Raw genomic sequence first — 72,089 nt, 5'->3', positions numbered from 1 at the left:
GATTGTGTTTGAAAATCTATTGCAAAACCATGTCCGAATGCATGAAAGTATTAAATTTCATTTTCAGATTTTTTTGATCCTAATAATTCATTTTTGAAAATCTATTGATCTTGATTTGATGATTTAAATGAGCTTTATCTTGATTTTTTGAAATTTATAAATTAAGATTTCTTATGCTTAAATCAAGATTTTATATGCATTAATTAATATCTTATTCTCTTACAAGATTGAATGAACTCTATCTTTTTCATGATCTCCTAAGAATTTTTTATGTTATTTATTTAAGAGGAGATTTGTTAAAATGAATCACGGTTTCTCTTGATTTCTCGAAATTATAACTTGAGTATTCATTTTATAAATCAGGATTGTTTATATGTTCTTTCGTGACATCTTTTAAGGCTTATGACTTGAATTTTGTTATGTAAAATTCTTTGAATGAATGAAATACATCTCATCACCTAATAATTCTTCTTGATATTCCTTATGTGATGATATGAATACATGAAATATTCATTAATTTGTTTTGATAAGAAGTTTCGATCATGCATGGTAGGATGTAATTTGACAAAATTGGTACCATCATGATGTGAAATAAATGATGATTTGGAATCATGCATTAATAATGATTTTATATTTTATGATTTGGTATGATGCATGCAATGATGAAATATTCATGAATTTGAAATGATGCATGCAATACTTATGATAATGATGTACATGGTGTATTGCATATGATGTGTATCATGAATGCTTTAAATGATGAATGTTTGATATCATGATTGATAAATGCTTAAAAATTTTAATGCTTGAATATCATGTATGATATGCTCATAATGATGATTGATTTATTTGTATCATGTATGAAAAATGAAATGTATGGTTTTGAAAATGTGCATGTTTTAATTTGAAAATATAATGATGCACAAATAAGATTGATACTTACCTTTGTCATGATTTAGAAATTGACGCAAAGGATCTTCCCTTCTTTTTGACATTGACAAAGGGGGAGAAATATCGCTAGCTCATCTTGCAAAATTTAGGAACATGCACTTTGCAAAAGAAGCAAAATTGCTAGCTTAAACAAAAGAAGCAAATGTGCTATCTTGCCTATCTCAAGAGGCAAAAATGCTAACTTGCACATCTAGCAAAACTTGACAAACTTGCATATTTCAAGAGGCAAGAGTTGCTTTCTTGAATATCTCTAAATTGCTAGCTTGCATGTTCTAAAATGTTGCAACATTGCTAGCTTGCAAGATGTAGAGCTTGCTATCTTGAACATCTTAAGAAACAAAAATTACAAAAGTGCTATCTTGTCTATCTCAAGAAGCAAAACATGCTAACTTGCGCATCTAGCCAAGTTGACAAAATTTACATATTTCAAGAAGCAAGAGTTGCCTTCTTGAACATCTCTAATTTGCTAGCTTGCATGATGTAGAAGTTGCTATCTCAAAAGAAGCAAAAGTGCTATCTTGTATGTTGTAAAACTTTCATATATAAAACTTGATAGCTTGAATGTTCTAAGCATGATGTAACACTTGCTAAATTTTCTAGCTTCAAAACTGTATGATGATAAAAATTGATATTATGTTTTTCATGCAATAAGTTGAATTAATACTACAAACACAAGAATAGTTGGACTTCTCCTTTTTGTTGATGACAAAGGGGGAGAAGTATGATGTTATGCATAAGTTCATGATGACGTGTTGCAAGTATTCATGATGAATATTGCAATGACTTGAATTCAAGGTTCTATCAATATGGCATATTGATAGAGGGAGTTTGTTTAAACTCCGGGAGTTAAGATTAACTCCGTCATCAAGTAGTTGTCATCATCAAAAAGGGGGAGATTGTTGAATCTCATATTTTGATGATGAAACCACTTGATATATATTTATGATTTAATCTACGTTTTGAGTGACGCAGGATACTTCGATCAGGATGAGACAATTAAAGCAGGAAAAATCATGTTGTGCCGGAGGAACATGTCAGAAGATTGGATGTCGGGCTGGTAGATCGGTCGACATATCGATAGAAGGCTTCGGGTCGTGGACTTGGGCATCGGGCCAAGAAGAGCGGGTATTGCGCCAGGGATATCAGAGTTGCGGAGTCAATTAGCCGATTGGACAATAGGCCGCAGGAGAGGACGATGCGCCGAAGAATTGGATGAAGCGTCGAGAGACCAATGACATGCCGGACAACTTGGTTAATTACTTAGGATTAATTGACTCGATCGAAGTTTTATTTTACTTGTGCAGGATTAACTATGATAGATGTAATGCAAGTCATAGGTGCCCAGCAAGCCAATCACGTGAGTGATGGCACATGTGACTTGATACAGAATCTTTTTGCTTATTTTGACGTATATCACTTTATAACTATTGCATATGTGCATATATATATTGTGATGTCCTTGGATTTGTGCAATGGGAATCAGATCGTGATGAGATCATGATAATGAGATCGATTCACCTTTAAACACATATCCTAAATAATCCCGGTCATAGGTTACTCGAGAGGGAAATCGTGATAACCGGACAGACTGGTGTGCTGTATACCCGTACATATGATGGATGCAGCTAGTCTCATAGCTGCTCGTGTAGGGACACTAGGGATACAGTACAGGTGCTCATTGGAGAATGAGTTCACTGATTGATCTGCTTACGGAATGCTGGATGGTTGATGATGCCTTATTGTCAGACAGCGATTCCGTGGTCCTAGTGGTGTATCTGGTCCTTAGACTTGAGACACCAAGGATGTCCTGTATGAGTGCTCCACTCTTTGATACCAGACTTATAGGTTTGGCTGTCCCAGATCTAGTACAACTGGTCATTGGGAGTGGTAGTCGACCTTACGAGGGCTATTGAGTGTCGATAGAGGATCATCCACTCTCGGCATCATGAGAGGAATATCCCATGTGTTCTTGCTCAGACAAATCCCTGGCCAGGGTCATTCGGGTTGAGAGAGAAAGAGTTCTCCGGGAGAATCCGATTAGTGCGAGACTCGAGTAGAAACCGTATGGGTCTGACAGCACCATGCTCGATATACGGTCTCTGGGATATTAGATGGATGAGGGACTATAGGTACACGGTAACTGAGGACAGACAGGTCCAATGGATTGGATTCTCCTGTATCGTCTGGGGACTACGGCGTAGTGGCCTAGTACGTCCGTAGTCGATGAGTCGAGTGAATTATTACAGAGATAATAATTCACTGAGTTAGAAGGAGTTATGAAGGGTATGACTCACGGCCAGCTCGATATTGGGCCTAGAGGGTCACACACATATGGTAGGTATTGCGATGAGTAGAGGTTATGATATGAGATATCCGACGGAGCCCTTTGTCTTATTGGATACAGATCCAATACCCACTAGGGGAAGACCCATTTGTTGAATCTCGGGTTTTGATGATGAAGTCAATTGTCATTTGTTATCTAATCTATGTGTTGAGATAAGTGTGCAGGATTAACTACGATAAGAGTAAGACAAGCAGCAGGAGTTGCGCCGGAGTCAAGATCATGATCACGTTGGGAGTTCGAGAGTTCGACGGAAGTTCGGACGGTCGTCGGAAGTTCAGAGAGAACAGATCCGAGAAGTCCAGAAGCTTGCCAAGCGAAGCTCGTCGGAACTCGCCAAGTGGATCGTCGCAAAGTCCAGGAGTATGCCGGATGTCCGCAGAAGGATCACCGAGGGTTATCGGTTGATCGACGGAAGTTTGCCGGAAACTCGCCGGAAGAAGCGATTGACGCATCGGAGCAAAGCTGCAGAAGTTGTCTTAGAGTTAATCGTAGTTAGCACGATGATTAAGCATGAAAATGGGAGGTGATCCCATTAGCTTAATCTTGGGGCAATTGGGCCCCTGAAAAGATTCAAAGTGGGCCGAATGGAGTGAACCATTCGGACCCAGATTGCACCAGGAGGTGCAACTGCCCCAGCCAGGAGGTGCAACCGCCTGGGCTGTGGGGTTGAGAGGTGCAACCGCCCCAGCCAGGAGGTGCAACCGCCTGGGCTGTGGGGTTGAGAGGTGCAACCGCCCCAGCCAGGAGGTGCAACCGCCTGGGCTGTGGGGTTGGGAGGTGCAACCGCCCCAGCCAAGAGGTTGCACCGCCAGAGCTCAAGTTTCGAGCTCTGCCAGGCGATGTAACCACCGAGCTCAGTCTTCGAGCTCTGGCAGAGAGGTGCATCAGCCTGAGCTAAGTCTCGAGCTCTGCCAGGTGATGCATTCACCAAGCTCAGTCTTCGAGCTCTGGCAGAGAGGTGCATCAGCCTGAGCTCAGTTTGGAGCTCTCCCAGGTGATGCAACCACCGAGCTCAGATTTCGAGCTCTGCCAGGTGATGCAACCACCAAGCTCAGTCTTCGAGCTCTGCCAGGTGATGCAACCATCGAGCTCAGTCTTCGAGCTCTGGCAGAGAAGAGCAATCGGCTGAGCTCAGTCTTCGAGCTCTGCCAAGCGGTGCCACCTCTCCAGTTGAGAGGTGCAACCGCCTGATCCCAGAATTCTGGGATTTGATCGATTTGATCGTTTTGAGCTCGAAGTTTGAATTGGGTTGGGGCCTATAAATACCCCACCCATTCAGCACTGAAAAGATACAGACCAATACCGAAATCTTGATCTTTTCTGTGATTCTAAGAGCTCAAAAGTGTTGTAAAGCCTTTAAGTCTCCTCCTTCTGTTCTTCAAGTTTTCAATTGTAAAGTGAGGAGAGAAAGGTCTGTAAAGGTTGTCTCCTAAGCCTGTCAAAAGGAGAGAAATTGTAAGAGGGAAGTTTGGCCTTCGCCCATTGAAGGAAGGCACCTAGTTGACGTCGGCAACCTCATCGGTGGAGGAAGCCAAAAGTGGAGTAGGTCAAGGCTGACCGAACCACTCTAAATCTCTGGTTTGCGTTTATTTTCGAGCACTTTATCATTACTGCAAACCTCCCTCATCACTACTGCTCTCTGCGCTTTCACGAACAAATTCTAAGTGCTGTTCTTCCAAATCTGCACTCAGACGTAAACTCGTATTTTCATACAGTACAGTTTACGTTTACGTTTGATTCTGCAGAACTGTTTTTCGTGCTTTTACGAACGAGCCTTTTTTGCAGTTTACGCTTACATTTTAATCCTATTAATAACTGCAATCTGTCCTCTGTGATTTTACGAACGAGTTTCAACATTTAGACGCAAAACTGCATTCAGACGTAAATCGGCTTTCCTCGCTCAATCGTCAGATTTCAGTTCACGTTTACATCTTGATTTCAACTGCATACTGCCTTCTGCGAGTATACAAACGAGTTTCAAAGTTTAGACGTAAATCTGCGTTTAGACGTAAATCTGCGTTTAGACGTAAAACTGCGTTTAGACGTAAATCTGCGTTTAGACGTAAAACTGCGTTTAGACGTAAAACTGCGTTTAGACGTAAAACTGCGTTTAGACGTAAATCTACGTTTAGACGTAAATCTGCGTTTAGACGTAAATCTGCATTTAGACGTAAATCTGAGTTTAGACGCAAAACTGCGCTTAGACGCAAAACTGCGCTAAACGCAATCTGCGCTTAGACGCAAACTGCACCTAGATACAAACTGCGAATTTGCTTTTGCATCATAATAGTTTTTGAACGAACGCAGCTTTTGGTTTTTAAATTAATATAAGATTTCCGCTGCACTAATTCACCCCCCCCCCCTCTTAGTGCTCTCGATCCTAACAATTGGTATCAGAGCAAGGTTAACTCTCTAAAGGATTAAAACCCAAGAGAGATGGCATACGCCGGAAACCAAGAGGGGCATTCGATTACACGTCCACCCATGTTCAGTGGAACGGACTACACTTACTGGAAGACCCGAATGAGGATCTTTCTTATTTCTATGGATTTTGAACTGTGGAACCTTGTTGAAAATGGATTTTCAAAATCTTCTCTTCCAATGATCGATTGGAACGATTTGGAGAAGAAGGCTTTCGCTCTTAATGCAAAGGCTATGAATGCCTTATTTTGCGCACTTGATAAAAACGAGTTTAATCGTGTTTCAACTTGCGAAACTGCTTTTGATATTTGGCACACACTTGAAGTGACCCACGAGGGCACAAGTAGAGTGAAAGAGTCAAAAATCAATCTGTTGCTGCATACTTTTGAACTTTTCCGAATGAAACCGAGTGAAACCATTGGCGACATGTTTACCCGTTTCACGGATGTCGTCAACGGTCTAAAAGGACTCGGAAAGAGTTTTTCGGATTTTGAGCTTGTTAATAAGATACTAAGATCCCTTCCTAAGAGTTGGGATCCTAAAGTCACCGCCATTCAAGAGGCAAAAGATCTGCGAAATTTCCCTCTTGAAGAACTAATCGGGTCATTAATGACCTACGAAATGACTTGCAAAGCTCATGAAGAGCAAGAAGACATCCTTCCAAAGAACAGGAAGGATATGGCACTTAAAACTTCTGAATGCCACTTGAGAGAAAACTCAAGTGATGAGGACTGTGATGACGACTTGGCACTTTTGACAAGAAAGTTTAAAAAATTCTTCAAAAGAAACAAGTTTAAAAACGATGTGAAAAATAAACTTGAACCTAAGAAGGACCAAGTGATCTGCTATGAATGTAAAAAGCCAGGACATTACAAAAGTGATTGTCCCCAAGTCAAGAAAAGAACAACAAAGAAGAAGGCGCTCCAAGCAACATGGGATGACTCGAGCGCATCTGAGGAAGACGAATCCAACACCGAGCAAGTTGCTCATTACGCCTTTATGGCAATCGAAGAGGAGGTAACGGATTTATTAGATGCTGATTTATCTTTCGATGAATTATTAAATGCCTTCCATGATTTATTTGATGAATGCAAAGTTATAAATAGAAAATACAAGTTGCTAAAAAAGGTACATGATAATCTTACTTGTGAGTTTGATAAATTAAAAGTCGAACATCATGATAGTTTAAAGTCATGTATCAAATGTCATGATTTAGAAACTATACAAAAAGAAAACTTGCTACTTAAGGACACCTTGAAGAAATTCGAGGTTGGTAGCAAGTCATTAAACATGATCCTTACAAACAAGGGTCATGCTCCCAAAAGAAGTGGGATTGGATTTGTGAGGGGTCCTCACCGAAATCCAACTACCTTTGTAAAAGGCCCCATCTTACACGTTCATCACCAAACCAAGTGCAACTTTTGTTGCAAATCTGGACACAAGACACATTGTTGTCCATTCAAGAAAATAAGTCCAAACAAATTAATTTGGGTTCCTAAAGGAACCATGATAAACTCTATGCAACATGATAGAAAATGTAGATCTATTTATGAGGCACCCAAAAGCAAATGGGTTCCTAAAGATCATCCGTTCCTATAAAAACATTAAAAGTCTAGGCCGGAGCAAGAAATAATGTTCTGCTCCTTGACTCTCAATGGTCAGAAACCAAGAATCAAAAAGGAACTCGCAACGCTTAAGTAACAAGTGAAAGCTATGAAATCACAAATACGATACAATTACAAACATATGATATCCAAATTCACATACCCCCCTGATCTTCAAAACCTGTTCATCTACGAATTAATTCTTGTAGAAACTAAATATGTCATGATCTTAAAAGGGACACCAAACAAACATACATATGCACGTTAAAAGATCTATCTTACAAAGAGCTTCTTCCTTAAAAAAAAACTCATACGAAATCATGTAACAAACATCAATTGCTCTGAAACTCTCCTCAAGGCAAAGGCTCCCTAATCAAATCATCCTAAGTACTCACCTGCTGCCGGCGGTGGCACCTCTCCAGCTGGCGGTTGCACCTCCAGCTATCACGGGTTGCCAGAGGTTGCACCGCTCCAGCCAGAGGTGCAACCGCCAGCAGCTCTGCCCTTTAAAATCACGCTAGGGCCGGCTAAGGAACCGACCCCAACTCACCCCCATTTCCTCCTCTACTCTTCCAAGTCTCCTCCATTCCCATTTCACTCCTCTAAGCCTTCCAAATACCTCCTATTTCGGAGCAAAACATCAAGAATCCTTCCTTCTCTTGAAGATTTCACAAAGGTACTCTCTAAGAAGCTCTTAAATTCTGCTTTGTTCTTCATTTACTTTAGCTCATCATCATCCCTCTAAACAGCAGTAGTAATGGGATCTAGAAGATCCTCAAGGGACAAGGGAAAGAGGAGAGTAGTAGAAGAGTTTGATCTCACTCTTTTTGATTCCAAAAACCATGCTGAAAAATTTCTCTCCTTCGAACTAAGAAGCATCAATAAGGGAAAATACGTAGATCTGAATGAACTAAGAGATGTAGAGACTATCCATTGGTTTGCAAACCTAAATCTACTTCCCATCTTGCAGATCAACGAACCCATTTATCCTAGACTAGTTAGATTGTTTTACAACAACATGCAAAAAGATGATGAAGAAAGGATATCAACCTATCTCTTAGGACAACACATCTCAATCACTGATAGATTCATTTGTGATATGATAGGTATTCCCATGAAAAGCATAGGACTTTATTTCAAAGGATCATGGGATGAAAAAATTATTGAAACATCCTACGTTGAAGCCTTAGGAACAATCCTTGCCAATCCTAACATAGAATCTATTCCTAAAAGTTGTGAACATCTAATGCCCTTCAACACTAAGATACTTCATCATATCATGACTAGTATAATTCTTCCTAAGCAATACCATCATGATGAAGTGAGTCAATTGGAATTAGGAATTATGTACCTAATCATGAAAGAACGTGACATTTGTCTTGGCTATCTGATCCAACAAAACATGTTGGAATTATCTACGAAAGATATGATGCTCCCATATGGTGGAATTATTACAAGAATAATGAAAGCTTACGACATTCAAATACCACTAGAAGAAGAAGTAATGAAATCAGATAGATTCAGCATAATAAACAAAAATCTACTTCACCGACTAAGATGTCACTATAGAAACGGTAACTGGGTTAGAATGCCTAGAAGAACTGATCCCCCTCAACCTGAACCTGAACCAGAGCCGGAAACCCCAGTCTTTAGGAGTACCCACTCTCCTCCGATCTGTCCCTTTGAGGAAACACATCCGGTTGAGCAAACTCACACATCATCCATCGAAGATATCGGGATTCGGATGGACCGATTTGAACAAAGACAAGAAAGGCTTGAACTTCGACAAGATCAAATCCTAACCGAGCTGCAGCAAATCCATCGACAATTTGACTCTTTACTTAGGCACTTTAATCTTCCACCTCATGAATAAGCTTGTATGAACATATGATGTTTTTGATATGACATGTTGTAAACTCCTTATGATATTCATGAAAGACTTTGTCTTTATGGTTACCTGATATGCTGTACATATGTTACCCTGATATGGTTATCCTTGTTTGTGTAAGCATATTTGCAAACATCTCTTGTTGTTTATCTCGGTTTTTGCACTGAAACTAAAAAGGTTTAAAAAGCCTATGCCTTGAAAAATATGAAGCAACATACCAATGTAAGTTGTTAAGTCAGCAGTATGACATTGATATGGTTGCTATTACTAATATGATTACTATGATATCAAACAAAAATTTGCATCGTACGAGCTGATATCTCACCATGTGATGCAATGCTACAAAAATCTTGCTATGCAATATGATACAATGCTACACTTGCTGAAATAAAAATCTTGCTATGCAGTATGATACAATGCTACACTTGCTGAAATAAAAATCTTGGTAGAATACTGCACTTGAAATGATTGTGTTACTATATCAAAAGCTTAACACTCAAAAATCAAACACATTGATACTAGACCTCACTCTATACGAGATCATGTCACTAATCATGATGTAACCATAGAGTTTATTGATACCAAACATCAACTAGCTGATATCTTCACAAAACCCCTATGTGAAGAACAATTTGATTACATACGAAGAGAATTAGGAATGTTGATGTGTCCGAATACTTAAACTAGTTAAAATTATCTTTCGGATGTTATTACATGCCTTGACAACGCTTGATCAAATAACATGTTGCAAAATATGTGACAAATACTTTTAACCAAATGCATGTAAGAAGTTCATTTTTCGGGTTATATGCTAAAAATGGGATGTTCCCGTACACTCTTATGAAAACTCTTTGGAAAATGACTTTCCTCCGTCAAGCAAAAACAATAAAGAGATATATGTGTCATGACTTCCTTTATATGCTTGATAATGCTATCATGCTTTTTGTTGATGACAAAGGGGGAGAAACATATGAATTGATAAACATATGAATTGATAAACACTATGTCATAACTGAACTGCCATAATCATATGTCATAGTTGCAAATACTTGTGTGATGCTATAAACAATGTTATGCCATCCTTGCATCACCAAGAGATATGTGAACATGTGCTATAGTTTGCATCATATCTTGATTTGATATTCTATAGAAAATGCAAACTTGCTAGAAAATCTCAAATGTAAGCATCATGTAAAAAGTCCTTCGTAGCTTTATATGATTACATGATGAATGGTTACAAACACTATCATACAAACTTGATGATGTATGTCATGCCTTGACATAATTCTTGAAGAGATACATCATGATGGGCATCATGATGGGAGCATTGATAAGTTTAACTGATCTAACTTATCAATACGTCACTTGAATTCTTAGGTCTTGAATTCAAGGTTGACTTATCTCAACTATGGCATATAGATAGGGGGAGTTAAGGACAACTCCTTTATCAATTGATTGTCATCATCAAAAAGGGGGAGATTGTTGAATCTCGGGTTTTGATGATGAAGTCAATTGTCATTTGTTATCTAATCTATGTGTTGAGATAAGTGTGCAGGATTAACTACGATAAGAGTAAGACAAGCAGCAGGAGTTGCGCCGGAGTCAAGATCATGATCACGTTGGGAGTTCGAGAGTTCGACGGAAGTTCGGACGGTCGTCGGAAGTTCAGAGAGAACAGATCCGAGAAGTCCAGAAGCTTGCCAAGCGAAGCTCGTCGGAACTCGCCAAGTGGATCGTCGCAAAGTCCAGGAGTATGCCGGATGTCCGCAGAAGGATCACCGAGGGTTATCGGTTGATCGACGGAAGTTTGCCGGAAACTCGCCGGAAGAAGCGATTGACGCATCGGAGCAAAGCTACAGAAGTTGTCTTAGAGTTAATCATAGTTAGCACGATGATTAAGCATGAAAATGGGAGGTGATCCCATTAGCTTAATCTTGGGGCAATTGGGCCCCTGAAAAGATTCAAAGTGGGCCGAATGGAGTGAACCATTCGGACCCAGATTGCACCAGGAGGTGCAACTGCCCCAGCCAGGAGGTGCAACCGCCTGGGCTGTGGGGTTGAGAGGTGCAACCGCCCCAGCCAGGAGGTGCAACCGCCTGGGCTGTGGGGTTGAGAGGTGCAACCGCCCCAGCCAGGAGGTGCAACCGCCTGGGCTGTGGGGTTGGGAGGTGCAACCGCCCCAGCCAAGAGGTTGCACCGCCAGAGCTCAAGTTTCGAGCTCTGCCAGGCGATGCAACCACCGAGCTCAGTCTTCGAGCTCTGGCAGAGAGGTGCATCAGCCTGAGCTAAGTCTCGAGCTCTGCCAGGTGATGCATTCACCAAGCTCAGTCTTCGAGCTCTGGCAGAGAGGTGCATCAGCCTGAGCTCAGTTTGGAGCTCTCCCAAGTGATGCAACCACCGAGCTCAGATTTCGAGCTCTGCCAGGTGATGCAACCACCAAGCTCAGTCTTCGAGCTCTGCCAGGTGATGCAACCATCGAGCTCAGTCTTCGAGCTCTGGCAGAGAAGAGCAATCGGCTGAGCTCAGTCTTCGAGCTCTGCCAAGCGGTGCCACCTCTCCAGTTGAGAGGTGCAACCGCCTGATCCCAGAATTCTGGGATTTGATCGATTTGATCGTTTTGAGCTCGAAGTTTGAATTGGGTTGGGGCCTATAAATACCCCACCCATTCAGCACTGAAAAGATACAGACCAATACCGAAATCTTGATCTTTTCTGTGATTCTAAGAGCTCAAAAGTGTTGTAAAGCCTTTAAGTCTCCTCCTTCTGTTCTTCAAGTTTTCAATTGTAAAGTGAGGAGAGAAAGGTCTGTAAAGGTTGTCTCCTAAGCCTGTCAAAAGGAGAGAAATTGTAAGAGGGAAGTTTGGCCTTCGCCCATTGAAGGAAGGCACCTAGTTGACGTCGGCAACCTCATCGGTGGAGGAAGCCAAAAGTGGAGTAGGTCAAGGCTGACCGAACCACTCTAAATCTCTGGTTTGCGTTTATTTTCGAGCACTTTATCATTACTGCAAACCTCCCTCATCACTACTGCTCTCTGCGCTTTCACGAACAAATTCTAAGTGCTGTTCTTCCAAATCTGCACTCAGACGTAAACTCGTATTTTCATACAGTACAGTTTACGTTTACGTTTGATTCTGCAGAACTGTTTTTCGTGCTTTTACGAACGAGCCTTTTTTGCAGTTTACGCTTACATTTTAATCCTATTAATAACTGCAATCTGTCCTCTGTGATTTTACGAACGAGTTTCAACATTTAGACGCAAAACTGCATTCAGACGTAAATCGGCTTTCCTCGCTCAATCGTCAGATTTCAGTTCACGTTTACATCTTGATTTCAACTGCATACTGCCTTCTGCGAGTATACAAACGAGTTTCAAAGTTTAGACGTAAATCTGCGTTTAGACGTAAATCTGCGTTTAGACGTAAAACTGCGTTTAGACGTAAATCTGCGTTTAGACGTAAAACTGCGTTTAGACGTAAAACTGCGTTTAGACGTAAATCTACGTTTAGACGTAAATCTGCGTTTAGACGTAAATCTGCATTTAGACGTAAATCTGAGTTTAGACGCAAAACTGCGCTTAGACGCAAAACTGCGCTTAGACGCAAAACTGCGCTTAAACGCAATCTGCGCTTAGACGCAAACTGCACCTAGATACAAACTGCGAATTTGCTTTTGCATCATAATAGTTTTTGAACGAACGCAGCTTTTGGTTTTTAAATTAATATAAGATTTCCGCTGCACTAATTCACCCCCCCCCCTCTTAGTGCTCTCGATCCTAACACCATTAGGGTTTGACAAGGGACCTCTATAAATAGGAGGGATTCAGAGCCTCATAGGCTAGAGTCTTTGCTTGCCTTTCCTATTCTCCTCTCCCTCTCCACCTCAGAGCAGGCCTGGAGTTTTGAGGAGCGTCGTCGCAACCCTGCTGTGTAGATCATCACTAGAGAGGAGGACGCTTGACCTCCTTCACCCTCTCCTAAGGGTCTGTAAGGAAACAGGGATATACGATCTCCCTAGGTAACACAATATACTTTATACGTAGTTTTGAGTTTCGCGGATTTTGCGCACCAATCTTCGCACGACGACGAACATCTTTTTGGGAATCGGGGATTTTGTTTTCTTGTTCTTCCGCTGCGCATGTGATGTCGCCCCCATGATTTCCCAACATGTAAGACATGCAGTAGGAGTTACACCGGAGTCAAGACTATGATCACGTTGGGAGTTCGAGAGTTCGACAGAAGTCCGGACGGTCGTCGGTGGTTCTACAAGAACAAATCCGAGAAGTCCAGGAGCTTGCCAAAAGAAGCTCGTCGAAACTAGCCAAGTGGATCATCGCAAGTCCAGGAGTTTGCCAGAAGTCCGTAGGAGCATCACCGAGGGTTCATCGGATGATCAATGGAAGTTAGCCGGAAGCTCGCCGGAAGCAGCGATTGATGCATCGGAGCAAGTTGCAGTAAATGTCTTAAGAAAAATCGTAGTTAGCACGATGATTAAGTTAGAAATGGGAGGTGATCCCATTAACTTAATCTAGGGACAATTGGGCCCTTGACAGACCCAAATTGGGCCGAATGGATCAACCCATTCAGATCAGAATTCTTGCTAGGCGGTGGCACTACCAGGGTCGGCGATGGCACTGCCCAGGAGATAGTCTCCCAAGAAAGCTGGGCGGTGCAACCACCCAGGTCAGGTGGTGGCACCGCTTGGGCTCAGTCTCCGAGCGAGACTGGGCAGTGCAACTGCCCCTGACAGGCAGTGGAACCGCTTGAGCTCGGTCTCCGAGCTCTGCCAAGCGGTGCAACCACCCTTCTCAAGTGGTGGCACTGCCTAGAAGCTCAATCTCCGAGCTCTGCCAAGCGGTGCAAGTACCCCTGACAAGCGGTGGCACCGCTCAGAGGCTCAGTCTCCGAGCTTTATCAGGCGGTGCAACCGCCCCAATCAGGCGGTGAAACCACCAGACCCCGGAATTCCGGGAGATGACAATTTTGAGCTCGGAATTCAAACTGGTTTGGAGCCTATAAATACCCCTCCCATCCCTGGGTAAAACACACAAGCACAAAGAGATTAAAAGAGAGAAAACGTTACTGTAATCTCTAGAATTTCCCTCCTATAAATTCTAAGTTTTAGAATTCTGTTTAGAGAGGAGAGTGAGTGCTTGTAAGGGTTGTCTCCTAAACCCAATAAAAGGAGAAGAGGGGTGTAAGGAGGTTGATCTTCGCCTAGTAAAGGAATATCGTTAGTGGATGTCGGTGGCCTTAACGGAAGAGGAATCGGAGGAGTGGATGTAGGTCACGATTGACCAAACCACTATAAACTCCCATCTTCTCTGGTTTGCATTTTGTTTTCTGCTATTACCTTACTGCAAACCCCTTCAATAGCTTACTGCCTTTAATACATTTACGTATACTTTCAAGCTAAGTTTCCGAAATCGATTTTACGTCGGAAACGGTTTTTATCGTATGAGAGATTTGACGAAGTTGACATTTTTATCCGCTGCACTAATTCACCCCACCCCCCTCTTAATGCTCTTGATCCTAACATGATGAACTTCTTCAACCAGACTCCCTCCTTTGCTACATCTAATGCAGCAATGTACTCCGCCTCTATGGTCGAGTCAGCAGTAGTATCTTGCTTGGAACTCTTCCAGCACACTACTCCATTCAAGGTGTACATGTATCCCGAATTTGACTTGCTACCATCGACATCAGACTATAAACTTGAGTCTGTGTAGCCTTCAACCTTAATGCTACTACCTCCATTTACTAGTAAATGATCCTTACTCCTTCTTAAGTACTTAAGGATACACTTTATTGCTTTCCAATGCTCCAAGCCTGGATCCGCCTGATACCTGCTCGTGACACTTAGAGCATGCGCTATATCAAGCCTAGTACATGACATGGCATACATGATAGACCCTATTGCTGAGGCATAAGGTATCATATCCATATTCGCCCTTTCTTTTGGAGTCTTTGGGGACATACTCGTAGAAAACGATATCCCATGTCTCATCGGTATGAGACCTCTCTTGGAATTTTCCATGCCAAACCTTTTGATAATGGTTTCTATGTACTTGGACTGGGACAAGCCAAGAATCCTCTTGGATCTATCTCTATAGATTCTAATCCCCAAGATATAGGATGCTTCCCCTAAGTCCTTCATGGAGAAGTGTCTAGATAACCAAGCCTTTACTGTGGATAGTATTCCTATGTCATTCCCAATGATCATGATGTCATCCACATATAACACCAAAAAGGTGATAGTGCTCCCACTTACCTTCCTGTACACACAAGGCTCATCTTCATTCTTAACGAAGTCATAAGATCTGATTGCCTCATCAAATCTTATGTTCTAAATTCGGAAAGCTTGCTTTAGTCCATAAATGGATCTAAGCAACCTACACACCTTATATGGGCAGTTCTTGGACACGAATCCCTCAGGTTGCATCATATACACCTCCTCCTTGAGGTTCCCATTGAGGAATGCAGTTTTCACATCCATCTACCAGATCTCATAATCATAGTGTGCTGCAATAGCCAATAGAATTCTGATGGATTTTAGCATTTCTACGGGTGAGAAGGTTTCGTCGTAGTCAACACCTTACCTTTGACGATACCTCTCAACCACTAGCTTTACTTTATAGGACTCTACCTTTCCATCTACTCCGATCTTTTTCTTAAAGATCCACTTGCAATTGATGGGTACAATACCTTCGTGTCACGGACTTAGCTGGATTTGCCTAAGTCGTGCGGTACCCTTGCGTGTCCGTCCATAAAGGTCAGCCTCCCCGAAGCCTCCCATTGTCCCTTAGGACCACCAAAAGAGAGAACGGGTTAGAGAGAACGCCTCAATCGGGATCCACAAGCAAACATCTCCGAAAAACACTTCATAGACAATGCAAATTACAAACAGACTTTACAAGCTCTGAACAGTGGCACAACAAAGGGTAAAATAGTCCATTATAGACCAAAAATCTCTCGCACGTGTCCACATGACACAACCTTTATTTACAAGCCTAAAGAGGCCTCCAACCCAACTAAAATGGGACTATTAAGCCTTCGACCGCCCCTCTACATGCCGTACAAGGCATGAACATGCCAAAAGACATGGACATACATAAGCATTACATCAAACACCTTGTTTAGAAGTTTATCCGTGACATTCTCCCCCACTTTTTCCTTCGACGTCCTCGTTGAAGCCTTTGTCAACACTGCAATTCCTCGCCTTTGCTGAGTCTTCAATCTTCTGCTCCAGCTACAATGCGCCTCTTGGCTCTTTGCTGCTCTCCGCTGCTGTTTTTGAGTAGTCGAACCTTTGATCCGCCATTCTGCTTCAACTCACCAATGACTCTGACTCTGGTGTGGGGTTGGCTGAGTTGTGTTGATCCTTGTTGATTCCTGCGGAGCCCCCAGATAAAGGAAAAGACCATCCTTACTGCGCTAGTCTCTCAAATTCCTCATGCTGCTTGAACTGGGTGGATGCTTGTTGGAGCTTTAATGAGCATCGTCTCGTAAACTTCTGAAGTTTTGGGTCCTTCCTCCACAAAATTTGCTCATTGACTCTTCTTTCACTTAGTTGTCATATCCAAGTAGGTTCGCATCACTTCTTCTTTCGATTGGCATTTCGTTGGGAAATGAAGCAGACAATCTACTCTCAGTAGCACTGATCACCGTTGGTGAGGATTTGACAACTATTGTCTTTCATTATCTTCGAAGGGTCTTTGAACTTGTGTAGAGCTCCTCTGTTGGATAGATAAGAGAATTGGGGTACTCGGTTTCGCCCATTCTCTTGAGAGTTGAGAAGGCAAAGGTTACTTGACTTCGCCCGCCTCCTCGAGGTTGTACTCCATGCATCGAGCTGGTTACTGGTCTTCATCTGCTCTTTGCTCACACTTCTGAAGCACTTGAAGTGTTTGCACTCCTTGCGTTGAGTTAGCTACTTGGAGTAATTCTCTCATATGTTTGGTCGCCTCTGGGATTGTACCATCTTCTCCATCAACCCTGCCGCCTACTCCTCTGAGTAGCAAAGGTACAGCACCGCGTACTGCCTACTTCGTTCCTTGGTTAGGAGACAACCCTTACAGAATTTTCTCTCCTCTCTTTACAGCTCAGAACTTGGAAGAAAAGAGGGAGAAGGACTTTTGGCCTTTACAACAATTTTGAGCTCTAAAAATCACAGAACAAGATCAAGATTTCGGTGTGTATTATGTGCTCTATCAGTGCTGAATGGGTGGGGTATTTATAGGCCCCAACCCAGTTCAAATTTGGAGCTCAAAACTGTCAATTCCCAAAATTCCGGGATCAGGCGGTTGCACCTCCTGACTGGAGCGGTTGCACCGCTTGGCAGAGCTAGAAGACTGAGCCTCTAGGCGGTGCCACCTCCTGTCAGGGGCGGTTGCACCTCCTGCCAGAGCTCGAAGACCGAGCTCAGGCGGTGCAACCTCCTATCAGGGGCGGTTGCACCTCTTGCCAGAGCTCGAAGACCGAGCTCAGGCGGTGCAACCTCCTGACTGAGGCGGTTGCACCGCTCAGCCAGTGCTCGGAGACCGAGCCCAAGCGGTGCCACCTCCTGTCAGGGGAGGTTGCACCGCTCAGTCTCGCTCGGAGACTGAGCCCAGGCGGTGCCATCGCTTGGCTGGAGCGGTTGCACCTCCCAGTCTTGCTCGGAGACTGAGCTCAGGCGGTGCAACCTCCTTCCTTGGGCGGTTCAACCGCCTGGCAGAAATCAGGGTCCGAATGGGTTGATCCATTCGGCCCAATTTAGGTTTTTCAGGGGCCCAATTACCCCAAGATTAAGTTAATGGGATCACCTCCCATTTCCAACTTAATCATTGTGCTAACTACGATATTCCCTAAGACATTTACTGCAACTTTCTCCGGTGCGTCAATCGCTTCTTCCGGCGAACTTCCGTCGATCATCCGATGAACCCTCGGTGATGCTCCTACGGACTTCCGGCAAACTCCTGGACTTGCGACAATCCACTTGGCGAGTTCCAATGAGCTTCTTTGGCAAGCTCATGGACTTCTCGAATTTGTTCCTGCAGAACCTCCGACAACTGTCCGAACTTTCGTCGAACTCTCGAACTCCCAACGTGATCGTTGTCTTGACTCCGGCACAACTCCTGCTGCATGTCTTACTTTTATCGTAGTTAATCCTGCACACTTATCTCAATATATGGATTAGATAACAAATGACAATTGATTTCATCATCAAAATCCGAGATTCAACAATCTCCCCCTTTTTTATGATGACAATCAATTGATAATGGAGTATCCTTAACTCCCCCTGTCTATATGTCATACTTGAGATAAGTCTTTCTTGAATTCAAAACTTATCAATACTTCTATCATGATTCCCATCATGATGTATCTCTCTGAAGATGATATCAAGGCTTGACATTCATTTTCAAATTTTACATTATAAGTTTGAATGATGGTAATAGTAGCAATTTATCATATTGTAAGATATCAACATGTAAATCTGCGAAGTAAGATTTTGATATCAGTACATAATGCACACATTTCAAATGCTTTAGTAATTATTGCATTTCATCACATGGTAAGATATCAATACGTATATTACGATGCAAGTTTTTTGTTTGATATCTTGACCTGATACAAATAAGGCATAATGCAAATTATAGCAATCATAGCATCTCTTGGTGATGCAAGTATGGCATTAATACTCATATATTTCTCCTCCTTTGTCATCAACAAAAAACATGGTAATTGTGATACCAGGAGAACAATATAAGCAAATTTTAAGCATCAGTGTGATAATTGTTCATGCCTTTACTCGGTTCATGTTATTTTCCAATAGTAAGTGATAGGAAATCAAGCATGATATGTAGATCACTTTGAATACTCCTTCCTTTTTATTTTTTATAATCTTTTTGCATGAAGGAGGAAGGCCATTTGTGATACCAGCTATTTGTGAGTTTATACTGAGTGAAATTAAAACCGATGAGAGATTAAATCATGCTTCAGGTATCAAGATATGTATGTGAAGCAAATCTTTGCAAGTAAAAACACTATCATTCATATTTCAAGATGGAATTCATAAGCAGGAATCATTTCATCAAATCCATTTTAGAAAAATATTTTTCACATATAAGTGTATGAGAAAATCTGATTTTTAGGATACCAATTGTTAAGCGAATCCAAACATAAAATGAACACTTTCATTCATTCGAACAAGACTATGCTACAGATTTTCAAATACAATCATGAAGACAAAACATGCTTATTGTTATGGAAATTTTTGTATTCAGCACATAATTTCCAACAAGTTATTTTGGCATGTAATGGCAATCAAGTGATTTGATCATTCAATAAAGTCCGAAGGATAATTGTAACTAGTTTATGTACTCGGACACATCAACATTCCTAATTTTCTTCTTATGAAATCAAATTGTTCTTCACTTAGAGGTTTTGTAAAAATATCAGCTAGTTGATGTTTAGTATATCATGATGCATCAACTGCATTGGTATATCATTTTCACAAATCATATTTATCATGGAAATCAAGACACAAGGTTTTCAAAAAAACATTTAGTTTCGATGTAAAATCTGACAGTGAGTAACGAGATTAAACAATGAGTGATGTTTGTAACTTTGCTCACAAATAAATACATCAAGGCACAAGGCATTGTGATCATAAAGAGTTTACAATACACATACAAGCTCATTCAGGAGGTGAAAAATTAAAATGCCTAAATAAAGAGTCAAATTGTCGATGAATTTGCTGCAGCTCAGATAGGATTTGATCTTGTCGATGTTCAAGCCGTTCTTATCTTTGTTCAAATCGGTCCATCTGAATCCCAATATCTTCAACAAATGATGTATGAGCTGGCTCAAATGAATGTGTTTCCTCAAAGGGACAGATAAGAGGAGATTGAGTACCCCTAAAGACTGGTGTTTCTGGTTCAGGTTGAGGGGGATCGGTTCTTCTAGGCATTCTAACCCAGTTACCGTTTCTATAAACACATCTTAATCGGTGAAGTAGATTTTTATTTATTATGCTAAACCTGTCTACTTTTATTACTTCTTCTTCTGGTGGTATTAGAATATCGTAGGCTTTCAGTATTCTAGTGATTATACCACCATATGGAAGCATCATGTCTTTCTTAGATAGTTATAACATATTTTGCTGGATGAGATAACTAAGACAGATGTCATGTCCTTTCATGATCAAATACATAGTTCCTAATTCTAATTAGCTTACTTCATCATGATGGTATTGTTTAGAGAGAATGATGCTAGTTAGGATATGATGAAGTACCTTAGTGTTTAGTGGCAGTAGATGTTCATAACTTTTAAGAACAAATGTTAAGTTGGGATTGGCGAAAATAGTTCCTAAGGCTTCAACATATGTTGTCACAACAGTTTCATCATCCCATGATCCTCTAAAGTAAAGTCCTCTACTTTTTATGGGAATGCCTATCATGTCGCAAATGAATTTATCCGTAATGGAGATATGTTGTCCTAAGAGATAGGTAGACATTCTTTCTTCTTCATCTACTTGTATGTTGTTGTAAAACAATCTAACAAGTCTTGGATAGATGGGTTCATTAATTTGTAAAATAGGGAGTAGATCTAAGTTTGCAAACCATTGGATTGTCTCTAAGTCTCTTAGTTCATTTAAATCAATATGTTTTCCCTTATTGACACTCCTAAGTTCGAAAGAGGAAAACTTTTCAGCATGATATTTTGAATCGAATAGGGTAAGATCAAAATCTTCCACTAATCTTCTCTTCCCTTTGTCCCTTGAGGATCTTCTAGACCCCATAACTACTACTGTTTAGGAGGATAGTAATGAGCAAGAGTAAATGAATCAAAAACATAATTTAAGGGCTTCTTAGAGAATACCTTAGTGAGATCTTCAAGAGGAGGAAAGATTGTTGATCTTTTGTTTCGAAATGAGGAGTATTTGGTATGCTATGAGGGGAGAAATGGAGGTGGAGAAGCTTTAGAAGAGTAAAGAGGGAAAGGAGTGAGTTGGGGTCGGTTCCACCGCCGGCCCTAGCTCGGGTTAAAAAGGGCAAAGTTGCAGGCGGTTGCACCTCTGGCTAGGGCGGTGCAACCGCTTGCAACACATGACAGCCGGAGGTGCTACCTCCAGCTGGGGCGGTGCCACCGCCTGTAGGCGGTGAGCACTTGTTCTGACCGTAATGTGATCTAATTTGAGAGTTTTTGTCTTGAGAAGAATTTTCATTCAGAGCAATCAACTTTACTTACGTAATTACGTAAGAGTTTTCATTTTAAGATAAGAACTTTTGCACGATCAAGATAGATCTTTTGACATGCATACTCTCAATGTCGTACATATGTTTGTGACAGTTTGTTCAAGTTGTTAAGCCTTGCAAGTTCATGACAAACTTAGTCAGTTCATGATATAGAGTTGGATTCGAAAGTTATGAACGGATGAAATCGATGGGTTCGAAACTCCAGAGGATATGTGAATTGAGAATCATGCATTTCTAATTCTGAGAAATCAAATAGGATTGTATCTAAATCGCATTTGTGATTTTAAATTTCTAATCTTCATCTGTTATTTAGGCTAGAGAGCATCGCGAGTTCTTTTTGGATCTCGGGTCATGAATATCGAGAATCCAAGGAGCAGAATATTATTTCTTGCTCCAACTTATAATTTTTTATGTCTTTACAGGAAAGGATGATTTTTAGGTACCCATTTGCTTTTGGGTGCCTCAAAAATAGATCTACATTGTTTATTATTTTGCATAGAATTTATCATGGTTCCTTTAGGAACCCAAATTAATTTGTTCGGACTAATTTTCTTGAATGGACAATAATGCATTTTGTGTCCAAGTTTGCAACAAAAGTTGCATTTGCTTTGGTGTCGAACATGTAAGATGGGGCCTTTTATGAAGGCGGTTGGATTTTAGTGAGGACTTCTCACAAATCCGATTCCACTTCTTTTGGGAACGTGACTCTTGTTTGCAAGGATCATGTTCAATGACTTGCTACCAACCTCGAATTTCTTCAAGGTGTCCTTAAGTAGCAAGTTTTCCTTTTGGAGAGTTTCTAGATCATGGCATTTTATGCATGAACTTAAACTATCATGATATTCAGTTTTTAACTTATCAAAATTACAAGTAAGACTATCATGCTCCTTTTTTAGCAATTTATATTTTCTACTAATAATCTTGCATTCATCAAATAAGTCATGGAAGGCATTTAATAATTCATCAAATGATAAATCTGCATCTATTAAATTCGTTACCTCCTCTCCGATGGCCATTAAGGCGTAATAAGCAACTTGCTCGGTGTTGGACTCCTCTTCTTCGGACGCGCTCGAGTCATCCCATGTTGCTTTGAGCGCCTTCTTCTTTGATGTTCTCTTCTTGACTTGGGGACAATCACTTTTGTAGTGTCCCAACTTTTTGCATTCATAGCAAATAACTTGTCCTTCTTGGGTTCAAATTTATTTTTTATTTCATTCTTAAACTTATTTCTTTTAATAATTTTTTTAAATTTTCTTGTTATAAGTACCAAGTCATCGTCATAGTCCTCGTCACTTGAGTTTTCTCTCAAGTGGTCTTCTGAAATTTTAAGTGTCATATCCTTCCTGTTCTTTGGAAGGATGTCTTCTTGCTCTTCATGAGCTTTGCAAGTCATCTCGTAGGTCATTAATGACCCGATTAGTTCTTCAAGAGGGAAGTTGTTTAGATCTTTCGCCTCTTGAATAGCAGTGACTTTAGGATCCTAACTCTTAGGAAGGGATCTTATAATCTTATTTACGAGCTCAAAATCCGAAAAACTTTTTTCGAGTCCTTTTAGACCGTTGACGACATCCGTGAAACGGGTAAACATGTCGCCAATAGTCTCACTCGGTTTCATCCGAAAAAGTTCGAAAGAGTGTAACAAAAGGTTGATTTTTGACTCTTTCACTCTACTTGTGCCTTCATGAGTCACTTCGAGTGTGTGCCAATTATCAAATGTGGTTTCATAAACCGAAACACGGTTGAACTCGTTTTTATCAAGTGCACAAAATAAGACATTCATAGCCTTTGCATTAAGAGCAAAAGCCTTCTTCTCCAATTCATTCCAATCGATCATTAGAAGAGAAGACTTTGAAAATCCATTTTCGACAAGATTCCAAAGTTCAAAATCCATAGAAATAAGAAAGATCCTCATTCGGGTCTTCCAATAAGTGTAGTCCGTCCCATTGAACATGGGTGGATGTGTAATAGAGTGGACCTCTTGGTTTTCGGCGTATGCCATCTCTCTTGGGTTTTAATCCGTTTGAGAGTTAACCCCGCTGAAATCTTTCGACGATGAAAACGTTCGAACGATAAAAATGATTTCGGTGTGAAAGCCGATTCTAAGATTACTTTAACTTAAGATCAAGCGAGATGAGGTTAAAGTCAATCTATGAAGGTAGTTTGCAGTTATGATGAAAACCAGAATATGAGCGCAAACTGAAATATGACGTTCGTACGAAGAAACTGATTTACGTCTAAATGCTGATTCGTAAATCACTTGATTAGGCGAGATGCAGCTTAAGCAAGGATATTAAGGTAGTTTTCAATTAAGATAGAAATCAAAACGTAAACGCAAACTGAAATATGGTGATCGTACGAAAAAAATAGATTTACGTCTAAACGCTGATTCGGAAAGTACAAAGCTTGAAACCCGATCGTATATGTGCAGAAAGTAGTAAGCTTTAGAGGAGGTTTGCAGTAAAGATAAAATGCTCAAAGTAAATGCAAATCGAGATTTAGAGTGGTTCGGTCAATCTTGACCTACTCCACTTTTGGCTTCCTCCACCGACGAGGTCACCAACATCAACTAGAGGCCTTCCTTCAATAGGCGAAGGCCAACCACCCTTTTACAGTTTCACTCCTTTTGACGGGCTTAGGAGACAACCTTTACAGAATTTTCTCTCCTCTCTTTACAGCTCAGAACTTGGAAGAAAAGAGGGAGAAGGACTTTTGGCCTTTACAACAATTTTGAGCTCTAAAAATCACAGAACAAGATTAAGATTTCAGTGTGTATTATGTGCTCTATCAGTGCTGAATGGGTGGGGTATTTATAGGCCCCAACCTAGTTCAAATTTGGAGCTCAAAACTGTCAATTTTTGGAATTTCGGGATCAAGCGGTTGCACCTCCTGACTGGAGCGGTTGCACCGCCTGGCAGAGCTCGAAGACTGAGCCTCTGGGCGGTGCCACCTCCTGTCAGGGGCGGTTGCACCTCCTGCCAGAGCTCGAAGACTGAGCTCAGGTGGTGCAACCTCCTGACTGAGGTGGTTGCACCGCTCAGCCAGTGCTCAAAGACCGAGCCCAGGCGGTGCCACCTCTTGTCAGGGGAGGTTGCACCGCCCAGTCTCGCTCGGAGACTAAGCCTAGGCGGTGCAACCTCCTGCCTTGGGCGGTTCAACCGCCTGGCAGAAATCAGGGTCTGAATGGGTTGATCCATTCGGCTTAATTTGGGTTTTTCAAGGGCCCAATTGCCCCAAGATTAAGTTAATGGGATCACCTCCCATTTCCAACTTAATCATTGTTCTAACTACGATATTCCCTAAGACATTTACTGCAACTTGATCCGGTGCGTCAATCGCTTCTTCCGGCGAGCTTCCGGCGAACTTCCGTCGATCATCCGATGAACCCTCAGTGATGCTCCTACGGACTTCCGACAAACTCCTGGACTTGCGACGATCCACTTGGCGAGTTCCGACGAGCTTCTTTAGTAAGCTCTTGTACTTCTCGGATTTGTTCCTGCAGAACCTCCAACGACTGTCCGAACTTCCGTCGAACTCTCGAACTCCCAACGTGATCATTGTCTTGACTCCGGCACAACTCTTGCTGTATATCTTACTTTTATCGTAGTTAATCCTGCACACTTATCTCAACATATGGATTAGATAACAAATAACAATTGATTTCATCATCAAAATCCGAGATTCAACATAAAATTCTTTATGAACCGTGAAAAGAAATCTGGTAGAGACTAAAGCACAATGTCCACACACAAGTTATCCTCTAGGACCATTCTTAGACCTGTGAGTTTCTCTATCTACTCAATCATCTTTAGGACATGGTTCTGAACCGGTGTCCCCTTAGTCATCCTAGCGCGGAAGAGGCTCTTAGATATCTCATATCGCTGAGTCCTTCCCTGTTCCTCAAATAATTTGCGGACATGTAGGAGAATGGATCTGGCATCCATCTTTTCATGTTATCTCTATAACTCAGGAGTCGTAGAGCCCAACATATAGCATTGAGCAAGAGTGGAGTCATCAATGTACTTCACGTAACGAGCGATCTCATCCTTGCTTGCCCCTTCTTCGGGTGCAGGCATCACTGTATCAAGGACGTACACGATTTTCTCTGCCATGAGAACAATTCTCAAGTTACGGAGCCCATCCATATAATTTGGACTAGTGAGGCGGTTGACACCAAGTATGCCACGTAAGAGATTTGAAAGCGAATCTGATTCATATTATACAGATCTATGAACATCATAATATATGCAATAAGCAATATAAAATGAGAAAATTATCAAATAAATAATAAGTAAAAAAAATATATATGATGTCATACGTGTTATCACTTACATAATTGGCTTACAGAACATATATAACTAATATGATTAAGATCGAACACCTTTAGAGAGCATTTGATACAACAATATCTCGAATGCATATTCTTGCATACCATCTTATAAGAGATATGCCTTTGCCAGCTCTTTGCCATCTTATAAGAGATATGACTCAATGAAGTGTTGTGCCAAGTGGCACTCATTGCATGGTCGATCAGGATTGAACACCTTTTGACCAGAGAGCATTTGATGCAATACTATCTCGAATGCTTCTTTTTGGATGTCATCTTATAAGAGATATGGCTAAATGAAGTATTGTACCAAGTGGCACTCATGGTCGATCCGAATTAAACATCTTTCAACTAGAAAGCATTTGATGCAACACTATCCCAAATGCATCTTTTTGCTTGCCATCTTATAAGAGATAAGGCTCAGTGAAGTGTTGTACTGAGTGGCACTCAATGCATGGTCGATCAAGATCGAACACCTAACGACCAGAGAGCATTTGATGCAACACTATCCCGAATGCATCTTTTGCATGCCATCCTATAAGAGATATGGCTTAGTGAAGTGTACTCGAGAGCATTTGTAGCAACACTATCCCGAATGCATCCGTGTCGATTTTTGTACCCATATAGTTTGATTGTTGGGATGGAGAATAAGACCTTTAGTTTTTTTTTTATCTAGGGATTAACCATCAAAGAACATTATTTAAAAAAAAACCAACAAAAAGATGTCATGATTCGATACTTCCTGACAATTTTCATAGAAAAAATTAAGATTTCGGTATATGATAAAAATTAATTTAAAATTTATTTTCTCTTGAATTTTTGCATCATCTCGTATAAACTCAGAATAATTCTTCTCTCAACCCTCTTTATATTCACTAGAGAATAATATCTCAAGAAAATCTAGTGTTTTCGTCTCATACTTCTCTCTCACTAACACTTTGAGGTTGATGGTGAATTTATAGAAATAAAATCTAATCTTCTAATAATTACTATTCTTACTACTTAATATGCACCTTATTTTTGACAAAGAAATTAGATCATAGAAATCGAAAAAGAGAAGATCACATATGGAGTGTAGCAGGATGAACTCGACGGACGTACCTAATGAAAGTTCATTAGAACTAGACGGAGTAAAGCAGGATGATGCTTGCCAACATCAGAAATCCTCAGTCCGTCCGTCTTAGAACTAGATGGACATACCTAATGAAAGTTCATCTTCACATATGCTAAATGCTGTACAATAGATGAGCATGTAGAACAAATATTTAATCTGTCAACAATCATGTCAAGATAATAAATTGATAATATTAATGCTGGCATATGCTATAGACACTCACGTGGACTGTCTTTATGTACAGCCAGCTTTGTCTTGCTCTCGAGGATGATGTTCTTCTGTGATGAATGTACAAGCATTAGATAGAGATTGCTATTTTGATTCTTGACATCCCACATTTACTGGCAAAAAAAAAGAAAGAGAGAAGCTTACAATGTCACTTATCGTGACATTGTTCTCTTGTATGGCATATAAATACATGGTGATCCTCACGAATAATCATCCTTGCCTTGACCACCTTAGCTACAGATACCATCCATATTTGACCATCATAACTACATTGAGTCTCCATGTATGATGGCTAAATTATCAGTATGAAATAGTCAACACCAACTCTATAAGCATAGTGTTTCAGAGGCACCATACCACAGGTGATTTTAGTCACTATCCTTCTTCTAGAATATGTAATGTTGAAATTTTAATCCTTGATTTTTATGTAAATATGCCACACCGCAGCTTGCAAACTTGAAAGCTCATATTTATATATTTCTTAAACTTGCTGCACCTCTGGATTAAAGTTGATAATATTTAATCTATCAATCAGGTCAAGATAATAAATTGATAATATTAATGCTGACATATGCTGTAGACACTCACGTGGAGTGTCTTTATATACAGCTAGCTTTGTCTTGCTCTCGAGGATGATGTGCTTACGTGATGAATGTACTAGTATTAGATAGCGATTGCTATTTTCATTCTTCACATTCCACATTTACCGGCAAAAACAGCAAAAAAAAGAAAAAAAATAAAACTTTTATCTATTTGACAACTAGTAAAATTAGTATCGGTACAAGTAATCAATTCATGATTTTTAGTTTTTGGATACCATAATCCTATATTAAAAGTTTCTTTAGGTATCTAAAAATCTTTTTAACAGCTTTTAAGTAAGATTACTTGGGATTAGATTGAAATCTAGCACATAGTCTAATACTAAATATGATATCGGGTCCAGTTACTATGAGGTATAATAAACTATCTATCATACCCTTATAAGTCTTTTGATCAAAATATTCTTCATTAATATTAATATCTAATTTTGTAGAAGTGCTCATTGGTGTATTAATAGCCTTAGCATTATCCATATTAAATTATTTTAATAGATCTAAAACATATTATGTTTGACTAACCAAAAATACATCACTTAGTTGTTTGATTTGTAAACCTAAGAAAAAAGTTAATTCCCCCATCAAACTTATTTCGAATTCATGGCTCGTACTATTGGTAAAAGATTCACATAAAGACTCATTTGAAGATTCAAAAATGATATCATCAAAATAAATTTGAATAATGAGAAAATTATTTTCAAAATATTTGATAAATAATGTAGTATTGACTTTGCCTTTCATAAAATTATTTTGAATAAGAAAAGAACTAAGCCTCTCACACCAAGCTCTAGGGGCTTGTTTTAATCCATAGAGAATCTTAGTCAACTTAAACACATGATACTGAAAGGTAGCATTCTCAAATCCAAGAGGTTGTTTAACATAAACTTCTTTAGAAATAAAATCATTGAGAAAAACACTTTTAACATCCATTTGGAATAACTTAAAATTATTACAACTAGCATAGGTAAGGAGAATCTTTATGGCTTCAAGTCTAGCCATAAGAGTGAAGGTTTCTTCATGATGGATACATTTTTCTTAGTTGAAACACTTGCCCATTAATCTAGCCTTGTTTCTAACCACGATACCAAGTTCATTTTGCTTGTTTATTAAAACTCATTTAGTACCAAATAGTCACTAGGTCTAAGAACAAGCATCCACACCTCATTTCTCTCAAATTAATTTAATTCCTCATACATTACAATAACTCATGAATTATCTTTCAGGCCCTCGTGAATGCATTTAAGTTTAATTTGAGATAAAAAGATTGTATTCGCACAAACACCTTCTGAAGTGTCTCCAATGATTAGCTTCATAGGATAAGCATCTACATACTTCCAATCCTTAGGCTCCATGAATGCATTCGCCTCGTGAATGCATTTAGATTCAATTTGAGATAAAAAGGTTGCATTCACACAAAAAATTTTAAGAGAAGAACGAGTTTGAACACCTTTTGAACAAAAGTATCTCCAATTATTAGCTCCTTAGGATGAGCATCTACATACTTTCAATCCTTAGGTAAGGATTCTTTAGAAGAATATGCATCTAAGTTGCTAATGGAAGGAGAAGGTTCATTCAAATTTAAACCATCAAAATCAAATCATCATCAAATCATTTTTCTTGGATTCGAAAACCTGAAAACAACATGAATAGATTCTTCTATAACCAAAGTTCTTTTATTAAACATACAAAATGCTTTAGAAGTGGAAGAATAACTAAGAAAAATACCTTCATCGGATTTTACATTAAATTTTCAAGGCATCTTTTTTATTTAAAATAAAATATTTATAATCAAAAACTTTAAAATATGATAAATTGAGTTTTTTGTTATTCCACACTCATAAGGAGTTTTGGAAAGTAATGCTCTTACTAGAACCCTATTTATGATATAGCATGTTGTGTTAACAGCTTGTTCGTTTAACATGGTTCTTGCTATTTCTTGTAAACTCCTTTGTTTTTTTTTCAACTACTCCATTTTGTTGTGGGTTTCTTGGAGTAGAGAAATTATAGTTATACCCATTTTATTCATAAAAGTTCTGAAAATCATGATTTTGAAACTCACCATCGTAATCACTACATATAGATAAAATTATAAAGTCTTTTTTTATTTTGAACAAGTTTACAAAATTTTAAAAAAAACTTAAAATAATCACTTTTGTGTGCTTTGAAAAGTTTCGTTCGACAAAATCGTTTGGTCAAAGCCTGTATTGGAAAGTAATTCTAAGTAATGACTTAGAGTAAATGTAAAGTGTAGAGTGCATATAAGTAATGAAAGAAAATAGTAAGGAAATTACACACTGGATTTATAATGGTTTGGTCGTTATGACCTACGTCCACTTCTGATTCCTCCTCCGTCGAGGTCACCGGAGTCAGCTAATGATCTTTAATAAGCGAAGACCAACCACCTTCTTATAAAGCTTTTCTCCTTTTGATTAGAAAGGAGAAAAGATGTTAAGCTTGATCAAGCTTGAATTCAACTTAAACACAATCTCAAACCATTCATGATCACATATTCATAATTGATCCAATTAGCAAGCTAAAAACATCATTTACCCTCCTGCTAATCATTTGTTATGTTGTTGTCTTCAAGCCAATAGGAAGAAAAAAAGATGACTTGGTCCTTTTAAAGACGGAGGATTGGTTGGAGTTCATAGGTGGCGCTGCTATGCATTGCACCATGACCACCATCTTTTGCTGCACTCTTGAACCTTGCAAGGGTAAAACTTGGAAGTGGCAGACTACTTGGAAGCGGTGAGAGAGAGTATAGGGACACCTTTTCTTGTTCTTCTTCTTCTTCGCACTCGTACTTCGTCTCCGACAAAGCGTTTGCCTTTTGTATTATTTTTGTGGGTTCATTGTTTGGCTGACGGACTCTCGGTGATCAGCGTTAACAATGGTGCTGGTTCTTTTAACGCATCAAATATGGATCAAACAATTATAGATATATATTTATAGAACATGGAAGCATACCTGATGAATCCATTAGAGTATTTTCTGAATTAATCGGTAATTTGGTCTTACAATTACAGAGTATCTTTAAGAACTTTAGATTTCTCCTTGACGAGTGAAGAGAAACTTCATTAGATATTGTAACCGGGGATCATAACCTTATTTATAGTCTGATGAATCTACAATTATAATTATATTCGTAATTGATGAATCTGTAATTATGTCTCAAGAGTTTCATATTCCTAACTTATCTCTTCATTAAGTTAGAAATATGACTAATGGTATCAACATAATTAATTTTCATAATAATTATGTCCCTTAGCCAAATAACTTTACTTTAGTTTGATCACTTTAATTTTGGCTAATCAAAATAATGACTTAACATATTTAATTATACATATATGACCCTTAAAATTCTAACAATCTTCCACTGAGTCACATATGTATCATTATAAATGTGATATACTTTATGAGCTCAAAACTATTGTCATTACTAAATAGGACATACAAAACAATCTCGTCTATTGACCATATTAATATAGGACCAAAGCGGTCTTCGCTATATCAATCATAGCTAAACTCATCAATAATCACTAATATTAACATAACCAGATGACATAGATCAATTATGAAATGTGTAGCATGAAAATTATATGAATGTGATCTATACATGTCAATTTTCAACTGGTCTAACTTTATCTTTATGAGATCATTAATAACTTTAATAGGCATAATGTACAAAGTATAATAAACTGAAGCTTTATTTCTGATCAGAAAATATGTGTACAAATACAAAATCTGGCATAGAACATACAACAAATATATGATAGACTCCCACTAAACTAAAGTTTCCTCAAATTCTGATATACCCATATGAGTAGTATGCTAATGAAAGACCATGGGTGGTACACCTTTTGTGAGATGATCTGTCAACATCAAGTTTGTTCCTAAGTGTTATATAGATATTTGTTTACTTTGTACCCTTTCTTTCATAATTAGGAATTTGATGTCAATGTGCTTTGACTTAGTCGAGCTCCTATTGTTATTGGAGTATAAAATAGCTGATTTATTATCACGGTATATCTTTAGTGGTCTTTCAATCCCTTATACTATTTGTAGCCCTGTGACAAAATTCCTCAGCCAAATTCCATGATTGGACACCTCAAAACATGCTACAAACTTCGCTGCCATGGTGGAAGAAGTAATAAGAGATTGCTCAGCACTACGCCAAGAAATCGCCCCACCAGCCAACATATAAATGTAGCCCGAAGTGGATTTCCTATTGTCTTGGCATCTAGCAAAATCGGAGTCAAAATACCCAATGATCTTCAAATGGTCTAATCTCCTATATGTGAGCATATGATCTTTTGTCCTTTTTAAATATCTCATGACTCTTTTAGTTGCCTTCCAATGATCCATTCCAAAATTGCTTAAATATCCGCCTAACACTCTAACAATGTACGCTATATCCGGATATATACAAACATGTGCATACATTAGATTCCCTATAGCTGATGCATAGGGAATCTTTTGTATTTCTTGAGTTTTCATATTTTCTTTAGGGCACTGATTTAGACTGAACTTGCCTCCCTTTGTAATAGGGGTGTCTCCTGATTTACAATCTTGCATACCAAACCTTTTGAGTACTTTATATATATAGCTCCTTTGTGATAATCCTAGAATACCCCGAGATCTATCTCGGTGTATCTAGATTCCTAATACAAAAGAGTCGTCACCAAGATCTTTCATCTCAAAATTTCTAGATAGAAATCTCTTGGTTTCGTACAATATGCTTATATCATTTGTGGCAAGTAGAATATCATCCACATACAATATCAAGAAAATGAATTTGCTTTCACTGAATTTGTGATGCACGCAATCATCAATAGCGTTTACCTCAAAACCAAATGAGATAATTACTTGATGAAATTTATAATACCACTAACGGGATGCCTGTTTTAGCCCATAAATAGATTTTATCAATTTATAAACTAGTTTCTTTAGGTCTCCTGACACAAAGTATTATGGTTGTACCATATAAATTATTTCATCAATATTTCTATTGAAAAATATTGTTTTAACATCCATCTGATGAAGCTCCAAATCAAAATGTGCGGGTAGAGTCATAATTATCCTAAAAGAGTCCTTCGTTGAAACCGGAGAGAATGTCTCCTTAAAGTCAATCCCTTCATTTTAAATATAGCCCTTTGCCATGAGATGTGCCTTATACCTCTCCACATTACCTTTAGAATCTCTTATGGTTTTAAAAATCCATTTACAACTAATGGGTTTCACACCTTATGGGACAAGTTCCCAGACTTTATTGTCTTGCATAGACTTATACTCTTGATTCATTGCTTCAATCTACTTATCCGAATTGGAATCCTCCATAGCTTGACGGAAGTTGATTGGATCATCTTCCATTATACCACTACTTTCTTCATATTCCTGGAGAAATACCACATAATCATCGAAAATGGCTCTCCTCCTTTCTCTAGTGGATCGTCGCAAAGGTTTGGCTCTTACGGCATAGATTCTTGAGGATGTTGAGTTTGTTCCTCATGAACAATTTCCTCATACTATATGCACATGATCTCTTAGGTTTGGTTTGTTTACCTTTAATGCATTCAACACAAACATCTAAACTTGATAAGTCAATGGGATCAAGAATCCCTTCTGACATAAGTCTTTTAACTCTATTTCTAGATATGTGACTCAAACGTTTATGCCATAATACACCAGAATTTTTAATTTTATGTTTAGTACATTGCAATTCCGTATTCAAGGATTCATGATAGGATGCTATAGTATCAAGTAAATATAGATTGTCATAAGCTATATGTGAACCAGTTCCAATCACATTTGAATTTAAAGACAAAGTAAACTGATTGTTTCCAAATGAACAAGAATAACTAGATTTGTCCAAATAAGAAATAGAAATTAAGTTGTGTCTAAATGATGGTACAACAAAAGTATCTTTCAAATCCAAATGATATCCGGTACACAATAACAATTTAAATGTGCCTATAGCTTCCACATCTACCGATTTTTCGTCCCCCACATAAATGCATCTCTTAGCATTATTGGGCCTTCAGTAGCTCAGGCAATCCTGCTTTGAAATACTGATATTAGTAGTTGCACCAGAGTCTAACCATCAAGTGTTTCTAGGTACTGAAGTTAAATTGACTTCAAAAGAAACCAAAGTAAGGAATGTATCCTTTTTAGCACACCAAGTATGATATTTGGCACAGTTCTTCTTTAAATGCTCAGATTTCTTACAGAAAAAACAAGTATCATTCTTATTTTGTTTCTTCTGTATTAGACCCTTATCAGCCTTATTCTTTTTAGATTTATATTTTCTTTTCTTGCCCTTAAAGTTGGTTTCGTTTAGAACCGGTACAGAATCGAGGTTAGCAGATATTGTTACAAGAGAACATAAACAAGAGAACAATAAACAACTAGAAATTATGCTCATATCTATTACCATAAACTTAAGTAAATTTAAATAATGGTATAACCCATCTTAAGATACCAAGTGCAACATTAATATCTTGTCTTTGGACTTCAATATTAATTGCTAGTGGTAGTCTTGTTGTAATGATCAAACACTGATAATAAGACATGTCAAATAATAAACATATCTTTGGATTGATTTACCATTTACATATATAACTTTATAATTGTCACGTATTTACCATTACAGGTATATATAAAATCCCGCCAGTCATTAACGGGCCGGGTAATTACCGTATGAATATAAATACACACTACATTTAATATTTTCATAAGAAATGTTATACATGAGAGGTAACTTTGATAACTTCATGCATTAAATTACTCGATCTAATATTAAACAATCACTAATTAAATTTTAACCATATTAGTCAAATTGACTTAACCTTAATTTATTGACTAAAATATTTAATGCATGTAAATCATTCAATTTATGTCAACAAACAACTTTATAGAATCAATATTATGTTTAAACTAATATAATATTACAAAAATATTATTGTTAATTAAATTTACATATTGCAACAACATAATTAAATCATCATAATATTGCAACAATATTATTATTAATTAAATTTGCATATTGCAACAATATAATTAAACCAACATAATATTACAATAATATCTAATTAATTAAATTCATATAAATTTAATTAATTAGATAAAATCCAGAGGAAATTTGAAAAATTTATGCTTTATAGTACAAAAATGAATTTGCATATTGATGAAAAGGAAAAGGCACGAAAAGAAAAGGACGTCTCAAAATTAAAGTGATATAACATTAAAGAAAAAAAAAAGGCATTGAGCTGAATGTGAAGCATGCTGTAGCATGATTACATAAAACCATCATTTTTTCCAACAATGATAGAACCAAATTACTCTAAAATACTGATAAAAACATCATTAAAATACATGCAAAACAAGTTTAGATGTTCAGCAATCATTGTAGGATGGCTTTGATACCAATTGTTAGTTCATTTAATATATCGAATATGGATCAAACAATTGTTTTATAGAATCAAAACCAAATTTTTAGTTCAAAACATACTTTATAGATCCAAAACAATGGTTTTAGAATATTTCCATAAAACTTATTAAATCCACTATAATATGCATGAAATCCTATAATAATTAAGAAACATATTAATACGGGAGTGTACATGATAATCCATTAGAGTATTTTCTGAATTAATCAATAATTTGATCTTCTAATTATAGAGTATCCTTAAGAACTTTAGATTTCTCCTTAACGGGGGGTGAAGAGAAATTTTATTAGATACTGCAACCAACCGAGGACCATAACCTTATTTATAGTCATAACTGATGAATATACAATTATGATTATATTCATAATTGATGAATCTATAATTATATCTCAAGAGTTTCATATTCCTAACTTATCTTGTCATTAAGTTAGAAATATGACTGATGGTATCTACACAATTAATTTTCATAATAATTATATTCCTTAGCTAAATAATTTTACTTTAATTAGATCATTTTAATTTTGACTAATCAAAATAATAATTTAATACACTTAATTATACATGTGTGACTCTTAAAATTCTAACAAATGGCTCCTCCTTTGAGCTTTCGTTTCTTACTTTGAACTCTTAATCCAACGGCACTGTTATGACGTTGTTGGCAGCATATGTCTTATTGCTGGGTAATGAAAGTGTTACAGATTTGGAACAAGTAGGTAGAGCAAGGAGAGGAGAGACCGTCGAAGCAGTGGCAGAGGAGGACAAGAGACCCTGGGTTGAGCAAAACAGAAGAAAGCAGGAAGAGAGGTATGACGCGGCATTGCCAGGAGACGGGATCCATATGATCCAAAAATACCGGTCCCGAGATTAAGGGAAGAACAAGAATCAGGAGAATCATTGGATCTGATCATGGCGAATCCTCTATAGCCGCCATTGGCATGGACGGAAAAACCAGAAATGCCACTCCTCGCGTCCAACGGGGATTGATCTACCAGAAGACTCTCCATGAAACTGGTTATAGGAGGAAAGCAAAACCCTCCTTATTCACAAAGAGAAGAGATGTTTCTGTTTCTTACATATGACACGAGGAAGAGGAAAGCTAAGGTTCGATCATCCACGATCTCATAAGCAAAACCCTCCTTATCCACTTGTCGCCAATTTGTTTTCGCTGGGGTGGCAACCGACCTTTTGATGTTGTTCTATCTTCACCGTTCTTCGTGCATGGGCTCTTCCCAGTGGGAAACTGACGCCTCACTCTCCCAACTTGGCAGTGTACTGTTTTCTTAAACTTAAAATCCACATTATTTATATATTATTAATGTCTCATATTATTGTTTATTTGTTCTTGTCATGTGCGACACACTCACGTAGGCATCCACAGACAAAAGGATGCTTGCATCAAAGAGTGGCAATTTCCTGAGCCAGATGTTGAACCTCGAATCGCATTGAAGCATAATACCAATTAAAGGAAAATTCTCCATTCTTATACCGATAAGCTACGGAAGTTGTTTGCAAGCTTCGGCCCATTGCCATCTTCTCTCCTTCTATAAATTGCCACAGATTTGGCTGTGCAGTAATTTAGTAGTCTATTGCCGGTTTTATTACTTTCAAAATACAAATGTGTTATGAAAGAACCTTTCTACTGCACAAGAATTCACTTACCATTATTATTTTTAAATTGCATTGTGATAGATACGTCTACTTCCATATTGTTTGTATAGTAAGATAATAAAAAATTTAAATATATTATAAATATGATTGAATTCTGATTATGATTATTAAAAAAGAAATTCATATTAAAATATAATTTCTTAGGAGATAACTTTGACATGAGGAACTCTCGTAATAACTTATCCTAGACCCTCTATTCTCGCCTATAAATAGATAGGACCTCTAGGGGCTAAATAAGACGCATCTCAATGCAATTGAGAGATTAAAGTTTTTCTCTCAATCTCCCTAATCTATGTGATCCTGTAAAAAGATAGAAAGAGAGGGGAATGATATAGTTCTCCTTATAGATTGATATCTTAGATCCGACGATGAGGCGCTTATAGATCAGATAAGATTTATTGTTAGATCTAATCTTATTTTATTTTAATTTTGGCATAAAAATTTTTCATATTATAGATAGTATGATGATAGATTTTATGCTAATAAGAGTAGCCTACACTCTCAAAAGTTAAAAACTATGCATGACCATCCAAAGTGATCCGTTTGAGGGAAGGTCTTCATGATTTCGATTCTTCCTTGGAGTATATTTGTATTTTGTGGGAGGATGATAGAGATGCTAAAAAAATAAAACAATCTAGATTGTTTCTTGGAAAAGAACTACCCAAGGGACTTCGTAAGTGACAAGCTTGGACTTCTAGAGGCTGCAACTTACTGCCTCCTCCTTCTTCCTTCTCTCCTATCTCTAGGGTCGGTTGTTCTTTCTTTCAACTGCTGCTGGCTCTCTCTATTCTGTTGTGTTAAGGTTTGCTGCTGATCAGGGACAAACAAACCCAGTTTGAGCCATTCTCCAAGTTAGCTTAACCCCATTTTTAGTCGTATAATCAAGTTCAAATGAACTCTGATTCAATCCCAATCTAGCTGAACTAAGTCCAAGCACAAACCCAAGCTCAATGATCAGATTTGGTCTTTGCAAAGAATCAACTCAGCCCAACCCGAGTTTGACTCAAATTGGAATTTGAGTTGGACTCCGATTGAGAGTCCAACCCTAGCTAGGAGTTCTCTCTTCCAAGACTATAAAACAAAGGTGTGCGGCAGCCTTAGAGGGACATCAAGGAGCAACCTAGAGAGCCCAACCGACCCCAGAAACATCAGAGTGGCCTATGAAAACATCAATAACAAAAAGATCAGCTTCCAGCTAGCTCGAAGGAAGGAGAGATCAGAATTCTAACCTCCAATCTTCCCGACTTCTTCCTCTTCAAAATGTTGCAGTAGCTTCTTCTTCCTCGACTACAATAGTAGGTGGTAGTAGCAACTCTAATAGCAGCCGACCATGGAAGAGGAGAAAAAGCTGAAGGTAGCAGCAATCTGCAACCTCAAATATGTCAAACTCTATCACTTATGAAGTCCTTTCGATATTTCCATATTTAGGTTCTTCTTTTCAAGAGCAATGATTTTTCTTTTGGAATATATCTTCCTATAAAGATCTTTTTAAATCCTCCACTAGACATAAATCTACTTATCAAGAGAAAATATCGTTAACGTTCTTATTAGCCCGATGTAACACTGATCCATATACACCGAGTCGTCAGAGAGGTGGAAAGCATCTCCTCCCAAGATGAAAATACTGTGCTCTTAAGGTGGAAATACCATGCTTTGGGAGTGTTATATGCACAAAGACCAAAGTTGAGAGAGGCTTCTCAAGCTAGTCTCCCCGACGCTCAAGTTAGTCTCGATGTCAACTTCTTTGGGTTTATGTTCTTGATTTCAGTGTCTCCTACCTAGAGTTAACGATGTATTTTTATACTTGAAATTGAAAAGATATAATATACTCATGAAGATTTTGTAGGAGAGGTGATTTGTATCCATCTCAAGCTATCCCTTAGAGCTTTATCTATACGAGCAAGTGGATGACAAGTAGTCTAAGCATTTTTCTCCTAGGAACCTTATGTGGCATTTGCGTGACAGGCAATGGTTGACCGATCCCTATCATTACTCAATGAAGGGATCGAAATCATTATGTCCTTCCCTTAAATGGATTAGGTAGTATTAAAGCATCATTTCCTATATATAAACGGTTATTTACATGACAATGATACAAAAATTATGGAGAAAAACTAAAAGAATTGGGTTTCAACCCCATTCACCAATGAAAGGAGATGATGTCGTGATGGCAGTAAGTAGCCTAACGGCATCAACGAACCTTGCCACCCAAGTTATAGTACCCTTGTAAAAGATGGAGAATATGTTGGGTTAGATCCGATCTCAAGCTAACCTAACAACAAAGGATGATGGAGACAAGTGTATTGTACCCAAGGAGAATGAGCCATCTTCATCAAACATACAAATCAGTTCACCAAAGGTGCATTGTGACGCTGATGATGATGTTGCAGAACTAGTGGAAAAGGTAAGATTTAAACCTTTTCGTGTTGAGGCCTAGATTGACATCCCCTCCAATGACGGATCTATCGTATAGAGATGTTAGATGTGTGATTCGATCAACTCAATACATAGTTTATCTTATACGGATATAGTAGTAAAGACAAAGTCACACTTATATAATTAAAGTTGATTGGTCATGCTCTAAAATAGTAGAATGCTTATATATAATATATTCTATGATGATGAAGAGGTGATATAGGGCAACTCAAAGATCCATGGAAAAGATAACACAACTTACACACAACTTACACTAAGGATAAGACTAGTTAGTTTTAGTGTAAGGCTACACCATCATGTTTGGAAGACAGGTGGTGGCACTTAAAATTTTTCTTAACCACTCAATAATGATGATAATTACATATATTTTAATTGACTTTTGTTTTGATATATATATATATACATATATGTGATTAATTAAAAATTAAGTGTAAAAAGAATTACAAGTGACTGATGATAGGTAAGTAGGTAATCACAAACGAAAATCATAATGAAAAGAAGGAATGATATTGATTCAATCTTCCTGACCTACATCCACTCTCTATTCCTTTGTTCTTGAGGTTATTAGCTTTCACTAATGATCTTTCTTGCAATGGATGAAGATCAATTAATCTTATTATAATTTTTTCTTTTTCTAAGTTTAAGAGAGAACCTTCATATTAACTCTCTTATAAGAGATCTCTCACATCTTACCACTTAGGATGACAACTAAACTCAAGAGAGAGAAAGAGATTCAAACAATACTGAAAGAGAGATATATAATATTTTATGAACTTAGAAATAGATGTTTCATCAATCAAACTCAAGCGGTGTATTTATAGCCCATAAAATATTTAAAAAATAGAGCTAAAAGCTAAAATTCATAACATTTTGGGATAGGGTGATACTACCATCGTAATATTTAAAATGGGGTCATAAATCTGGACTCTAATGGTCCTAATATCACTATAGGTGGTACCACTACTATCCAAGGTGGTACCACTGTCCAAAGGCTCATAAAGTATAAACAACTCTTATCAATTGACCTAGGTAGCATTGTTGCTTGGGCCTAGCGTCATTATCACCCCGAAGCAATTTATGCCATATGTTTAGCTTTCCAACGAGCCCAATTATAGCCCAAACTCAAGCTCAAAAGTTGCTAGACACTTGGGCTCTAATTTAGCCAAATATCAACTTAAATTAGCCCAAAAATCATCATGACCAAGCCTTAACTCATCAATCACTCATTCGTTACATCTTCAAAGTTTTTGGCATATTGTCCACTCTTTCAGTCCGATATTTCAAAATTTCGTTTGAAGCTTCGATACATCATCTTATCCTCTAGTATTATTCAATTCTTCGACATATCAATTTCATCATGACATTCAATCTTTTAATGAGATATCTAATTCTTTCAATATGATATCTAAGCCTCTAGCACGGAGTTTATTCTCTAACACATGGACCAATTCTTCAACTCAATGTCCAATTTTTTACATAATGTTCTACTATCAAGTTCAACATTTGGACCTTCAATTGTCCGAGTTTATGATTAAAATATTTTATTTATCATTTAGGTCAATAATATAATAATTTATCAAATTTATCAATTGATTTTATCATCAAGATTCGAGATTTAATCATCTTTTCCTTCTTGATGATGATAATTAATTGATGATAAGATTTTAACAAGACTCTCATATCTATATTTCACTTTAATAAAAGTTATGATAAACTTAAACTCAAAATAAAAAGAGTATATATCCTTTTAAATGCTTCTGTTGAATTCAAGTCGATGAAATTTGATCTTGTCGATTTTAAGATTTAATCATTTCAAGCCTAAATATCAAGATACAATCAAGTTTTAAATTTTAATTTATAATCATAAATAATATTCAACCATTATCAATGTATAAGATCAATCAAAATATAAATACAAGTTAACCATTTGCATAAAATAAATCAAACATGAATTGTATAACCACCAAAAATTATATTTTGACTTGCTCTTAGAATTAGACGTACGTACCGAATGAAATTTCATCTTCACATATGCTAAATGCTGTAGAACAGATGAACATGTCGAACAAATATTTAATCTGTCAATCAGGTCAAGATAATAAATTGACAATATTAATGCTGACATATGCTGTAGACACTCACGTGGACTGTCTTTATATACAGTCAGCTTTGTCTTGCTCTCGAGGATGATGTGCTTCCGTGATGAATGTACAAGTATTAGACAGCAATTGCTATTTTCATTCTTGACATCCCACATTTACTGGCAAAAACAGATAAATAAAAAAATAAAAAGAAAGAGAGAAGCTTACAATGTCACTTATCACGATCATGAAATATGACACATCGAAATTAGTCTCTTTATGGCATATAAATATATAGTGATCCTCACGAACAATCATCCTTGCCTTGACCACCTTACCAAGAGATACTATTCACATTTGACCATCGTAAATACATTGAGTCTCCGTGTATGATGTCTAATTTATCCGTATGAAACAATCAACACCAACTCTACAAGCATAGTGTTTAAGAGGCACCATACAACAAGTGACTTTCGCCACTATCCTTCTTCTAGAATATAGTGTTGAAACTTCAATCCTTGATTTTTAATGTAAACATGCCACACCTCAGCTTGCAAACTTAGAGGCTCATATTTATATATTTCTCAAAACATGCCACACCTCTGGATGGTGTACTAACAACCTCCTTGGAAGGCAATGATGGTCGAGGGGACCTCATGAACTTTGAAGCAAAGCAGGCTCAGTGATATATGGCTGAGACGTCACATGATTGAGGGCAACAACCACATCGGCGATGATGGGCCGAACGTGGGGCTGTTCTTGAAGACACATTGAGGCAATGACAACCAACTGGTGAAAGCCCCGTGGTGAGTAGCGGCCTTGAAGAAATGGATCGGCCAACTGGTGGAACTTCCTCCTATCATTGAGAAATGGCCTTGCCTGAAATACAGAAACAAAACGTAAATGATAGAAAACAAAAAACAGAAGTTGGAAAATTATCAAGCCTACCTACTCAATACTGACTGCATTTATTCAGTTCGTCAAATGATGCATGCATTCCCAAAAATGCACGACTTACATGTGTTATGCAAGTTATACAAGAGTTTGCCTTTGTAGGATGGATGTTCATCTCCAAATGTTATTTTTTTTTATCTCTGTATGTATTTATAGCAGCAACATATGAAATAAATTTTGGCTACAACTATATGAAAAATAAAAAAAAAGCTTGATGTGCAAGAAATGAAAGAATAGCAACATGAATGTGTTTATATGCAGTGTCTGAGCTAGAGATATCAATGATAGCTAAAAATATATGGAATAATAAAGACTGTTTCCATGTGGAGAGTACATTTAAGAGCATTAAGTTTCATTCACTTGCTTCTAGATTTGGCAAATTAGATAAAAGAAAAACCTATTAGAATTTTCTTCTGATGTAGAATGTTAAAAATTATTATGTATTCAGTGTCACAGTCCAAATTGCTGTAAACTACAAGGTAAAATATAACAGAAATTTACAGATATGTTGAATTTGTATAAAGTATTTCTAAAAGAACTGAACAATTTTACTAGCCACTACTAACTGACAACAAAATCAAGACAACCAATGTAATATGCATCTTTTTGCAGAAAAGTAAGATCAAGCAAATCTTTGTTTAAATTAGATTTATTTGATAGTACAACAGTACAAGAAGAGTTCGCCTGTAGGAAGAATTGAATGTGAGACATCCTGCTGTTGAAAAAAATGGAGATGATTTGTTGAGGAGCTATTTTGTGTTATAAAAGGGAAAATGTGTTCGTGCATGGCCAAGAAGACAAAGGCTTGCAGTCATGTTGCAATAAGATAGCTACATTTTATGTATCACCTAGTAGCCTGAGCCACTTGACAAAAGTGAGCTGGCTAGTCTTAGCATGGCACAAAAATACATGTATGGTGAGGCATGGCAGGCAGATTCATATATGCCTTTGACAATAAGTATCAGGATAAATATGGGCCAGACATGGTCCAAGTATGAATGCACTTTAATTAATGGGCAGAAACATCAAGGCATGACATGGCATGGCGTAGACTAGATCAATAAAAATTGTACTGACCGAGATTGCTTACCCAAATTATTAGATTTTGTTCACCACCACATTTTGAAGAATCAAAGACCCTTCGCCCAGTGATCAGCTCCAAAAGAAGCACACCAAAACTATATACATCAGATTTCAGTGTCAGCTTACCAGTCATCGCATAGTCAGGCGCACAATAACCATAAGTTCCCATCACCCTTGTTGAAACATGTGTGTTGTCACCAACAGGCCCAAGTTTTGCAAGTCCAAAATCAGAAAGTTTTGGATCGAAGTCATTGCTTAACAATACATTTGCAGCCTTCATGTCTCGGTAAATAACAGGAGGATTTGCAACATCATGTAGATATGTGAGCCCTCTGGCTACACCAAGAGCGATCTTCATTCGTGTGTTCCATTCGAGCGGTGGTTTGACAGGAGATGGATCTGAGATTTAACAAATAAATATAAATCACATGGAAGGGCTTCAAAAATAAAAAATGTGGTTTATCTAAAAGGCAACCAAAATATGACATGCAGTTGAGAAATTTAAGGACATATACAAAGGAGCTGCACACCCATGCATTAGCACCATTAATGCAATTAATAGAAAATTATACATTTCGTGACTGTCATTGAAGAAGGAAAGCATCTGTTTCTGCACAAAAGATTAGTTCATTAAAGCATCAAATCCTTTTTCTTTTCTGGAGTTGTTGATTGCAAATCATAAATTATTGTTCAGCAGGATACTCACCACATTCCTTAGTACCCTTGATAATGTATGTCTCTTACTTTAGAAGCAAATGTTATAGTTAACTAATATAATTTCCGATAATATGTTTGAAGTCTTCAGTCATAAAATGATTTTCGAACAAGCTATTCATAGTCAGCCATCCTTGAAATTGACACATATTTTTGTTACGTTCTCAAATCCAGATCACTTAGCATACAAGTTTAGCTCGGAGCTGAAGTGCTGAACATTAATTAGTTTCATACTGGATTCTAAATGATTATTATGAGAGAACGTAAGCCCATATTATAGTGGAGCTTCGCTGTTTGGAATCCCCTTGCATGTATACGAATGAGCATATGCATTTCAAGTGAACATTGAAAAACCACTTTATGTGCCAGGAAGTTCTTCTGAACACAACTTGAAGAAATATGTTAATCTTAGACAGTAACGATTCCACTTTTGAAACAAGAAACTGAAATGGAGTTAAGAACATGTTTACTCTGGTTTTCAAGTTTTTATTTACTTGTAACAAATAATAAACAGGAAAAAAGAAGTAATACCAGAGAGGCCAAAGTTTCAATTCATAACTCATCGAACTAGACATACAAGTGAAAGACTCTCCGAACATGAATCAACCAGAAGTGCATTTTAGAATAAACCAAGTGTCTGTGATATAAGGAACCAGTAATGGTATGTTTTGGTCATTTCGATGAGTTTGCCAATAGCTAAAACCAGTCCAGATAAGCATAACTGCTATGAGACAAAATTTTGGACAAACAACAACAGCTATTTGGAATAGATAATATACATCATAGCAGTTGATACAAGTCATGCTAGTATCTGGTCACTTGTATAAGAGTTTGTCTATTAGCTAAAAAGCTAATCAAATGTAGCATAACTTCTTAAATAAGCTAGTCGAAATTGCATAAACCAAAGGTATTGTGCAATTGTGTTGATACAGTAAGATAATACTTGAAAACACCATGTAGCTGTGACAACAGAGAATTGTACTTCCACACTAATACCCTGTAAATGAGACAAAAGAATGTTAAAAGTAACCATAGTCCAATCAAATCCTTTTCCTTGAAAGCTGGTGCTTTAGGTTATACATTTTTTAATCATTGTCCTTCAACAAAAAGTTGTCTGGGCTTTTCCAGTGTCTAATGAATTCAATTCAATTCAATTGTTCTCCAATCGCTGGGTCTTTGGCAAAGTTATCCACGCAAACAAGGTCATCACATGAGAAGATGGAAATGCAATTAAACAAATCTGCACCAATTTTTTATGTCAACTGCAGCTAACAGTACACTAATGAAAATCCAAGGGCTTGGGACATAGATCAAGGTCATAACATACGAACAAGCGAATTCAATTAAACAAATTGCTCTGTACTTACTAGAATTAGAAGTATCCTCTACTACAAGTCCACACACCAATATAAAAACTGCATCAGATCCTAGAACAAAATATCTCAGCAATGGACAGGGCAGAAGAAACCAGTCAAAGGAGAAGCAGAGCAAAGAGATGACATTGGATCTGGAATGTTTGCGAGAAAGAAAAAGAGAGCTTACTAAACAAGTGATCTTCCAAGCTTCCCTTTGGCATGTATTCATAAACCAAGAGTCTCTCATCTCCATCAGCGCAGTATCCAAACAAACTCACAAGATTCGGATGCCGTAGCATGATCAGCATGAGAACCTCGACCAGGAATTCGTTGTTCCCCTGAAGCCCATCCCGGTTTAGCTGCTTAATAGCCACCACCTGCTCGTCAACATCCAAACCCGATTAAAAAGCACAATCGTGATGCAAAAATGACCAGAATCACAATTAAAAAAGGAAAAGGACGAAAAGAATGGGGACTTGCCTGGCCGGAGTCTAGCCGCCCTTTGTATACTCTTCCGAAGCCCCCTTCACCGATCAAGTTGGCTTCTTTAAAATTCTGAGTGGCGATAGCGAGATCTCGGAAAGCAAAGCTCCGCGCGCAGTTACCCGGATCCGCAGCAAGTGATGAAATCTTGTTCCCGCTCTCTAATCACACATAAAAAACCAAAAATTTCGGTGAAAATCCCAAAGAACAAGATTATGTGAAAGAACACGAAAAAGAAGTTCGAATGTAGACGCCAGAGACACCCACTGGAAGAATCGCTAAGCAATCCGGAGTTGGTCTGGACGCCTGCGCTGTCCTTTTTCCTGCAGCTCGTCTCCCTACAGCAAGGGCAAAAACAAGCAAAGCAGCTCATCTACGCCAAAGATCTCCACCCCGAACTCCCGATCAACACAAATATGCTCCCAGAAAAGGAACCTCAATCGCACCCACCTTCATTGCCCTATCGCCGAAGGGAAAGAGGAACCACCGCGATTTCCTCTCTCCCCTCCTCGCCTCAACTCCTCCCTCTCTCTCTCTCTCTCTCTCTCTCTCTCGCAGTAGCAAACAAAATATGACTTTTTTAAACCGAAATCTAGAGACAGGATTCGTCCTATAACCCCAATTAAAAAATGGGGACGGTCTCAGCTCGTTCCGTCCTACATCCGACGAAGTCCATCGAGGCAGAAAAAGGGGAGTCCACAAAAAATAGCAAGAACACACAGACAAAAGAAAAGGGAGGCGGAACGAGAATCCCGAGGGGAGGGAGGGGAGAAAACGGTGGAGTCGCTAACAGCTGCTAACCAGGACAACAACAGTTTATTTCGTTATCCATGGGAGCTGGCTCTTTCCTCTTCCTGGTTTGTCCTCTTTCTCTATTGTTCCGGCGCCGCAGATGAAGCGAAGAAAGAGAGGCAACGAGAGGTCGAAAGCAGACATGGAAGAAGCACTTTCTTCGCCTTTACCTCTCCTCGTTCTTTCATGGGTTCGTGCATCTTTATCCTCCGCTTTCTCCGTCGGAGGCCCTCCTTTCTCGCGCGGGCTCTGCTACCGGCACGGGGCTGAACGGACCCGGAAAACAATCGGGGATGACCCTACCACTCGATAGTGGGGTCGGCACAAGAATCCCGGCCCCTTCCTCGCTCGAAAAGCAATCTCGACGATCATACGAGTGACACAGAATCACGTCCCAAGTGATTTCTCATCGTGCGTGGCTCTCGTCTCACTGTGAGATCCGTGCATCACATCGCATCCGTCCGACTATGGATGCAAGCGCTTGATTATAGTCTTTAAGATACGCAAATTGATCTGATCCCCCGTCGCTGCGCCATCGCACCCCCTCGCAACCGGGGATTCACAGAATCGGAGCTGCAGGGTAATGTCGACCGGCGGGGTCCGCTATGAGGTCTGTGGTAGACACGAAATTGAGTAGGGATTTGGGGGACACTCCGTCTGCGGTCCACCGGGCTCTCACGATCGGTGGCGGTCAACTACGTAAACGTGGGTGTGTTTGGAACCCAATGACGTTAGATTGCGCGTGAAACGAGTCAATGTGGTGATGTGATGTGTGAAACCGTCCCTTGTCTCTCCCTCTTTCTTTTGTTTTTTCGGTGCAACTCGTGTAGCGGATGACACAGCAAACACGAACACGAAAGGTATGCATTTTGGTTGAAACAACGTAACAAAACCGCAAGTATAAAGTCGTAAGAATGAACTAACTATATTGTCTTACTTATGGTAAGTATTAATTACAAGATGCATTCCTTGTGCTTGATTATACAGAAATACTATCTCCAGCTCACCGTTATATGAGGTATGTATCAGTTTCAAGAGTGTGTACCGGAGGAGTTCATAGGATGTGTTGGGAGAATTAGAAAGGGTGATGTGTTGGGACATGAACGGTCGGTTTGAGTGTGTCGTGTGAATGACGAACCGGAGGTTGGGACGGCGAGGGTTTCGGTGGTTGGGTACGACGGGTCAGGGAAGGGGACAAAGATAACACTCGTCTTTTGTCGGTCACTCGACATGTGTGCCGCGGGAAATTGAGCGGTGGGCTCCAGAAATGAAAGAAGCTTTCCACGGATGCAACATTAATTGGGGAACGATACAAGGATTAAGAGATACAATGATGTCACTACAGATTAGGATTATCGGGTGCAATAATTAAGGACGCTTAAACGAATCAAAGCGTGTTGGGAAGGATGCTCTCCAATCCCTACCCATGGGTTTCTCGTTGTTTTCCGACTCATCCATGGTCCTACCTACCATGATGATTTTAGAAATATCTGATCATACCTAGAAATACATAAGCTGAGTAAATCACAGTAACCATTATCATCTAGTCCATTCCCTTTTGGTTTTCCTTCTTTTAATGTTCTTCCATTATGAGAATATTTTCCTTCCATTTGCTTTCTCCTAGGCCATTCCATTGATGCAGGAACAGAAAGGAGCAAGCAGGGGTAGGCCGTAAAAAGAGAGAGATGAATGAAGTGGGTCTCCATCCTGTAGGAAACTTAGAACAACCTTTTGATTCATACATCAAGTGCGGTGCTGAGAAATCAACGTGCAGCAGAAAGAAAACCTACCTATAAACTCACTATTATTTGTACAATAATACAACAGTAAGTAGATCGAGTGGTATTTACGTACTCTTGTCGCTCGTGACTGATACTTGCGTCACCACCTCACCAATATAATGGCATTTCGAGTGTCATCTGTCTCTAACGTCGTCTCCAACGAAAAACACTTGTATACCTCAGATTATGATCTCTTCTCCACCATTTCCTTCCATCGTCGAGCATAATCTTGCACCCGAGTCCAAACACAAATTACCACGACCAACATCGGTTACCTGAGAAAATATTAAGTAACACTCCTGACGAAGAAAGAACAGAAAAGAAATGTAGCAAATGACGACCGGGTCTGGCTTTTCCTATTGAGTTTGAGATGGATGACGACCCTGCAGGGACAATTATGCAGACGTTAACGGTCGAAGGCTTCTTCATGTTGACGTACTAAATATGCTTGCCGGTTGAAGGCTTCATGTTTACGTACTAGACATGCTTAAAAAATCTTGTATTTTATCGGGTGGTGGACTTTACGCAGCGTTATTTAGTACTCACAATGTATATATACTTTATGGTACATGTCCACTGACAAAATAAACAACACCTAAATCATCAGCATGAGATGAACCATGAGCTTGATCACGGAAAGCAGACCACCACACTGACCGTTTTATCATCGACATGTCTTTTTGGCTTTCTCGGAGTGGCAAGATTATATCGAACATTGAACAAGTGGCTGTCTACTTTTAGAGACAAAATTATTTCTTATACTGTGAACAAAGATAGGTGAACCTTGTGTCGGCGGATGTGTGTCCGAAGATGTGTCTTTAAAGGTTACACTTAAAAGAGTAGAATTAGATTAATAGAAAACATCAATGATTTCTTACATTCATCCGCTTCGTTATTGTCGTCGGATCCATGCGTTGTCATCATAATGACTGCATCATTTATTCATCCACTTGGTTCCATAGTTGAGGTCGAGGATAGACTACGCTGTCTAAGCGATTTGTGTAACCGTTATTATTAAATATCTAATTTAATAATAATATAATTGTTATCATTAAGATTCATAATTCATTATCATGAATTTCTTCATTAACTATGGTTTAAATGATTTCAGTTTTTTATTCTTTATGCATGAAACCGTTATTATTAAATTAAATATTTAATATCATTAAAGTTCTTAATTATGGTCCAAACGTTACAAATTTGAATTAATTCTTGAACGTTATGATTTGGTGATAATAAATGTTCTTGATGGGAGAACATTTATATATATGAGAATTTTGGTCTCTTAGCTCAATCATCTCTTTAAAGCGAAAGGCTTTCCTACACCATCTAAAGCGAGAGTTCTGAGCCGAGAAGTACCAAAGTTCAAGAAGAAACCTCTGTAGAAATTCTTGACGACAATGGCTGAAGGTACGTTATTTCGTTTTCGCATTAGTTTTATTGTGTTTCTATTACAATGATTTAGAAACATAAGTTGGTTTCAGTAATTTATTACATTTGGTATCATAGCCTTTTGACCTCTTCCTTGATACGAAAGAGTTTTCATTTTTTTATGCCATGAAAATGATTTGATTTTGGTTTCTTCTTGGAAACTTCTTGATATGTTTTATTGAAAATCATAAGGAAATATCATTTTCAACATTTTAATTGATAAAATGCTCATATTATGTATGCATATTTAGTTATATTAAATTATGCTTATGAGCAAATTTTTTATGTTTAAAATGTCTAGTGATCCATATAATCTTAATTAATTAAGAATTAGCCACAGTATCCTTAATTAATTAAAATTATATATAAAGTTAAAATAAGGATCACATAAGTAATTAGACATTATATTGTGATTGATTATATTTCGTATAATAATTGTTATCCCACAGGATCTTTTATTATATTTAATATAATTAATCAGGATAAAATATCAGATTATTTTCATAATTTACCCACAGGGATTATGAATTGGAATATAATTTGATAGTTTTATCATAAAGACCATATGAATCTATTTGAATTAAGAATTTAGCCTACAGGCAATTTTTATGTCATGAGATTCATAAGCATGTTTCACATTAGTAAAACATGTAATTTAGTCTATTAAGCTTCAAATTTTGACATAAGCATGTTTGATTTTATGTAGTTTCTCAAACTGTTAATTTCTCTTATATTCGATGTGATATTCCTGAACTTAATGGTAATAACTATAAGATATGGAAGGAAAGGGTTCTCCATTTAGGGTGGATGGATATCGATTATGCTATCAGGAAAGACGAACCACCTATAGTCACTAATACCAGCACTCCAACTGAGATCACGTTATACGAGCGATGAGAGCGATCCAATCGGCTCAGCGTGATGTTTATCAAAACTAAGATGACTGCTAGCATACGTGGTTCTGTTAACCAGCATGAAAATGTCCGAGACTTGCTAAAAGCTACTGATGAACAATTCGTCACTTCGGATAAGGCACTAGCAAGTACCCTTATTATGAAATTTTCATCTCTTAGACTCACCAACATAAAGGGTGTGCGTGAGCACATAATGCAAATGCGAGATATTACGGCTCAACTTAAGAAACTTGAGGTTAATATGTCAGAATCCTTCCTGGTGCACTATATTCTGAACACCCTTCCACCTCAATATAGCCCTTTTAAAATTTCATACAATACACATAAGGACAAATGGTCAATCAATGAATTAATGACCATGTGTGTTCAAGAAGAAGAGAGGCTAGTGATGGAATTGGGTGATAGTGCATTGGTAGTAACCACTCGAGGGAAAAACAAAACTGACAAACATCAAGCCAATCAGAAAGCTCATCAGCAGGGAAAAGGTAAAATACCACCCCAAGCTGATATCAAGAAAGAAGTAAGGTGTTTCTTTTGTAAAAGAAAGGGACACATGAAGAAGGAATGCACGAAATTCCAACAATGACTTGAAAAAAAAGGTAAACCAACCTTATATGTATGTTATGAATCTAATATGGTCAATGTTAATATTAACACTTGGTGGATTGACTCTGGATCAACAATCCATATTGCAAACTCTTTGCAGGGTATGCAAAACCTAAGGAAGCCAGTGGGAAGTGAGCAAAGCATCTTATTAGGAAATAAGATGGGCTCACATGTGGAAGCAATTGGAACATGCATTTTAACTTTTAGTGGTTTTATTTTAAAATTGGAAAGAACATTTTATGTACCAAGTTTCTCACGAAACTTAATTTCTGTTTCCAGACTCGTACCATTTGGGTATTCCTTTAATTTTAAAGACACATCATTTCGTTTATTACATAAATATGATTGTGTTGGGAATAGTATTTTGTCTGATGGTCTTTACCGTATTTTATTACAAAATGATAATACTTAAAGTTCAATGCATGTTCACGCTGGCATTAAGAGGTGTAATATTAATAAGGACTCATCTATATTATGGCATCGAAGATTAGGACATATCTCCATAGAGAGAATTAAAAGATTAGTTAAAGATGAGGTACTTAGTACTCTTGATTTTACTAATTTTAAGACTTGTGTGGACTGTATAAAGGGAAAGCATACCAATAAGTCTAAAAATGGTGCTAATAGGAGTTCAGACTTATTAGAGATAATTCATACTGATATATGTTGTCCAAACATGGACATACATGGTCAGAAATATTTCATCTCCTTTATAGATGATTACTCACGATATATGTATATATATTTGCTTCATAACAAAAATGAAGCATTGGATGCCTTCAAAGTCTTTAAGGCTGAAGTTGAGAACCAATGTGGTAAGCAAATTAAAATTGTGAGATCAGATCGGGGTGGAGAATATTATGGTAGATATACTGAAAATGGACAAGAACCTGGTCCTTTTGCTAAGTTTCTTCAAGAACATGGGATTATTGCCCAATACACTATGCCTGGTTCTCTAGACCAGAATGGTGTTGTAGAAAGAATAAACCGAACATTATTAGACACGGTGCGGAGTATGCTTAGCAACTCCAGTCTTCCTAAGTTCTTGTGGACTGAAGCACTAAAGACCGCTATGTATATATTAAACTGAGTTCCAACTAAGGCTGTCCAAAAGACACCATTTGAATTATGGAAAGGTTGGAAATCGAGTTTGCGACATATGCGCATTTGGGGATGTCCGTCTGAAGTCAGGATATATAATCCACAAGAGAAGAAATTGGACCCGAGGACTGTTAGTGGGTATTTCATTGGATATGTCGAAAAGTCCAAAGGTTACAGGTTCTATTGTCCATCTCACACAACTAGGATTGTAGAATCAAGAAACGCTAAATTTCTTGAGGATGATGTGATTAGTGGGAGCGATCATATCAAGAACATAGTTTCCGCACATGATCATATAGAATCTCAACCTTCCATATCAAATGATAGATTGGTTATAGTTCATAGCACCCCTCAAGTACAAACTAGTGCTGAACAACCAATCATTGAAATTCCACAAGTTGTTGATAGTATTCTAATATATCAAGCAGTTCAGGAATTACAACAAGCTCCTGAACAACTAGTTGAACCACAAGTTCCTCAAGGAACCATTGGTACAACATTAAGAAGATCTACTAGAAATAAAAGATCAGCAATTCCTAGTGATTATGTTGTATATCTACAAGAATCTGATTATAATATTGGAGCCAAAAATGATCTTGAAACATTTTCACAAGTCATGAGTTGCAAAGAATCAAATTTATGGTATGATGCCATGAAAGAAGAGATGAATTCCATGATGAGCAATGGAGTTTGGGATCTTATAGAGTTGCCTAATGAAGCAAAAGCTATTGGTTGCAAATGAGCCTTTAAAACTAAGAAAGATTTGTTAGGCAACATTGAGAGATACAAGGCAAAACTTGTTGCAAAGGGATTTACTCAAAAAGAGGGAATCGATTATACGGAGACGTTTTCTCCTGTATCTAAGAAAGATTCTCTACGTATAATTTTGGCATTAGTTGCTCATTTTGATATTGAATTGCAACAAATGGATGTGAAAACGGTATTTCTAAATGGAGATCTAGAGGAAGAGGTTTATATGAAACAACCTGAAGGTTTCTCCTCTAGTGTTGGTGAACACTTGGTTTGCAAGCTTAGGAAGTCTATATACAGCTTAAAACAAGCCTCCCGCCAATTGTATTTTAAATTTCATGAAGTGATTTCTTCATTCGGATTTGTTGAAAATCTCATGGATCAATGCATATATCAGAAGGTTAGTGGGAGTAAAATATGGTTCCTTGTTTTATACGTAGATGATATTTTGCTTGCAACCAATGATAAGGGTTTGCTGCATGAGGTGAAACAATTCCTTTCTAAAAATTTTGACATGAAGGATATGGGTGAAGCATCTTATGTCATTGGCATTAAGATCTATAGAGATAGACCTTGAGGCATTTTAGGTCTATCACAAGAAACCTATATTGATAAACTTTTAGAAAGATTTTGGATGAAGGATTGTTCACCAAGTGTTGCTCCCATTGTGAAAGGTGATAGGTTCAATTTGAACCAATGCCCAAAGAACAACTTTGAAAGGGAATCAATGAAAAACATCTCATATGCTTCTGTCGTAGAAAGCCTTATGTATGCTCAGGTCTGTACAAGACCTGATATTGCATTTATTGTGGGGATGCTAGGTCGATATCAGAGTAATCCAGGTATGGACCACTGGAGAGCTGCAAAGAAAGTGATGAGGTATCTACAAGGAACCAAAGATTACATGCTTATGTATAGACATAAAGACAATCTGGATGTGATTGGTTACTCAGATTCAGACTTCGCCGGTTGTGTTGATTCTCGTAAATCAACATCAGGATATATTTTTATGATGGCCGGTGGAGCTATTTCTTGGAGAAGCGCTAAGCAGACCTTGACTACTACTTCTACCATGGAAGTTGAGTTTGTCTCATGTTTTGAGGCTACTTCACATGGTGTATGGATTAAGAGTTTCATTTCTGGGCTTAGAATCATGGATTCTATTTCTAAGTCATTAAGAATTTTCTATGACAATTCAGCTGCTGTCTTTATGGCTAAAAATAATAAAAGTGGAAGTCGAAGTAAACATATCGACATTAAGTATCTAGCCATAAGAGAACGTGTAAAGGAAAAGAAAGTGGTCATTAAGCATATTAGCACTGAATTAATGATTGCTGATCCTTTGACTAAATGCATGCCACCTTTGAAATTCAAGGATCATGTAGAGAAAATGAGACTTGGTTCCACTTTGTAAGAATATTGAAACTCTTATATATTATGTAATTTTCTCATTCATGTGCACATTATTTTGAGAAAATATATTGTTACTGGACCAAGAATAAACATAAAGTTTATTCATTAAGTAATATTACCATATTAAGATTAAGAAACTAAATACATCATGATACATAGATGATAATACTCATTTTTAGAGGACTCATCGCTATGATTCGTGTATTTATTTCTTAAGAAAATTATTCAAAAAAAATTAATTTAAATTATTAAGATAAACGTATGAACCAAGTGAAAAAATATAACCGTTATTATTAAATATCTAATTTAATAATAATATAATAATAATTATTAAGATTCATAATTTATTATCATAAATTTCTTCATTAATTATGATTTAAATAATTTTAATTTTTTATTCTTTATATATATAATTATTATTATTAAATTAAATATTTAATATCATTAAAATTTTTAATTATGGTCCAAACGTTACAAATTTAAATTAATTCTTGAACGTTATGATTTGATGATAATAAATATTTTTGATGAGAGAACATTTATATATATGAGAATTTTGATCTTTTTACTCAATCATCACTTTGAAGCGAAAAACTTTCCTACATCATCGAAAGCAAGAGTTCTGAGTCGAGAAGTACTAAAGTTCAAGAAAAAATCTCTACAAAAATTCTTGACGATAATGACAAGAGATATGCTATTTCGTTTCCCCATTAGTTTTATTGTGTTTCTATTATAATGATTTAGAAACACAAATTGGTTTCAGTAATTTCTTACAATTTGTTCTCGTATCAGCCAAAGCATAAGAGGAAAACAGTGTTTAGATTTGCTTCGTCAGGCGGCGGCACATGCCGCGCAGCCGCAATTAGGTCGGCACGTACATGCCGCGCGTCCGACAGTGGGACGAACCACCGTCCGGCCGCATGTGCACGGGTTGCAGATGCAGTGATCTCCGCACCTGCACAGAGAGTGTCGGACTTCCCCTCTCCTCGCCGAGCACCTGCCATTTGTCCCCGGAAGAGAAGAGGAAACAAGAAGATCGTAGTTAAATCACCGTTGAAACCAGCGATTATGGAGAAGAAGAGGGCGACATCAGACTAGGGTCCACAGAAGAAACGACGGCTAGGAGTACCTGCAGGTGTCGTCACCAGGGCACGGCACCGCGCAGCCGCAAGCGTCGTCGCAACCCCTATCCGCCATTGCTGATCGCTCTCGTTGTCTTCCTCCCTCGTGCGAAGGGAAGCAGAGGAGAGGCCCTCTTTTTCTAAGCTAGTCGAGTCTTCGAGAGGTACCGATGGACGGAAACGTGTCGCTCCACATCACTCGCTCTTCGGCGGTGTCGAGCACGTGGCTATGCATGGATCTGCTTGCATCACTGGGTTTGGCTTCGACGTTAGAATATTTCCTTCTTCCTTGTACTAAAAGCTGTTGGTGAGATATAAAAGAGGGTTAAGTAGTTAGTAATTGGTTTAATTTGCCAAATAATTTAAAACTAAGGAGGCTAAATTATTACAGCCAGAAAATTTTAATCCGACTAGTGTAGAATACGAAAATTAGGATAACAATGAACCGGAAAGACCTGCAAGCTAACATGGGAGTTTTAATTCTCTAACTACATTAGATTGCAGTGTGGATGTCAGTCACGGCAAATCATGAAACCGGAGCCTTCATTGATCCCATCTCGAACCACATATTTAAGAACCCGAGTCGACAGAAGGAAAATTGGATCTGGATCCTACCAATTTTGTTGTCCGGTCGGGTCCAAGCTCCAGTATGACAATGTGTAATAGTTTACATTAAGTAACTTATGAAAACCTTTAGAATAATCTCCGATAGGAATATGTAATAATTTAGATATATCTTACTAGGTATCTTAAGGATATCTCACAAAGAATGCAAGAGATTTTCTTATATTGATATAGTATCCACGTCTCACACATATTAAATTATAATTAGCATACCAACACAAATAATATATATATAATATATATATAATACTCTCACTTAGTAATATAATTTATGATATTTATGATTTATAAATATGATAAATAATATGCTTATATTTTTTACTTTTAAATTGAAGTACATGTTTTTCAAAAATATTATTTTCAGAATTCTATGAAATATTGGTTGAGCATCCATAAAAATCAATGTTTACTTTAAACATATTTTATAACGAAAAAGATATGGCCGTTTAGTGCAACAAGTTTAAGTGCGCTAACGGATTTAAGTACGTGGGTAACTTAGGCAGTAAGCATGCATATAGTAGTGATTAGAAGTCGTGGCTAAATTATAATCAACTTTAAGTAAATCTCAAGATTTGAATGAGTTTAAACATGATTAAAAGTAAGAAAATTTAAGTTTTAACATATATGTGAAGAATAACAAGTTAAGGCATGGATAAAGTAATAAAAAATTAAATAAAAATATAAATCAAAGATGAGTGTTATCTAAAAATATTGAGATAAATAAATGAGATTGTAAGATGAGTTTAGATTGAAAATATCATTTTTATCAAACTAAATTGACTTAATTAAAGTTACTAAAATTAAAATAAGATCCAATGGGATTGAATCATAAAACCTAGGTAATCTTTTAAGCATATTTATCTTATTTTAACCTCATCCTCTTTACTAACATATAACCTACGACTCTTTCTCTCCTTCCGTTGTTCTCTTAGCTTTTCTCATGAAAGCTATGAATCCTTAGCTCTAAGGAAGGTTGAGATAAGAAAAACTCAATTCTTCTCTTGCTATATCTTTCAGCTACTTTTGAATAACCTATACTTCAAATTAATATTTAATTTTTTGATATATTTTGTATGATTCTTTTATGGTTCCAAGGCCTTTAGTATGATCTTAATATGATATTAGTATATATATTTACGAGTGTCCCAATACTCAAAATCCTCTATTTTCTAATAAAGAGTTTTATTCAAGATGAATTGAACCCCTTAAAGATATAATTAGGCTTTGTTATTTTGAAATGTTTTAAAAATATTTTAAAAATTTAGAATTAAGTGAATATCACATATGCAAACCAAGATATAAGGTTTATAAATTTAGATAGTCTCAACCCAGTCTTAGTAGAATAGAATACATATTGGTAGTAAATTAGGATAATAGTTTAGCTTCCAAATGATTTTATTTTAAGATAAAATTAATTGTATATTTAGTTCTATATGTCTCATAATTTTCTACAAGATTTCATGATAAGTTAATATTATTTGATTATCTAAAAGAGTGAAGTAAGATTTTTGTAGAATTGTGCAATAGTTTTAGTGATACTAACTAGTTCATTTGATTATAGGATGAATTATTAAAAATTAATGATGAAATTTAGATAAATTTTTAGGTTGAGTTTAGTATATTTTATTAGATTTTATCAAAAATTTTGTATGAATTATTATTATAAATTATTATAAATCAATAATTCAAGAGGTAGTATTCTTAATTAAGAAATCTCATGACTATATACTCTAAATTTGATAGATATACTACTCCCTAGCACACTCGATCACGAAGGAATATAGTCTTTTACTATCATCTTCATTTTTGAATTAAATCAGGTAAGTATAAGTTTAATTCACTATAAAATAATGATCATATAAATTATTATATTTATAATATATTTTAAAAAATATGTTTCGAATGATATGATTGTCATTAGTTAGACATGAGCTAAATATGAATATATATATATATATACATATATATACATATATGTATATATGTATATATTTATATACATAAATATATACATATATATCATACATATATATATATATATATATATATATATATATATATATATATATATATATATATATATATATATATATTGTAAGAAAATATATATATGAACTAAGATGAAAATATATGGTATACATGTATATATAATAACGTGCGATATGGGAGTACATAGATATATTACGACGTGCAATACATATATATGTTATGACATGTAGTGCAAGAGTGCATGTATATATTATGATACAGAATATAGAAGTTCATGAATTTGTTATGTTTCTATGTAAGAATTTTTAATTATTTCGATGTAGAATTTTATCTCTTTAATTTGTATATGCTATATTGTAAAGTTATACTTGTTAAAGAAGTACTGGAATGAGGGGTTTACTATTAAATATCTCATACAAATAATTTTAAAATATTATAATATGATATGATATATGTTTACTAAATAAAAGTATAAAGACTTATACTTATTGAGTGATTAATCACTATAAATCCTATTTTGTATGTAAAGATATTAGTATCCCACCTAAGTGATTGGTTAGAAAATGAACACGTGCGAGTTCATGCTAATGCAAATATAAATGATAGCCTATGAATATTTATATGTGTATAACTTTTGGATATGTGTAGGTAAAAAATTCTTTTGGTTATATGTTATAATTATTTTATTTAAATTATTAACATGTTTTATTTTTAAGAATTGTTTTTTTGCTATACTCCTATTGATAACATAAAAAAACTGAAAAATGACATCCTACTTTAATTATGCAAATAGGGTATAGGTGGGATTAGGAGTAAGGTGTTACAATTGGCCCCCGTCCAGATTCATTGGCAAACTATAGTAGAGTATTATCATGAATAAATATGATCAAAGAGACATTTGTGATGAAAAAAAATAAAAAGGTCAGTTGAATACCACCTTGGATAGCTACAAGATTTAAGTGGTTGGAAAAATTCTACATAACAAGCAAAAAGAGATATATGCCAAAGGCCTCTACTCCCTTTTAGAAACCATCTACTTACTCTATTTAAATTAATAGAAAAAGTTATACGTGTGATGCAAGCGTAAACCCATCCAATAAAAAATCTTATCGTATTGAATCATAAGCCTCGTGGAGATTAATTTTTAAACTCGTTCTTCGAAGGTCTCCATTGAAATGATAATTATGTATAATTTTTTGAAAGAAAATAATATTTTTATAAATTAAATGATCCTTTAGAAAAGTATGTTGGTTGGCATCAATAATATTATGAAGGACCTGAACAAACCATTGGATATAATTTTTAAAATGAATTAACAGAGAACTTTGCATATAGAAAGAGGCCTAAAATTAGCAAATGATCGGGGGGTTTTTCTTCTTTAAAATAAGAGTAAGAGAGATAACATTTACCTCTGCAAGCAACTTCCTAAAGATAAAGAAATACCTAATAACAGTTGTGATATCGCATCCTATAATATGTCAGCATGAAATATAGAAATAAGCATTAAAACAATAGACCCCCAATGCCTTATCAGGATTAGAGTTCTAAATAATATCTTTAATTTTTTTTTATCATAAATGGGGTTCAATAAAACCAACTAGGAATCTTAAGTCCACCAAGCTTATTATCTTTTCATGTTGTTGCTCTGTTTAGATTAAATGATCACGGGAGTCCACTAAGGTTAAGATAAAATTTTAATACCTATGGGTATAAATAGATGGTTAGAAATAAGAAGAATTAGCATCACCATGATTCAGATAAAGATCTCTTAATTTTTGTTTTATATATTTTTTAGTTCGAAAAATTTACATAGCTCAAAAGTAAGTGTCTACTCTTGTTTATGCAATCTTTCATTGAAAGAAGTAGAGTCAATATCGTATTACTTAAAGTGCAATTGATCTTGAATAAATTACAAAGAATTTCCATGTTACTGGTAGACAAAATAAGAACAAGCTTTGAGGCTTTCAACTTTTGCACTAAGACAAACATGTGAGCAATTGTTTTAGAAGTCCAATAATTAAAAAAATAAAAAAAAACCTATTGCCCTTCCTTAGTTAGCTAAAGTCAACTAACCATAGCGTAATCTAGAAGGAGAAACCAAGTTTTAGAGTTAACGAAGTTTAAAACCTGGTTATTGTTTACCAATACTAAGATCTAGCTTACACATAATACAGTATGCGCCAACTATTTTATTTGACCATGTTAGATATTGTCTTTTCATTTTGAGATTGAATAAAGTCAATTCTGAGAGGTAATTGTCACTATCAAATTCAAAACTAAGCATCCTTTGAGTTTATCTTGAGGATAAATAATATGTAAAATCTCCTAGAACTATCCAATAGCCATGAATAGAATTAAAACTTTAGAAAAGAAAATCCTAAAAAACTCTCCTATTAGCCTTAGCATATAATCATACACTATTAAAAAAGTAAAATTTTCTTGAGACTAATTGACGTTGAGAAGCCCCAAAATGATTTTAGAAGAGATACAAGATTGAAAGGTTCCAAATACACCAAATTCAAGAGAAAATAGAAAAATAGTTGGTTAAACACCTCCGATCACAAAATAAATTATTGAGTATGAAAGACACCTTAGCTTCATAAACTCGAGGTTCTAGGATAAATAAGCAATTGATATAGTTTTTAATAATAAACTCTATGATAGCTTTTTTTCTTGCAATGGATTTTAAGACCCTTAATATTTCACATATCATATATCAATTTTTTTGGAAGATTATGGATTAGAAGGTGTATTCGAGGGCTCCAATGCTAAAGTGATAGTCCTTCACTTTTCTATACTTATTATAACTTAGAAAATTTATTACTATATAGAGATTTTTCATCATCGTAACGTAATGCTCCATGGAAGGGGAGAAATAGTTTGTGACATTCAATCTGAATTTTTAGGATCATGCCCCTTTAGATGCTCTAGTGATAATAAGTTTATTAAGGTTGAAGCAAAATAGTTCAGCTAAAAGAAATCAATACCCATTACATATACCATACGCCTCTTTGCTAAGAGGGAACGATTAGATTAATTTGCTATATCATAGCCTACAGAAGACCCATCAACCACTATAACTTCATTTATTGTAATTTCTTCACCTATATTATTAGAGGACTTGCAGGATTAGAAATAGCTAATTCATATACTCCAAAAATCAACATGATCATATTATTTTTGATCCTTTGTTTCATAACCCATTTAGTTGTTGCATTATGTTTCAAATATTTTTTTTTTATCACATGGCAAAAGTTATTATATCAAGAGCATCATACTAGCTTCAATCATACTTTACTCTTTAGAATCTTTCAATTTTAAATTATTATGATATTACTAATTTTTAATTATTTTAATATAAGATTTTATTTAATAATTTATTTTATTAAATAATTTTATATTAAAATTTTATTTAATAATTTATTTTATTAAATAATTTTATATTAAAATTTTAGTAATTTTAGAATTTGAATATGATTTATTAAAGTTTTTATATTAAGTTTTAAAAAAGATAAGACATACGATACTAACAAATAAAAGAGAGTCACATCATGCTTGCTATATGTTGACACCATTTGATGCGTGTTTATCATCTTGTATCGATAAAGTTTATTTAAATATTTATAATTAGAGAACAAAAGTTAAAACTTTAGTTAGATTAATGCCTATGCTGCTATGTAGCTTACACTATAAGAAAAGAAAAAGAAGAGAATTGTTCTTACCTTTGGCTTAAGGAATTTTGGACTAATTCGATATCTTACGGAAGTAGTTCTAAGGCAAATGTTTTATCTAATCCTATAGTACATTTTATCTTTGATTTCTTTTTATTTATAAGTAATTAGTAAAGTTTTAACCCTTTTTAAGTGTAAAACATTAATTGAGTTATAAACCCCAAAATTTTGGAATTATGAAAAATCTAACTTGTTTGTCTTATTTCGATTGGAATGTTCTACACAAAACTTTAATTTGAATAAAATATTTTTTTATCAGAAACTAGACTCTTATATCATTCTTTCGTTATCTTATTTGAATGATCCAAACTACAAATGCTTATTTAAATATTTATTTAATTGATCTCTTGAATTCTACTAAATAGAAGTAAAATAATACTATAATCTATATTAAATTATATGTAACATTTTATAGATAATTCTAATTTACACAAAACTTACTCTATTGAAAAGTAGACTCACATATCTTTCTAACAACAACTTAGTTGAATAAATTAAAGCATTATTACCTATTTAGATATCTACTATTACTTACCTTTCAAATTCTATCAAGATAGATTGCTCTTAAACTTAAACAATAAGAATTGCTTCTACCTTTTAGGAGTTTGATTTCAGCTGAAATCTTTCCTCATGTAAACCTCATGTTACTACTTTAAACTTTTTATCTCTTAGTCAATAATTCTTATTATAATTGAATGACTTATGTACATATTCATGTTAGCTTGATATTGCTTCATAAATACACATATATGTCTTTTGTTGTTTTATATATTCTTCCAATACATTTCTAATTTCTTAATTAGAATGTCAATATTTTACTTTGGTGTTTGTAGATTTCTTAGTCCCTTTTGTCACGGTCTTAGCTGGAATTGCCTAAGGCGTGAGGTACCCTTGTGGCCAAGACACGAACTTAGCTTACGTTGCCCAAGTCACGCTTCGCCCTTGCGATATTGCTCCGCAAAGATCAGCTCACTTGTAACCTCTCGCAAGTCCCGAAGGACCTGTAAAAGAGAAAGTTGATTAGTTCGAAAGAACGAGCGACGGATAAGTCCCGACGTCTCGCGAAAGGAGGGGAAGCTTTACAAGTAATTCAGCGAGCACCTTGCGTGCACAAGAGAAAAGAGGGAGAGGGGGAAAACAAGGGCTTTAGAAGGTTGAACGAACAGCTGCAAGCCCACAAACAGTTGCTCACCGAGTCCCGGGCGCGACAACAAGTTCCCGTCAAGGCAACGTGCGAACTTGCGAATGAGTGTTCAACACCCGGTACTATACCGAAGCCCCATCTAGCCCTATGCCACCTGGGGGGTTCAAAGGGGCTGAGATGGCTGACGTTTTGGTGAGCGGAGGCAGATTCCAGAAATCAGCCTGTGGCACACGAAAATAGAGCTGTTTTGGGCTGTTTTGGGGCTATTTTGCTCGGTTCGGTGAGCGGTGGCTTTGTAACGCTGCAGCTTGTTCGAACTTACATTTTTACAAGCAAAATGACTCAAAATCAAGGCAAAACAGGCTGCCAAGTAATTGTACATGTAGATGAGAGCGACGAACGGTTCATTGAACGGAGTTGTTGCGGGTGTGCGACCACCGTTCGTGACATTCTCCCCCACTTAAACTGTCGATGCCCTCGTCGACGCTTGTTGGTAGTTGTTGATGATCTCTTCTTCATGTCGTAGGGCGTCTTCAGGCTCCCAACTAGCTTCAGTTCGGGGAAGCTTTTGCCACTTCACCAAGTACTCTGTCTGCTCAGCTCCGTTGGGTAGCTTTATCTTGCGGTCCGCTAGAATGGTTTCAACTCGCTTCTCGTAGGAGGCTGTGATGAGAGGTAGCCGAGTTGGAACACTTTGAGAAGCATCTTGTGGATTCGAGTGGTAGGCTTTTAGGTTGCTGGCATGAAGAACATTGTGAATTTTGAACCACGCCGGCAGCTACAACTTGTAAGAGACGTTGCCTACCCTACTAATAATGGGGAAGGGCTCTTCATACTTGCGCACCAATCCTTTGTGGACTTTGTTCCTAAAGAATTGGAGTGATGTTGGTTAGAGCTTTACCAACACCAAATCACCAACTTTAAACTCTTGCGGTCGCCTTCCCAAGTCTGCCCATTTCTTCATCCTTTTTGTTGTCTTCTCTAAGTAAGCCCGCGCAATATTTGCATTTTGATGCCACTCCTTTGCGAAATGGTAGGCTGACGGACTACTCCCAGTATACCCATTGGCCATGGTGTGTGGAGTCGACGGTTGTTGTCTGGTAATGATCTCGAAGGGGCTCTTGTTGGATGCAGAGCTCCGTTGCAAGTTGTAGGAGAATTGGGCAATGTCCAATAGCTTCATCCAATCTCGTTGGTTGGCACTCACGTAGTGCCGAAGATATTACTCCAGGAGCGAGTTTATCCTTTCAGTCTGGCCATCCGTCTAGGGGTGGAGGCTTGTGGAGAAGTATAACTTTGACCCCAACAATTTGAATAGCTCGGTCCAAAATCTGTTAGGATCAGGAGCACTAAGAGGGGGGGGTGAATTAGTGCAGCGAAAAACCTTCTACGATAAAAATCATGTTCGTTTGATAAAAATGATTTCGGTAGGAAAACCGATTCGTAAATTACTTTAACTTTTGATTAAGCGAGATGCAGCAAAGATATAAGTGCAGTTTGCAGTTATGGTTCAAATCAGATAATAGGCGCAAACTAAAATATGATATTCGTACGAAAAAACTTATTTATGTCTAAATGCTGATTCGTAAATCACTTGATTAAGCGAGATGCAGTTAAAGCAAGGATATAAAGACAGTTTGCAATTATGATAGAAATCAAAACGTAAACGCAAACTGAAATATGATGATCGTACGATAAAACTTATTTACGTCTAAACGCCGATTCGGAAAGTGCAAAGCTTGAAACCCGATCGTATATGCGCAGAAAGCAGTAAGCTTTTGAGGAGATTTGCAGTAAGGATAAGATGCTCAAAGTAAATGCAAACTGAGATTTAGAGTGGTTCGGTCAATCTTGACCTACTCCACTTTTGGCTTCCTCCACCGACGAGGTCACCGACGTCAACTAGAGGCCTTCCTTCAATAGGCGAAGGCCAACCACCCTTTTACAGCTTCACTCCTTTTGACGGGCTTAGGAGACAACCCTTACAGAATTTTCTCTCCTCTCTTTAAAGCTTAGAACTTGGAAGAAAAGAGGGAGAAGAACTTTTGGCCTTTACAACAATTTTGAGCTCTAAGAAGAATCACAGAATAAGATCAGGATTTCAGTGTGTGTATATTTTCTTTCACTGCTGAATGGGTGGGGTATTTATAGGCCCCAACCCAGTTTGAATTTGGAGCTCAAAACTATTAATTCCCGAAATTTCAAGATCTAGCGGTTGCACCTCCTAACTGGAGCAGTTGCACTGCCTAGCAGAGCTCGAAGACTGAGCCTTTAGGCGGTGCCACCTCTATCAGGGGCGGTTGCACCTCCTGCCAGAGCTCGAAGACCGAGCTCAGGCGGTGCCACCTCCTGACTGAGGTGGTTGCACCGCTCATCCAGAGCTCGGAGACCGAGCCCAGGTGGTGCCACCTCTGTCAGGGGCGGTTGCACCTCCTACTAGAGCTCGAAGACTGAGCTCAGGTGGTGCCACCGCCTGACTGAGGCGGTTGAATCGCCTGGCAGAAATTAGGGTTCGAATGGGTTGATCCATTCGGCCCAATTTGGGTTTTTTTAGGGGCCCAATTGCCCCAAGATTAAGTTAATGGGATCACCTCCCATTTCCAACTTAATCATTGTGCTAACTACGATTTTTCCTAAGATATTTACTATAACTTGCTCCGGTGCGTCAATCACTTCTTCCGGCGAGCTTCCAGCGAACTTCCGTCGATCATCCGATGAACCCTCGGTGATGCTCCTACGGACTTCCGGCAAACTCCTGGACTTGCGACGATCCACTTGGCGAGTTCCGACGAGCTTCTTTGGCAAGCTCATGGACTTCTCGGATTTATTCCCGTAGAACCTCCGACGACTGTCTGAACTTTCGTCGAACTCTCGAACTCCCAATGTGATCATTGTCTTGACTCCGGCGCAACTCTTATTGCATATCTTATTTTCATCGTAGTTAATCCTGCATACTTATCTCAACATATAGATTAGATAACAAATGATAATTGACTTCATCATCAAAATATGAGATTCAACAATCTCCCCCTTTTTTATGATGGCAATCAATTGATAATGGAGTTAACCTTAACTCCCCCTGTCTATATGCTATACTTGAGATAAGTCATTCTTGAATTCAAAACCTTTGAATATTGATAAGTTAAAATCATTTAAACTTATCAATACTCCCATCATGATTCCCATCATGATGTTTCTCTTTGAAGATGATGTCATGGCTTGACATTCATTTTCAAATTTTACATAACAGGTTTAAATGATGGTAATAGTAGCAATTTATCATATTGTAAGATATCAACATGTAAAACTGCGAAGTAAGATTTTGATATCATTACATGATACAAACAAGGTATAATGCAAATTATAACAATCATAGCATCAATTCATATATCTCTTGGTGATGCAAGCATGACATTAATACTCATATATTTCTCCCCCTTTGTCATCAATAAAAAGCATGGTAATTGTGATAGTAGGAGAACAATAAGTGAATTTTGAGCATAAGTGTGATAGTTGTTCATGCCTTTACATGTTATTTTCCAAGCATATAAAGGAAAGCATGATACATAGATTGCTTTGAATACTTCTTCCTTTTTATTTGTTATAATCTTTTTGCATGAAGGAGGAAGGCTATTTGTGATTTTACTTTGAGTGAAGTTAAAATCGATGAGAGATTAAATCATGCTTCATTTTTACAAGGATCATGATATATATGTGAAACAAGTCTTTGCAAGTAAAAACACTATCATCCATATTTCAAGATGGAATTTATAAGTAGGAATCATTTCATCAAATCCATTTTAGAAAAATATTTTTCATAAGTGTATGAGAAAATCCGATTGTTAGGATACCAATTGTTAAGCGAATCCGAAAATGAAATTAACACTTTCATGCATTCGGACAAGACTATGCTATTGATTTTCAAATAGAATCATGAAGACAAAACATGCTTATTGTTATGGAAATTTCTGTATTCAACACATAATTTCCAACATGTTATTTAGGCATGTAATGGTAATCAAGTGATTTGATCATTCAATAAAGTCCGAAAGATAATTTTAACTAGTTTATGTATTCGGACACATCAACATTCCTAATTCTCTTCTTATGAAATCAAATTATTCTTCATTTAGATGTTTTGTAGAAATATCAACTAGTTGATGTTTAATATTATGGCAATATGATGCATCAGCTGCATTGGTATATCATTTTCTCAAATCATATTTATCATGGAAACCAAAACATTTAATTTCAATGTAAAATCCGACAGTGAGTAACGAGATTAAACAATGAGTGATGTTCGTAACTCTGCTCACAAATAAATACATCAGGTAACCATATCAAAGTTCAAGGCACAGGGCATTATGATGAGTAACATAAAGAGTTTACAATAACAATAGGTGATTATGTTCATATATACACGTACAAGCTAATTCTGGAGGTGGAAAATTAAAGTGCCTAAAAAAGAGTCAAATTGTCGATGAATTTACTCCAGCTCAGATAGGATTTGATCTTGTCGATGTTTAAGTCGTTCTTGTCTTTATTCAAATCAGTCCATCCGAATCCCAATATCTTCGACAGATGATGTATGCGCTTGCTCAAATGAATGTATTTCCTCAAAGGGACAGATCGAAGGAGATTGAGTACCCCTAAAGACTGGTGTTTCCGGTTCTGGTTCAGGTTGATGGGGATTGGTTCTTCTAGGTATTCTAACCCAGTTACCGTTTCTATAAACACATCTTAATCGGTGAAGTAGATTTTTATTTATTATGCTAAACCTATCTACTTTTATTACTTCTTCTTCCGATGGTATTAGAATATCGTAGGCTTTCAGTATTGTAGTGATTATACCACCATATGGAAGCATCATGTCTTTCTTAGATAGTTCTAATATGTTTTGCTGGATAAGATAACCAAGACAGATGTCATGTCCTTTCATGATCAAATACATAGTTCCTAATTCTAATTGGCTTACTTCATCATGATGGTATTGTTTAGGGAGAATGATGCTAGTTAGGATATGATGAAGTACCTTAGTGTTTAGTGGCAGTAGATGTTCACAACTTTTAGGAACAAATATTAAGTTAGGATTGACGAAGATAGTTCCTAAGGCTCCAACATATGTTGTCCCAACAGTTTCATCATCCCATGATCCTCTAAAGTAAAGTCCTCTACTTTTTATGGGAATGCCTATCATGTCGCAAATGAATTTATCCGTAATGGAGATGTGTTGTCCTAAGAGATAGGTAGACATTCTTTCTTCTTCATCTACTTGTATGTTGTTGTAAAACAATCTAACAAGTCTTGGATAGATGGGTTCATTAATTTGTAAAATAGGGAGTAGATCTAAGTTTGCAAACCATTGGATTGTCTCTAAGTCTCTTAGTTCATTTAAATCAACATGTTTTCCCTTATTGACACTCCTAAGTTCGAAAGAGGAAAACTTTTCAGCATGATATTTTGAATCGAAAAGGGTAAGATCAAAATCTTCCACTAATCTTCTCTTCCCTTTGTCCCTTGAGGATCTTCTAGACCCCATAACTACTGCTGTTTAGGAGGATAGTAATGAGCAAGAGTAAATGAATCAAAAACAGAATTTAAGGGCTTCTTAGAGAATACCTTAGTGAGATCTTCAAGAGGGGGAAAGATTGTTGATCTTTTGCTTCGAAATGAGGAGTATTTGGGATGCTATGAGGGGAGAAATGGAGGTGGAGAAGCTTTAGAAGAGTAAAGAGGGGAAGGGAGTGATTTGGGGTCGGTTCCACCACCGGCCCTAGCTCGGGTTAAAAAGGGGCAAAGTTGCGGGCGGTTGCACCTCTGGCTGGGGCGGTGCAACCGCTTGCAACATGTGACAGCCGGAGATAGGTAGACATTCTTTCTTCTTCGTCTACTTGTATGTTGTTGTAAAACAATCTAACAAGTCTTGGATAGATGGGTTCATTAATTTATAAAATAGAGAGTAGATCTAAGTTTGCAAACCATTGGATTGTCTCTAAGTCTCTTAGTTCATTTAAATCTACATGTTTTCCCTTATTGACACTCCTAAGTTCGAAAGAGGAAAACTTTTCAGCATGATATTTTGAATCAAAAAGGGTAAGATCAAAATCTTCCACTAATCTCCTCTTCCCTTTGTCCCTTGAGGATGTTCTAGACCCCATAACTACTACTATTTAAGAGGATAGTAATGAGCAAGAGTAAATGAATCAAAAGCAGAATTTAAGGGGTTCTTAGAGAATACCTTAGTGAGATCTTCAATAGAAGGAGAGATTGTTGATCTTTTGCTTCTAAATGAGGAGTATTTGGGATGCTATGAGGGTTGAAATGGAGGTGGCGAAGCTTTGGAAGAGTAAAGAGGGGAAGGGAGTGAGTTGGGGTCGGTTCCACCGTCGGCCCTAGCTTGGGTTAAAAAGAGGTAGAATTGCTAGCGGTTGCACCGCTGGCTGGGGCGGTGCAACCGCTTGCAACACTTGACAGCCGGAGGTGCTACCTCCAGTTGGGGCGGTGAGCACTTGTTCTGACCGTAGTGTGATCTGATTTGAATGTTTTTGACTTGAGAAGAATTTTCATTCAGAGCAATTAACTTTACTTACGTAATTACGTAAAAAATTTCATTGTAAGATAAGAAATTTTGCATGATCAAGATAGATCTTATGACGTGCATACTCTAAATGTCGTGTACATGTTTGTGACAGATTGTTCAGGTTGGTAAGCCTTGCAAGTTCATGACAAACTTAGTAAGTTTATGATATAGTTGGATTTGAAAGTAACGAACGGATGAAATCAATGAGTTTGAAAATCTAGAGGATATGTGAAGTGAGAATCATGGGTTTCCAATTCTGAGAGATCAAATAGGATTGTATCTATATCACATTTGTAATTTTAACCTTCTAATCCTCTTCTGTTATTTAGGCTAGAGAGCATCGCGAGTTCTTTTTGGATCTCGGGTCATGAATATCGAGAATCCAAAGAGCAGGATATTATTTCTTGCTCCCAGCTTAAGATGTTTTATGTCTTTACAAGAAAAGATGATCTTTAGGTACCCATTTGCTTTTGAGTGCCTAAAAAATAGATCTACATTGTTTATCATGTTGCATAGAATTTATCATGGTTCCTTTAGGAACCCAAATTAATTTGTTTGGACTAATTTTCTTGAATGGATAATAATACGTTTTGTGTCCAAGTTTGCAACAAAAGTTGCATTTGCTTTGGTGTCGAACATGTAAGATGGGGCCTTTTATGAAGGTGGTTGGATTTTGGTGAGGACTTCTCACAAATCCGATTCCACTTCTTTTGGGAACGTGACCCTTGTTTGCAAGGATCATATTCAAGGACTTGCTACCAACCTCGAATTTCTTCAAAGTGTCCTTAAGTAGCAAGTTTTCCTTTTGGAGAGTTTCTAGATCATGGCATTTTATGCATGAACCTAAACTATCATGATATTCAGTTTTTAATTTATCGAAATTACAAGTAAGACTATCATGCTCCTTTTTTAGCAATTTATATTTTCTACTAATAATCTTACATTCATCAAATAAGTCATGGAAGGCATTTAATAATTCATCAAATGATAAATTTGTATCTATTAAATTCGTTACATCCTCTCCGATGGCCATTAAGGCGTAATGAGCAACTTGCTCAGTGTTGGACTCCTCTTCTTCGGACGCGCTCGAGTCATCCCATGTTGCTTTGAGCGCCTTCTTCTTTGATGTTCTCTTTTTGACTTGGGGACAATCACTCTTGTAGTGTCCCGGCTTTTTGCACTCATAGCAAATAACTTGGTCCTTCTTGGGTTCAAGTTTATTTTTTGTGTCATTCTTAAACTTGTTTCTTTTAATGAATTTTTTAAATTTTCTTGTTAGAAGTGCCAAGTCATCGTTACAGTCCTCATCACTTGAGTTTTCTCTCAAGTGATCTTCTGAAGTTCTAAGTGTCATTCCTTCCTATTCTTTGGAAGGATGTCTTCTTGCTCTTTATGAGCTTTGCAAGTCATCTCGTAGGTCATTAATGACCCGATTAGTTCTTCAAGAGGGAAGTTATTTAGATCTTTCGCCTCTTGAATAGCAGTGACTTTAGGATCCCAACTCTTAGGAAGGGATCTTAGAATCTTATTTACGAGCTCAAAATCCGAAAAACTTTTTCCGAGTCCTTTTAGACCGTTGACGACATCTGTGAAACGGGTAAACATGTCGCCAATAGTCTCACTCGGTTTCATTAGGAAAAGTTCGAAAGAATGTAACAAAAGATTGATTTTTGACTCTTTCACTCTACTTGTGCCTTCGTAAGTCACTTCGAGTGTGTGCCAAAAATCAAATGCGGTTTCACAAACCGAAACACGGTTGAACTCATTTTTATCAAGCGCACAAAATAAGGCATTCATACCCTTTGCATTAAGAGCGAAAGCCTTCTTCTCCAATTCATCCCAATCGATCATTGGAAGAGAAGACTTCGAAAATCCATTTTCGACAAGATTCCAAAGTTCAAAATGTTGGGAAATCATTGGGGGCGACATCACATGTGCAGCGGAAGAACAAGAAAATAAAATCCCCGATTCCCAAAGAGATGTTCGTCGTCGTACGAAGATTGATGTGCAAAATCCGCAAAACTTAAAACTGCGTATAAAGTAGGTTGTGTTACCTAGGGAGATCGTATATCCCTATTTCCTTGCAGATCCTTAGGAGAGGGTGAAGGAGGTCAAGCATCCTCCTCTCTAGCGGTGATCCACACAGCAGGGTTGCGATGACGCTCCTCAAGTCTCCAGGCCTGCTTTGA

The 72,089-nt window shown here is 37.1% G+C and overlaps 1 protein-coding gene across 1 annotated transcript; it reads right to left on the bottom strand.

Moving 5' to 3' along the window:
* Window positions 1-41,589: 41,589 nt before the first annotated feature.
* Window positions 41,590-46,879, bottom strand: LOC135639084 (probable serine/threonine-protein kinase PBL21). Its single transcript, XM_065152841.1, has 5 exons — window positions 46,191-46,879; window positions 45,921-46,084; window positions 45,628-45,817; window positions 43,379-43,770; window positions 41,590-42,213 (listed from the first exon to the last, which is right to left on the bottom strand). Exons 1-5 carry the CDS (start codon window positions 46,294-46,296, stop codon window positions 41,989-41,991), a joined length of 1,077 nt encoding a protein of 358 aa, XP_065008913.1. The 5' UTR covers window positions 46,297-46,879; the 3' UTR covers window positions 41,590-41,988.
* Between the last annotated feature and the right edge of the window lie 25,210 nt (window positions 46,880-72,089).

The sequence above is a fragment of the Musa acuminata genome, chromosome BXJ3-5 (genome assembly GCF_036884655.1).
Source record: "Musa acuminata AAA Group cultivar baxijiao chromosome BXJ3-5, Cavendish_Baxijiao_AAA, whole genome shotgun sequence".
NCBI classification, from domain to species: Eukaryota; Viridiplantae; Streptophyta; class Magnoliopsida; order Zingiberales; family Musaceae; genus Musa; species Musa acuminata.
Note: the sequence above shows the minus strand (reverse complement) of the source record. Positions and strands in the feature narration are given on the sequence as shown.

Coding starts and splice junctions, on each gene's coding strand:
- LOC135639084 (XM_065152841.1), bottom strand. CDS start 46,296: ATGAGCTGCTTTGCTTGTTTTTGCCCTTGCTGTAGGGAGACGAGCTGC. Junction 43,771..45,627: donor CTTGGAAGATCACTTGTTTA/GTAAGCTCTCTT, acceptor GTTAAATCTCAG/ATCCATCTCCTGTCAAACCA. Junction 42,214..43,378: donor AACAAAATCTAATAATTTGG/GTAAGCAATCTC, acceptor TCTGTATTTCAG/GCAAGGCCATTTCTCAATGA.